This window comes from Gossypium arboreum, chromosome 11 (assembly GCF_025698485.1).
Source record: "Gossypium arboreum isolate Shixiya-1 chromosome 11, ASM2569848v2, whole genome shotgun sequence".
NCBI lineage: Eukaryota > Viridiplantae > Streptophyta > Magnoliopsida > Malvales > Malvaceae > Gossypium > Gossypium arboreum.
In genome coordinates, this window is record NC_069080.1 from 135,958,512 (window position 1) to 136,030,600 (window position 72,089).

General features: G+C 32.1%; 6 protein-coding genes, 1 non-coding gene and 1 pseudogene across 8 annotated transcripts; 1 reads left to right on the plus strand and 7 right to left on the minus strand.

Moving 5' to 3' along the window:
* Positions 1 to 3,028: 3,028 nt before the first annotated feature.
* Positions 3,029 to 4,626, minus strand: LOC108471910 (uncharacterized). Its single transcript, XM_017773455.2, has one exon. It carries the CDS (start codon positions 4,481 to 4,483, stop codon positions 3,131 to 3,133), a length of 1,353 nt encoding a protein of 450 aa, XP_017628944.1. The 5' UTR covers positions 4,484 to 4,626; the 3' UTR covers positions 3,029 to 3,130.
* A 1,347-nt stretch (positions 4,627 to 5,973) lies between these two features.
* TRNAE-UUC (transfer RNA glutamic acid (anticodon UUC)) lies at positions 5,974 to 6,045 on the minus strand. The gene has a single exon. It is a non-coding gene; the product is annotated as a tRNA-Glu (tRNA).
* A 1,804-nt stretch (positions 6,046 to 7,849) lies between these two features.
* On the plus strand, positions 7,850 to 17,952 carry LOC108474118 (uncharacterized). The gene is made up of 18 exons (XM_017776026.2): positions 7,850 to 8,454; positions 9,214 to 9,757; positions 10,648 to 10,881; positions 11,755 to 11,846; positions 12,548 to 12,758; positions 13,283 to 13,464; positions 13,608 to 13,835; positions 14,049 to 14,230; positions 14,758 to 14,851; positions 14,938 to 14,994; positions 15,093 to 15,227; positions 15,670 to 15,738; positions 15,841 to 15,954; positions 16,391 to 16,552; positions 16,654 to 16,782; positions 16,862 to 16,963; positions 17,261 to 17,340; positions 17,456 to 17,952. The coding sequence occupies exons 1-18, from the start codon at positions 7,909 to 7,911 to the stop codon at positions 17,832 to 17,834; spliced, it is 3,540 nt and encodes a 1,179-aa protein (XP_017631515.1). The 5' UTR covers positions 7,850 to 7,908; the 3' UTR covers positions 17,835 to 17,952.
* Positions 17,953 to 19,129: 1,177 nt separating this feature from the next.
* Positions 19,130 to 24,182, minus strand: LOC108471909 (agamous-like MADS-box protein AGL18). Of its 2 annotated transcripts, none has more exons than XM_017773454.2 (8): positions 23,727 to 24,182; positions 22,708 to 22,792; positions 22,501 to 22,565; positions 21,924 to 22,023; positions 21,177 to 21,218; positions 20,724 to 20,765; positions 20,111 to 20,268; positions 19,130 to 19,317 (listed from the first exon to the last, which is right to left on the minus strand). In XM_017773454.2, the coding sequence occupies exons 1-8, from the start codon at positions 23,906 to 23,908 to the stop codon at positions 19,230 to 19,232; spliced, it is 762 nt and encodes a 253-aa protein (XP_017628943.2). In that variant the 5' UTR covers positions 23,909 to 24,182; the 3' UTR covers positions 19,130 to 19,229. The 2 variants fall into 2 exon arrangements, with proteins under 2 accessions (XP_017628943.2, XP_052877594.1); XM_053021634.1 differs by having other exon boundaries at positions 22,501 to 22,568.
* Positions 24,183 to 33,620: 9,438 nt separating this feature from the next.
* On the minus strand, positions 33,621 to 36,674 carry LOC108471277 (uncharacterized; annotated as a pseudogene).
* A 117-nt stretch (positions 36,675 to 36,791) lies between these two features.
* LOC128279226 (putative disease resistance RPP13-like protein 1) lies at positions 36,792 to 38,893 on the minus strand. The gene has a single exon (XM_053021635.1). It carries the CDS (start codon positions 38,252 to 38,254, stop codon positions 36,926 to 36,928), a length of 1,329 nt encoding a protein of 442 aa, XP_052877595.1. The 5' UTR covers positions 38,255 to 38,893; the 3' UTR covers positions 36,792 to 36,925.
* A 7,534-nt stretch (positions 38,894 to 46,427) lies between these two features.
* LOC108471201 (putative disease resistance RPP13-like protein 1) lies at positions 46,428 to 52,318 on the minus strand. The gene is made up of 6 exons (XM_017772807.2): positions 47,736 to 52,318; positions 47,533 to 47,609; positions 47,282 to 47,342; positions 47,040 to 47,205; positions 46,777 to 46,904; positions 46,428 to 46,610 (listed from the first exon to the last, which is right to left on the minus strand). The coding sequence occupies exon 1, from the start codon at positions 52,033 to 52,035 to the stop codon at positions 47,794 to 47,796; it is 4,242 nt and encodes a 1,413-aa protein (XP_017628296.1). The 5' UTR covers positions 52,036 to 52,318; the 3' UTR covers positions 46,428 to 46,610; positions 46,777 to 46,904; positions 47,040 to 47,205; positions 47,282 to 47,342; positions 47,533 to 47,609; positions 47,736 to 47,793.
* A 14,721-nt stretch (positions 52,319 to 67,039) lies between these two features.
* On the minus strand, positions 67,040 to 71,775 carry LOC108471908 (agamous-like MADS-box protein AGL18). The gene is made up of 6 exons (XM_053021456.1): positions 71,713 to 71,775; positions 71,060 to 71,159; positions 70,349 to 70,390; positions 69,884 to 69,925; positions 69,291 to 69,452; positions 67,040 to 67,192 (listed from the first exon to the last, which is right to left on the minus strand). Exons 1-6 carry the CDS (start codon positions 71,748 to 71,750, stop codon positions 67,040 to 67,042), a joined length of 537 nt encoding a protein of 178 aa, XP_052877416.1. The 5' UTR covers positions 71,751 to 71,775.
* Positions 71,776 to 72,089: the final 314 nt, after the last annotated feature.

Here is a 72,089-nt window from a genome sequence, read left to right on the forward strand (position 1 = left end):
CACAAACAATTTGCAGGTTAAAATATTTGAGAGCTCCTTGGGTCGGATTAACTTTTTTTTATTATTAAATGCACTAATGTAGTTCATATACTATTAAAAAAATTAAATAAGTATAATTTATAATAAATTTAATATTTACTATATAAAAATTATCTTAAAATTTTTTTTTTCAATTGCAGTGAGGGGGCGGAGCCACTGGTAGGGGTCCCGGTCTCTCTTAAAATAGAAAATTACACTTTTAGACCTTTTATAATTTTAAAAAATTTAAATTAATATATGGTAAAATTACACTTTGGCCTCCCCAAGAATGAGAAAAAATTGATTTAATATTTTAAAAGTTATAAAGATATAAGTTATGAAAATTGTGAAATTTCACTTTAGCTATCATAAAAAAAGTACAACTTTATTTCAGCATCCCTCAAAAATTTTTTGACTCGCTCCCGATTACATTTCAATTTAAAAGAAACGATTTCATTTACAAAATCATAAAAATTTTAAAAATATTAACTCTATTCCAATATGATATTATTTGATTCTTGTTAACAGTATAAAATTAACTTTAATCCATTTAATAATAAAGAGACTAATTCAATTAAATCTTTATAATAGAAGGACCTCTTACAGAAATTTACCATAATTTGCATCATCTATTTTCATATATAAAATGAAAATATAATAATAATAATAAATTATTAAAGTCAAAGAAGTTTAGTTTAATTTAATTGATTCAAAGGAACAATAAAGGTATTACTTAGTGGGAATTCCAACATTAATTGCCACCGTTGCATTCACTACACGGTGTTATAATAAAGTCTATGTATTTATTTATTTATTTTACATATTTATTTAAAGAAAGGGCGCCTAAATTTTGCTTTTGGTATGCACTTACTTGCCTAATTGTGACCAAATTAAAAGCAGAAGAGGATTTTCCATTGAGATTTTTTTTAAATTTGTATATTAGTGATGTATTTGTACATTATGATTATATATTAATATATTAAATATTTATATTACATTTATATATATTTAACCCAAAATTTAGAAAAATCAAAATTTAATGATTGAATTACATTTTAAGTATCTGAAAATGCAATAGTTTCTTTTCTTTTTATTAAACTAAAGCAAAATAAGTAAAATGTGGGTCAGCATTTCAAGAAAATCTGTGCAGACTTAGTCCTTAAAATAGGGAAAAATAAAATTCCACCATATGATGGTGAAGGTGTTCATCGTGTTAAGTGTGGCTTGAGTTCAAGTTATACTAATTGTATTGATGTTAAGGTTTTACCCTTTTCTTGTAATTCTTCAAGATAAATTAGAGAAAAATATTAGCTAAAAACTTATTCATGCAAAAAAAAATATAGAACAATTTTGCTATTTTTTAAATAGAAGGGATAAAATGCAATCTAATTTCTAATATAGGTACATATATAGGGCCAAAACTTTTTTTTCAAGTGAAAAAATTTGTGTAAATTTCTAATTATAAACTATTTGTTAGTTGTTTTTTTTAGTAGTTTTCATGTCTGTTTTACGTAAGTGTCATGAGACTAGATTTTTTGTCTCGTGATCCGTGCAGCCTTAGGCGATCTGTTCGTCCAAACTCGCCTAAGTAAGTCTTTACTCAAGTGAGAATTCTTTAAGAAATCCTCCAAGGCACCAATTTATAGAGCGAAAACAATTTGTGCCAAAAGAAGCTTACAAAGAAGAACAAAAAGAGCGCACACAAGGTGTGTGCATTCTTTCTTTGGCTTTCTGTTGTTTATTTGTAACTTATTTTGGCATAATCACTTTTGCTATACAGATTGGTGGCTTAGAGAAATTTTAAATAAATCCTCACTTTTGGGAGTAAAAGTTGACTTAGGCAAATTTAGAATCAACAGATCGCGAGACAAAAGATCTAGTCCCGTGATATAAGGGTGAAGATAAAAGACTGAGTAGCCTTGCTTTCGAAAAAAGTGTAAATCATTCATTTAACCCGTTTAAATTTTATGAAATTTTATAAGTTAATTAGTGATAAAATTACGTTTTCTCCTGTCAAATTATGATTCATCTCTCATCCTCAAAAGGAATTTTTTATTTATAAATTAGAAAACCAATTATTCGATTTTTTTAAGAGTTAGTATGGAAAATAAATGTTACAAAAATATGAAATACATGTAAATGCCAAAATCCTAAATTTCTCCCACTCTTTGCTCTTTATTGTCTTGCACCAAGCAGACAATTTCTTCTTTAAAGGACAAAATAATCTTCCACGTATATTATTTCAGTATATATATATAGGCCTATATATATATTGTTTTTTGCTAAGAATTCTTATAAAATTCAGACTCTACTTCACATGAATTTATTTTTATGATCATGGAACAGTATCTTTTATAATCTAAAAATATTTCGTATATCATGTGAAAATATATATTAAAAAATTTAATAGGTTTACATTTGTTTTTTCTAAAAAATGGCTATATGTTTAGGGGTTGATTTTTTTTTAGATAAGTTTTGGAAGTATTGTTTATTGAGCAGATGATCGAACCCTCAATAATGGTTTATGTTTCTTTGAGTCGCGCTTAGGTTTCTGTTTTCTGACTTCGATGAGAATTCGAGATAGAGTTTATAGAGTAAGAATACTTCATCGGACTAAACTATTTACCAAGGGGACAAACGTATCGTGTGTCTGATGGGTTTCAAACCTTCGACTTATAGCATATAAGTCATTGTCGGGGAGAGGTATCTCACTTTATATAAGAACGATCTGATTTGATGAATTACTTTCACTCTGTAAACCTCATCTCAGACTTAACTCAATTTAGGAACAATATTAATCATTATTAGGGGTTCGTACCACCAAAAATGAAGACAAAGGGCCAAATGGTAGGTTTTTAATTTAATCCCTTAATTTTTTTATGAAGCTACATGATATAATGATAAAATTACATTTTAATCCCTTTAATAATTAGTTAGTTTTTTTTATGTTAATCAAATTTGATGATGAATGTGGAATATTAATAAACATTCTATACCCTTATATATTTAATTTTTAAATTTAATTGAATTTTTATGTCTTATGCCTATTTAAATATGTATGTGAACACCAATATTAAATATAAATTATAATTATTTTAAAAATAAAATGTACTTAACAATCCCTATAAACAGAAGAATCTGCTTCACATAAACATATTAGATTCATAATCATGGAACTAATATCACGATTACCATTACCACGTTGTATTATTGAATAACCTTCAACTGAGTCAGAACTCAACCCACTGAGTGAACCCGCTCCTTGAAATGACTCGGTCAATGTTGTCAACTCTACGTTCTTCATTATATAGCCATTGCCGACGAGTTGACTGAAAATTCCCGACTCAGATACCGAGTTCTTCTTCTTATGCTGTTGTATTGTAGCTCTAACAATCTGAGTCAACATTGCATTGGCTAATCTCCGAGTTCCCTTAACTCCACCCATCAAAATAGCCGAGTTAACCCGACAATGAGACTGAGTTTTCTCCAAGTTACTTTTACTGTTGTTGCTGCAGCTGCTAAATAAATAAACGGACTCGGAACTCCGACTCCTAACACGGCCGAGCGGATAACTGAGTAACAGTAAACTCTTAACATCTAATAACATTACATAATTGAAGTTTCGCCTCAATTTTCCTAATAACATTGGATAACAAGCCCATCTTCTTAAACTCAGTGGAATATAATCCAAAAACCCACCCAACGAGTTCTCAGGATCCAACTCATTCACATCAAACCCCACAACTGAGCCATAAATCATCCGAGTTGACTCACTTTCATCTTCATTTGAACTACTATAATTCCCTCTCCCCTTCTTTCCCCAAACCGGTTCTCCCATATCTTTCTTCCCAGATTTCCAAAACTGGGTCGAGTTGAAACGAAAGACTGAGTCACGGAAACTCGTAGTATTCAACTCGTTGTAATATCGAACGAGTTTCAAGAATGACTCGTTCTCTTCATGAATCAAAAAGCTGAATCTAGAAGATAATAAAGAGGACCCAAAAAGGAAAACTATGTCAGCCCTTGAAGTGATACCGGATCTATGTAAGACTCGTAAGAAAAGCTTGAGTTCATCTTCGGCTATATCTTCAACAACATGGCAAATGATAAGCTCGTCCATGGCGGTTGTTCCACGTCTATACAAAGTACCCATCCCTTGTAAAGCGAACGAAGAAGAAGACGAAACGACATTGGGTTTTTTCTTGAGTACATGCAGAGCTTTAAAATCCCACATTGAAGAAGAGGAAGGTTCGAGAGTTGAGAGAGTGAAGAAGAGAAGAGTGAGGGAAACTAAAAGAGCGCACATGGAAATGGTGAATCTAGCTTTGGTGAAAAGGAGATTGGGATTTGTTCTTTTAATGAATCTTGATGATGATGTTTTATTATTGGTGGTGGTGTTATTAATGGAGGTGCCGATGATTTTGTTGTGGATGGCTTCGGGGAAGAAGACGAGAAGAAAACCCATTGCCTTGTTTTCTTTGTTTCTGCCGTTGACGGTGCTTGTGTCGGCAGCTCCGGCGGAACACACGGCTGTTTCTTCCCCCCTTGACCCTTCCTTTTCTAAGCGTGTTTTTTTGGGTCTCTGCTCACAAAGGACGTTTCGTCACTTTTTGTGGAAGGGAAACGCTGTGCTTCTAATTTATTGTCTTACAAACTATTTAGGGTAAATTCCACTAATAGTCCCCAATACATTGTAAACAGTGAAATGTGACCTTTGAGTAAATAAGGCCGAGGCTGAGCAACGATTTGAAAAAATTATTGGAATTGTACTTCACTTCACCTGTCTACACCTCTAATAACAAGTCATATTTTCACTTAATTTAGTGGATAATTAAAGGATTAATATATCATTTGGTATTTGAACTTGTTTTTAATATTTAATTTGGTATCTAAATTTTCTTTTGTCTCAATTTAATATTTAAGTTTGGTTTCAATGTTCAATTTGATACTTAAATCAAATGGCATCATGTGGCCTAATGAATATTTAACACATATACTCTTATGATTTAAAATAACGTAGATAATTGGGATAAAAAACTTAAGTACCAAATTAAAAAGTGAAACCAAAATTAAGTGCTTAATTGGAAAAAAAAGTTTAAGTATCAATTTGAAAAACACATATACCAATTTGAATATTGAAGCCAAACTTAAGCATTAATTTTGGACAAAAAATAAATTACCAAACTAAACACTAAAGCCAAAATAACGTACCAAATAGTATATTAATCCATAATTAAATTTCTCATTGAATATAAAAGGTTAAATTCTACTATTAGTCACTCTACTTTATGGAAATTTTAGATTTAGTCTCTAATATTTAATTTGATTAAATTTAATCCATTTACTTTTCAAATTAGTGAGATTTCGTCCCTATACTTTTTCTAGTTTTAAAATTTTAGTCTTGAATCAAAAAGTAATAGTTAAATTTGGTTGGTTAAATTTAATTACTAGTTTTGTATTATGCATAGATTTGTATATTAGGTCCATATTTCCCAATTAGATCATTCTAAGTCCCCATACTTTTTAAATTTAAAATTTCGGTCTCGATGTAAATGACAGTTGTTAAATTTATTAACTAAATTTTAGTGAGTAATATGTGAAAATAATAAATTGACATGATATTACACATATAATAATATGTTTGGTGCAACTAATTTTAGAAATAACAAAACTTAATCAAATGAATTTAACAATTATTATTTTGCGATGATTGAATATTTAAAATTTGAAAAGCATAAGAACTAAAATTGACTAAGATAAAGTATAGTGATTAAATTCACAGCTTCCGCAAAGTAAATTAAAGTATATGGATTAAATTCGCAACTAAAATTTTGAAAAGTATAAGGGCTAAAAACTAACCAAATTAAATCATATGGATCAAATTCACAACTTTTGCAAAGTGCAAGGACTAACAATAAATTTTAACCAATTTAAAATGAAATAAACAAAATATAATTCCATTGCCGGGAATTGAACCCGGGTCTCCTGGGTGAAAGCCAGATATCCTAACCACTGGACGATAATGGATTTGTTGTTAGAGCGTATCAGTATACTAATATCACTAATTTCAGAAGAAAAGAAATCCAATTAATTGCAATAAACGTACAAATCGTAACCGCTTGTACGGAGTAGTGACTGAAAACGACATTGTCCTAAAAGTCTAAAACTGCAACGACAAACCTTACCATTGGATTCTAACACCATAAATCCATTATCTTACCTTACCCTAATAATCTCTGTGTCCCCACATAATCCCCTCTCATTAAACACACTATTTATATGGCCTTAGTACCTATGCCAAAACATAATTTTTCACTACAATATTTATTTATTTATTTATGTTTATAATTCGTGAGTAATCATAAATAGAGATCACAATAAAGTGAGGCGGGTAAATGTTGTTAAATTCACCATCACTCTATAGTTGGTATGCTCTATTTTACAGGCTATCTTGTTTTACTATGAATGTATAATCATGAAAATCACTATTATCCCTATGGACGTTGAATGCATCTATCCTCGTCTCATCCTATTTCACTTCAATTTAATTTACTACTCATATTTAATTTCTTAATTTTTTTAAATACAAGTAAATATTTAATCATATTTCTTAAAATAATATAAACTTTTTTTTTATAATACATTATTATATTTTTACTCTTTCAATAATTATATATACAAGGCTAAAATGGTAGTTTTATATGGTGCAGTGAGACGGGAGGAAGCAAGTGATTATCATAATCGCTCTATACCCTTTATTCAAAAAAAATTCCAACTCGCAATACCCCACATTAACTTTTTTTTTTTAAATCCACTCCATTCGAAGTAGATTGATTCTAGATTTAAGGGACGGTTCAAATTTTGCCATTCGTAATCATAATTATGCCTGATGATTATTTCATATTTATATTTTAAACATTGCAAAATAATCATGATTCATGCGACTCTTGCCTTTTTAATAAAAAATTAATCTTTTTGTATTAATAAAGTTTTTATTTAATCATTTTATCATTAATTATATGTTTAATTAATTATTTTCCAATTTAATTTAATTTTTGTTTTATTTAATTTTTCATATAATATTTTATTATCCAACTGGAGTTATAGACTATGATTTGAAAAAAAATCTATATGTTGAATTTTATTGACCGGTTTAACAATTCACTGTTGCTATTAACATCAAGATCATATTAAAATGGTGAATATATCTGAGAGGTCCTCATAGTATAAGGACTTGATTAAATTAGTCCCTTTATTATTAAGTAAATTAGTTTAGTCTCTATACTATTAAATAGAATAAAATAAGGTCAAATTGTAAAAGAGTTAACATTTACTATTTAGAAAATATCATTTACTATTTAACAAATTTAACAAATTAAATTTTTATGGTTTTGTAAATAAAATTTTTATTTGGAATTGAACTACAATTAAAAGAAAAATAATTTTTAATACATATTTTATTACCTTTGTTACACTTTGGACTTATTTAATTTTTAATAGTATAGAGATTAAATTGATCCATTTAATTATAAAGAGACTAATTTGATCTAGTCGCTATAATATAGGACCTCCCAAGTACTTTAACCATGATCAAACAAATTGATAGTTGAATTACCACATTGGATATTTTCAAAACACAGGTACCACATTAGAAATTTTATGAAAGTATAGGTACCAAATGTAACATTTTCACAATGTTAATATTTTAGAGATTGAATTAGAATATTTTAAAGTTCAGGGGAAAGTTAAAATATTAGATTATAGTCTGAGGACATCTATGTAATTAACTTATTTTTGGGAAAAACAAGAAAAACCCTGTTAAACCCTTCTTCACCATCACCCCCTGTTAAACCCTAAATCCGCCTCCAAAATCTGAACGAAATCGCCACCATGAAGAAAAAACAAATCCCAAATTCCCCGTTAGACGATAAAGAAACCCCGAAGGAAATCGACAACGAAAACGAAATCCCTTTGGAAGATGGGTCCGATATCTGTCAGCAACTCATGGATCGTTATTCAAAATCATCAGCCCCGCAGCATCGCCACCTAATGGCCACTGCTGCCGCCATGCGTTCCATCCTTTCATCTGAGTCGCTTCCTTTATCTCCGCCGGCTTACTTTGCTGCCTCCATTTCTGCCCTCGATGATGATTCAGCAGCCACCCTTGATTCGACGGCTATCGGTGCGCTTCTGACGTTCTTGTCGCTTGTGGTTCCGGCGGTGCCGAAAGGAGGGATTGCCAGTGGGAAGGCAAAGGAGGCGGTGGAAGTTGTGGTGAGAGTATTGGGGAAGGAGGGATTGGGAGTTGCGAGTTTGAGAAGTGGGGTGAAGTGTTTGGGGTTGTTGCTTGTCGGATTTTCTGATTTGCAGGATTGGCACTCGGTTCAGTTTGGTCTAGAGTCATTGCTTGGATTCGCCATTGATAAACGACCCAAGGTATCGAGGCACTGTTTACTTCCTCTTGTTGTTTTCTTAAGCTTAAGTGACCTTTTGGATATGATACTCAAGAATATAATAATGCATGGTTTTATTTTAATACCGGTCTGTTGTGTTTAAAATTCAATCTTTTACAACCATTGCATATTTATTTTATTGCTCCGTCTGTATATCTGATGAATGTTATGGTCTGTTTGCATGATGTCCTGTTATTGTCCTCAGCATCATTTTATTGTTTTCTGGTCTTCAATGAATAATCATGCTTTAGAAGGAAAGCTTCTAAAGTCACATATGGGATTTGACAAGAGGTTGTTCCTGTCAATTAATGCTATGAACCAAGGGTTCAAGCAACTAGCTTTTCCATTTGTGTTGGAGATTGTATGTTCTTGCATTAGTGCACTATGTTACTCGAGTGTCAGATATGCATGTGTCTGGCACTGGTATGGATAGATTTTTCTAAGTTTTTCCATGCATTTAGAGGATCCTTGGAGGTTATGTCCCCATGTCTAAATGTCAAGAGAAGTGAAGAGTCGAAGTTACATAAGTTGTGCATGGTGTAATTGTGTAAGGTGCATTCAGAGCTACACACATCTCCAATCCAGTGTACTTGAGACTGACCCTTAAATTAATACTGAAATTGAATAAACCCTTAAAAGAACTACTCTTTGTGGAATAAAGCTAGCAACTTGCTAGCCATAGTTATTCAATGGGGGAAAAAAGTAAAGTAATTTGATACGTTGATTTAATATTGTGTTGCAGGTTCGGAGATGTGCTCAAGAATATCTTGAGAAGTTTTTTAAGTCTTCACAGTCCTCAGATGTTATGAAGGAGGCAAGTAAATTGGTACTTTCCTTGCTAAAAAGCCATATGCCTGTTGCACTTACCTTAAACACCATAAAAAGTGCAGATGATTCTAAGGATGAAACATTATCGAATCCTGAACATTTGGAGGTCCTTCATATGTTAAATGTGCTGAAGCTTACTGTTCCATATCTCTCTGCCACAATCCGTTTGAAAATTTTATCAGAACTATGTAAACTTACTAGTTCTGAGTTCTCTATTCTTACACGGAACATTCATAAAACCATTGAAGTATTTTTTGGGAACTCAAATGCTGAAGCGATTATACCAGCGACGGAGAACATTATAGTTTCTCTTTCTTCTTATGTCTCTGGGGAGAAGAATCCTGTTGACACTCTCATATCTGCCGCAACTTTGTTAAAATGTGCTGTAGATAAACTTTATGCTGTAGACTCAAACTCCTGGACGAAGCACACTCCTTTTGTTTATGATTCATTAGCAGGTATGTTTTTTGATATGTTTATTTTGACATGTTTATTTATTTATTATTGTTATTATTTCTAATAAAAAGATGCGACAAGTGTATTTATTATTATTTTCGCTGATATGAAGATATTGGAGACTTATTATTGTTTTCACAATTAGTAATGGACTTTGGCATCAGTAAACTTTGTTTTGCTTGTCTGACAAGCAATTGTTAGGTGTAGTGGATTATCATTGCCTTCTGTTCCGTCTTTCCTGTAAACTGCACTAGAATATAGTTGATTGGAACTGCTTTTTTGAATGTAACAATTTCATTACTGCTTGTGATGAATCTGTGGAGATTTATGTATGGTGTTGTTGTTCGTAATATCAGCTCCTGAACTCATTAATGTAAATTGTTTTTTCTACCATGCACAATTGCTCACGGACTTCAAACTTTTTCTAGATATGGAAGTTCTTGGACTTAAGATCTTTAATTGTAACATTCCTAGAAAATCATCTTTGCCAATTTTCCTACATGTCATTGCTTTTCTGCTACATATCAAAACTCATCTTAAAATTTCCGGAATATTTTGATATGTTGTTCACTAGGTTGATGTTTTACAATTACTACTCTTATTCCGTGCCTAATGTAGCCAAGTTTCAATTAAAGCATTAATTCTTAGCAATTTACCATATTATAGCACATGCATTCTTAGTTGATTGATCTAGGTGCAATAAAGAAATAAATTTCTTTCTGTGGATGTTTAGCTTTGCTTCTCATGTGAGGTGTAGAGTTTATCTCTATCCTTTAATGCAGTGGAATACGCAATGTTACTGCTAATTTTAATGCTTTCTATGGATACTTTGATAGCAAACTTGAAATTTAAAAGTTCTTGTTCTTCTGATAATGTTGTAGTTTTGATGTAGCTCTTTTGTCTTCTGAGGCTAGCGTGGCATCACATGCATCAGATATTATGAAGGAGTTGATTACCGACCATATAGATCTGAAGTCTCTTTCATCTGATAACAATGGCCTTGGTAGTGAGGAAGCAGATGCATTAAAATCTATATGTTCAATCTTTGAGAATACCCTAAGTTCAAGTGATGGAATTCCAAACGAGCATGTTTTGGCTGTCTTGACTGTTTTGTTTCAGAAACTCGGTATGCTGGATTATTATTTTTTATTTGCTGCATATGAGTTACACAACTGTATTTTCATTGCTATGTCCTTGAAATACTATAAGGACGAGCTTGGCTGCATTGTTTCTTTACTACTATTGTTCACCTCATATATCTCCTGAGTTATTACTGCTAATCATATTAAACATGTGATTAGGAGGAATCTTCTCAAGATAAATGTGCTAAAGGCATAATTGTCTGGCTTGTTTTATGCGTCCTTATGTTTGTGGGACTGTTTTAGGTGAGTGTTTACATTAGCTATTACTTCAAATTCAGATGGCTCAGCACCCTTAACCTTTATCACCAAAATTAATGGGCACAAACGTGATTATTGGCTTGCAGTGAAAAAAAATGTTGCAGGCATGGTATATTAAATAATTAGAGATGATATGGTCAACTGCTTGAGCTGATTGAGTTAAAACCCCCTTAGGAGGAAGCATAGTTAAAAAGGCAAGGGAAACAAATCTGAGAATTATTTAATTCAAAATTGGTGGCCTTCGTTTTTAAGTTAGTATATAGCCTAATACAGGCATGCTTTGTGAACCCTAAAAGTAGAAACCCCTCAATAATAGTAAGAGCTTAAATTACATAAATTACCTTTTAGAAATAAGCCTAATTTATAAAAAAGATATTGTACTCAATGATAAAAAATAAAAACAAATGAGTAGCAATCTGACAAGTTTGATCTCTGGTGTACTACGGAGAAGCTTGTAGTTTCTTCAAGAACCTAGGACTTAAGAATCTGTGGAATTGTAGTTGATGTTTGTTAGGCTTGTATTCTTCATGCTCAGACAAAAATATGCATGTTTATTGTGCATCAACTTCTGCTTATTTTTGTGATTCAATTGATTGTAGGAGAATCCTCATATATATTTATGAAGGGCATTGTACATAAACTTGCTGACTTAATGACTCGCATTAGTGGGAACACATCTAACACAAACCATGTAAGTCTTCACTCAACCATTTTTGCTTGTTCCCTTATTGCTTGTTCCCTTATTGAGAAGTATTGTGGTTTTAAATTTATCAAAATCCTGTTTGTGTTATGATGTTTTACTGAATTTAAGTTATTGTTTCATCAAGTTCTTTGTTTCTCTACTAAAATTTACTCTTGCATGCTCTTGTTGATATATCTGCTTTGTACTTTTTGATACATTGTTCATCTGACATGTACTTGAATAAACTCGCAAAGAGTGGCTAAGTTTTAGTAAAATGAAGGGATTGCTAATTCAAAAATACAGATGATAAGTGTAAAAATGGAGTAATTGGTTTGGAACAATGAAGGCTTTGTTGTTTTTCTTGTCTTTTATTTATGTTCTGGCAAACTTGTTCTGTTTAGTTGGCATGATTGGCATAATAAGATGGTCAAGTAAGATGAAACCTGCATATTCCTTTCTTTCTGCACGATTAATTTTAATACCAATTTTTAATGCATTTAGTTTGAAAAGTATGCTATGTTTGCCACATTTTATATGTCCATGTTGCATCCAAATAATTTATCTGATTATGGTTTAACATCATGACAACAAAATGTCATATTTGTTTCACTAATCCTATGTTTAAGGTTCAATACTTCAGCTTGTGATTGCTGTATCTTCCATGGTGATCACTGGAAAACTATTGATATCCTTTTTCTGTTAATTTGCAGCTTCAGAATTGTGTAGGATCAGCAGTTACTGTTATCGGGCCAGAGAGGATTCTGACTCTTTTGCCTATAACCCTTTCTGTTGATAACTTCATGCATTCAAACATGTGGTTGGTATCCATATTGAAAGACTATGTCGTTGGAGCATCTCTTAGCTATTATATGGAGCATATAGTGCCACTTGCAAAATCCTTTCAGGAAGCAAGTTGTAAAGGTATTTTTCTTACTCTGAAATTTTCTTCAGATCATGATTATGACTAGATTTAACAATTGAAGGATAATGATGCACATAAAATTGCACCTTGAAAGGTTCTAGGTTAAATTGTTGTGAATCTATTGGATTATTATTCTTTCTGGGTATTTTGTAGGCCAAGGATTCAGTCAACATTATGATCCTGAGGTTAGAGAGCTTATTTAGGGATTAGGACCTGTCATTCTCATTATTTTAATGAATGCTGAAATTTTATATCTCGTTATCAATTCTAGTCAGTAGTTGCAAAACTGTTAGCTGTGCTAAGCGACTTAAATATTATTTCACTTTATTTGGCTTCTCTAAGTGGCTCCATTGTTTTTAATTTTGCATTATGGCTTATCATCCTCTTGGCTGATTTAAAATGTTGGAGCCATCTAGCTTAACATCTGGTGCTTTTACTCTGTGTGTTTAGTACTAAGAGTTTTTGCCATTTTCTAATATTTTTCTGTTTTGACTTTTGACTTTTCCTTTTCCACTTTATTCAGTAAAAAAGTCTGTAATTCGTCAAGATCTGCAGGCTCACAGTCATAGCCTCTGGGGATTACTACCTGCCTTTTGTCGTTATTCTATTGATACACACAAGAGGTTTAAAGCTTTGGCTGAACTTTTAATTGATATTCTTAAGGAGGACTCGCTTATGCATGAAAATATTGCTGTTGCCATACAGGTAACTATTGTTTTGTTTTCATTGTTGTTACCATTAGTTTTGTAAGTCCTAGAACCTTACGTTGATCCTCTTTCCAAATAACTTTTGTTTGTTGTTTTCTTTTCTCTTGTATAATATCTATAGTGGTGTTATTTTTTCTGTAGATTCTTGTCAACCAAAACAAAAATATACTTAGATCTGGAGAGGATGCTGATGAATCAAACAATACTGTAATGGGAGACTCTAAATTAGAGCTCAGAATTCCAGACACTTATTCAAAGAAAACTGCAACCAAAAATATCAAGGCATTATCATCATGTGCTCCGGAGATTCTTCAGGCTCTAACTGATGTATTTATTCATTCCATTCCAGCAAAGCGTTTATATCTTAAGGTTAACATTTTCATTCTTTCATCTTAATGTCTTATTTGAAATTTGATAGACTTATTCAAATTACTTTGATAAAATGAAAAGTTCTTTCCTGGCAGAACAAATTGTCCGATTTTGATATATAAAACACGCATATTCCCTTACTGGTAATATGAAACACCTATTGATGTCTTATTAATATAAAACACCAAATTTCTTCTGATCATGTGTTGTCAGGATGCCATTGGATGCTTGGCTTCAATAACAGACTCTTCTATTACCAAAAGGATTTTTGTGTTATTGGTTGAGAAGCTGCAGTCCATTGATGGTGAAGGTGAATTTGTAAAGCAAGCTGATAATGCAGATGAGGTGGTGGAAAAAGAAAAAAACACTAATACTATGGGTAAAGATGCAAGCAGGTATGTTCCAGACTTCACTTCTGGAATTTAAAAATCAGTTTATTGTTATTACTTATTTTATTATAAATTTTGATTTTGGTGGGCAAAACACCGCCCCACCCTGCTTTGTTGCCATCTCTAAGCAGCTGGCTATTTCAGTTGTCATTGTTAGCCATCTTTACTTTAATGTGAAGTTGTTGACATAAAATGTGCTCATTTACTTTGTTTTTTCTTTTAAAGTACTTGTTTGCTTTGTTACTTTGTTTATTTAATGGTCATGTATAGCACCTTGTAGGCAGATCAGCCTATATTGTAGCTGTTTGCCCTCCCCTGCTGGAGTTCTTTTTTATCTGCTCCATTTGCATCGAATGATATGCATATTTGCTATAAGCTAAGAGGAAATGTTTTGGCAGTGTTGAATGGGTGAATCTAGTTGACTTTTGTTGGCCTTGACAAAATAATGAGAGCTGAAAATCTCATTTTCTGTGGAGAGCAATAGAGATTGACCATGGTGCTAAGACTTTCCTTTTTTTTTTTTTTTAACACAGGTGTATCATAATGGAGCTGGCATCTTCTCTTATTTCAGGGGCAGAGGAGGACCTTATTGATTTTATCTATGTCTTAATAAAGCAAACTTTCCAGGTATATAATATTCCCATTTCTCTTATTGTGTTATTTTTTTTACATACTAATCTAGCCTTGAAATGCTCACTAACCTCCTTTTTTAGGAAACAAATGAGATCGGTCATCATGAAGCATATTATGCTTTAAGCAGAATTTTGGAGGTGTGGTTCCAATAGTATCTTTGGTTCATCATTTTTTTAATAATTTTCATCCTATGTTAGGAGATATAACTTTCCTGTTTTCTCATGTGATGATGTAGGAGCATGCTTGGTTTTGTTCTTCTAAATCGGAGGAGTTGATTGATCTATTACTTGGCCTAAAATCTCCAGCTGATACTCCATCTCTTAGAAACCGGCTTGATTGCTTCAACACACTAATGGTTCATACCTTGAAGGTTAACTCTCATCTAAGTTCATCCTGTTTAAGAATTGTAGATTCCTTTTCTATTGTGCTGTTTGATTGTACTGCATGCTTTTAGATTAAGGTGATAGTCTACATCACTAATGTGGTCAAACAGATTTTGGTATTATTGTGGATTTATCCCTCCGCAAATTTGTTTTAGACAAACCAGTTTCATCTTAGTTGCTGTTGCTGTAATGGAGAATCAAGCCTTTAGCGACGCATTGATGCCTAACACGATGGAAATAGCATCTGAACTTAATTTGTATTTTGTGAAGTTATGCAAATTTTATCTTTTCGTCTAGCTTGTTTAAAACATATATGCTGGCAGCAAGTTGCTGACTGACTTTTGTACATATGGGGGATGATACTGTGCCCTCTCTTAAGAATTAGATCATGATGCCAACTGAATTTTTAACTGTAAAAAATTCTTGCAGGTGAGCTCATTGGAGGAAAATACGAAGCCATTCCTTATTCTTAATGAGATTATAGTCACATTGAAGGATGTAAGAGCCCCGCCTAAGAAGTTCAATCATTTACTGTTTTTCTCCTTGTACTTCATGGGGTAATGCAGTTCATTGCGTTTTTAATCTGAACTTAATATGCAGGGAAAGGAAGAAACAAGGAAAACAACTTACGATATATTACTAAAGATGAGTTCTACCTTAAGAAAGTCGTCAGATCTCGAATCTGATCCACCCTATCACAAACTGATTAGCATGGTGAGGATTTTGTAATTATTTTTTTTAAATGTGTTAGACTTAATTACCCTGACATTAAGTGTTGTAAAGAATTATGTCATAAATCTATATAATGAATCATTTATGATTGTCTAGAAGTAGTAGTCTCGAAGCAGTAGCTTTTTCAGGCAATTGAGTTTTAGAGTGCTATGAGAATTCCAGGATAAAAGTAGGGAAGTTAGAAACTATCCCTGGAGGCCAAAATGTTGATGTCTAACCCAAGTTGGACATATATTTGTTGTTTTTTATGTTCATCATTTATGTTTAGGACATACATGACTGTCTAAATTTTATGCTGCTTTTAACTTGTCCCAATTTCCTTCGGATAGTTGCATTTGTAAACAATTACTGTCAACTTGTTGCCCCAACGGATGACTATCAGTGATGCTAATGACCAAATATGTTGCTTACTTTTCAGATAATGGGATATCTTTCTGGTTCATCACCTCACATTAAGAGTGGAGCAGTGGCTGCCCTGTCTGTTCTCGTGTATGATGATCCTGAGATATGTATCTCAGTGCCTGATCTTGTTTCTTCTATTTTATCCTTGTTGCAAACCAAAGCTGTGGAAGTTATAAAAGTGAGTTTCTGTTGTGCCAACTTATGATTTTGTCTTTCATTTTGTCTCACTGAAAAATATTTTGCTTCTCATTAACGAGGTTTTTTGTATGCCGTTGACAGGCTGTTTTGGGTTTTGTAAAAGTCTTGGTTTCCACCTTGCAAGCTAAAGACCTGCAGAATTTTCTTTCCGATATTATCAATGGAGTTCTACAGTGGTCATCTATCTCGAGAAATCATTTCAGATCAAAGGTAGATAGATATTCACTTTATATAAAAACTGACATATAGAGCTGCAGACTTTTCATCCTGTGCATTCATGTTTCGACAGGTCACTATAATACTGGAAATTTTGACAAGAAAGTGTGGTATTGCTGCTGTTCAATCTGTTGCTCCGGAAAAGCACAAGGGTTTTCTGAATACCGTTATAGAGGTATTCATTTCTTATTCTTAGTCACCCTAGTTTTATTTCGGTTTAAGAAAATTGAAATGTATTCATGTTGAGGAATATCTTGAACATTCCCCTAAGAATTTCGATAAAGAAGGTGCCGAATGCGGGTAAGTAGTAGGGGAAATTAGCTTCGTTTTTCATGGCAAGGCTTTGTATCCTTCTCCCTCTCATTTCCTTCCCTCGTTCATGCCAACATACTCGATATTGATTCCTGATTCGAATATGCTATCTAAAATCCATTTGCTCCTAAGAATAATTTGTAATGTTATATTATTGCAGAACCGACGTGGCAAAACGACTTCTGAAGAAACTGATGTCAATGATGCAGACAAAGTACCCGTGGGTTCATCAACCGAAGGGTCTGATCTCTTTCTGCTGCAGCTTTTATTATTATTATTATTATTATTATTATTATTTTATTGGTAGCTTGCATTTGAATGTTTTACCAATTAATTTCTAGTTGAATCTTACTAGGTCTCGAAAGAGGAGAGATAAGGGATTCGGTGCTTTTAAAAGTAAAAACGACATGATCGAACACCGAAAGAGAAAAAGGGACAAAAGGGATGGTGGCAGCAAGCACGCCAAATCAAGTGAACATGTTGGCCATGGTGGTGGAATGAAAATGGCTAAAAGAGCTAAGCACTTAGGAAATTCAATGAAGGATCATTCAGAAGGAAATGGTAAAAAGAAGAATTTCGACAAAGGGTCCAGCACCGGCAGAGGTCAGAAGAGAAAGATAAATCAGGCAACTACGAGCCAAAAGGGTGAGGCAGCTGGTGATAAACGACATTCTTTCAAGGTACAAACTCGACCCAAGAAATTTAGAGGGGTAAATAAGAAAGGTGACAAGTAAAAAAATATACACACCGGGTTGGTTCAGCAAAGCTGGACAAGATTTTGTTGTAGTTTCTTATTTATATGAAGGTTGAGTGATTCAGTAATCTATGGAATCTGCAAGTTTCGAATCCAAATCTTATCTCATTTTTTATTAATCGAGCTTTAACTCGAGTAAGCAACCATTTAGTATGCCAACGGTAAAATTCTCATTTTAGACCTTTCAGTTTTTGTGATATTACAATTTGGTATATGGTAAAAATGTATTTTGGCCACCCAAAAAAAATTATAATTTATTTCTAGACCTATAAAGGAAATTTCCAATTTTGCCTTTGGTTCTACCTTTAATGACATTATTAGTTGTACTTGTTGACATTACAGTGATGAGGTGGATTTTTCTATTGTTAAATTAATAATCAACTTACTTTTAAATTTAGTAGACTTTTTTAAAAAAATAAGAAATTTTACAATAGTAACTAATTTTATCGATTTGGAACTATCAATAATATTAAAAATAGAAAATTAAATTATGTCAAATGTAATTAAATTTTAAATCTCAGGAGGATAGAGGACTAAATCATAAATATACATGCCTGGTTTCCATTCCGAGCATGCATGTACTAGATTTGTATTATTTATTGTTCATTAATTTTCAATGTAAATGAATTTTCTTCAAAATTCAAATGTTCAAGAGAAAGATATATTTTCGTATAAACTAATTAATTGAAGGAGTTGGTTAATAATTTTCTTTTAAAAATTTCACTAATTATCAATTCTAGTAAAATTTTCATCTTGCTTTTAAAAAAATGGTTTACAACAATATTATATAAATGGTTAAAATGTATTTCAATTTCTATACATTTAAAATTCATTTTTTAATTTTTAGGAATTTAAATTTTATTTTTAATTTTAAAATACAAGTTTAATTGTTAATGCGGTCAAATTCATATTTATTACTTTATTTTTAATTATATTAAAAATATCATACTAGCACATGAATTTAATGGTGTTGTTTAATTTAGAATTTTAAATTCAAAATATAAAAAAATTAAATTCTTAGAAGTAACAAAATTAAATTCAAATGTAAGAGTTTAAGGACTATAATTGAAATATTTGCACATAATGTTTATTTATTAATATATCATTTAGTTATTTTTCTTTCATAAAAAAATTTAATTATATTTTTCGCACTACTCTTATTTTATTTCATGGCACTGTATTATTTGCATGTAAAATAACCAAATGGATGGATTAATCTAGGTCGATTTTAACAACCGAGGTGAAAATTTGAGAATCTTAGATGTGCGAAATCAGAGCATTGATATGTAATTTAATTGCCTAAAAAGAAAACCGAGGGATATTTTGATTTTTGCAAAACAGCTGAAATTTACCAAAATAAATTAACAAATAAAAATCACTCTGAAGCCACTTGGCTTCCTGAATCATTGGTCGTGGGTTCAATCTCCGTCGCTTTTCTTTTACGTCCGACTTTTGACGTTAACCTGACAAATTAACAATTCATAATAGTAAGTCTTTTAACTTAAACTCGGGTAAATATTTGAAACAGATATGTAAAATAGTTTATAAATTTTTTTATGTATTTGAAAGATCATATCTTTTATACTCGTTAAGGTGAAACTAAGAGACATGATTTAAATAGTTCACTCGCACTCACTTTTAAAGGTGGATTCTTGAGGTTTTAGCTAATGTTAAAAAAGGCTTGAGTTCAATTTAACAACTAGGACTCGAAGCTTGACTCAAGTTAGATTGAGTTTCAGTTTTAATGTAGAGCTCGATTTTGATATAAAAATTTACTTAAGTTCGTTATATCAAATTTGTTTACCAAATAAAATGAAAAAAAAAGTCGAATTCTATTATTAATTCTTACACTATGTATAAGTTGTAGATTTAGTTTGTGTATTTTTATTTGATTACTTTTAGTCACTGTATTTTTCAAAATTTAAAATTTTAATCATGATCAAATGACAACTATTAAATTTATTAAGTTAAATTATGCTATTTTAAAAATATGATATAAAAATATATTATCATAATAGCATATTATTTTCACATAATACTCATAAAAAGTAACATTATTTTAATTAATGATTTTAACTGCAATCATTTGAGTCAAGATTGAAATATCAAATTCAAAAAGCATAAGACTAAAAACGATCAAATTGACGACCAAATTAGAGTACATGAATTAAACCCAGAATTTAATGCATAATACAAGGACTAATAGTGAAATTTGACCAAAAGAAAACATGAAATGAAACATGCATACGTACATACCCTAAGTGCAAGGAAGTGTCTGAGAGATGGTTGTCATCATCTGATGCACTATTATTATAGTCAGCCTTTGAATTATTTGGTGAATGATCAAGTCTTCTTTCCAGCAATGGATTCAATTCTAGTATTTTTGAGCTCCTTTTTTGTCTCAATTCCTCAACCTTAAAACCACATTCAATAAAAACTTCAAAATCTTAATATTATATATAAGCTAAACTACATGGCTAATCACCCAATTATTGGTAAATTTCTTTTTTATTGCTTAATTATAAAAAAAAGTTACAAAATTATCGTGATTTTGTCTCTATTGTCATCCGTTGTTAAATGACTAACAAGAAGACTACATGGCAGATTTTAAAATTGGCATAATAGTAACTTTAACCCTCAATATTTATACCTTGTGTCAATTTAGTCTTGATGCTAAAAAAAATTAATTCTCAGCATTTACACATATGTTTACCCTTGTTATATATAAGTTGTCATGTTAGTGAATTAATAGTTGGTGAAAAAAAAAAAAAGAATAATTAAGTTACTAGCAATATGTTTACCCTTATATGTATGTAAATGCATATGTCTATATGTATGTAGCAGTTGATTATACGTATGATCTACGTACCTGTTTGCGTAGATCTTCATTCTCCATTGTAGTCTTTTGTTCCTGAAAATATACAAATATTAAACCAGAAATCATTAGTATTAAATGTTAATTACAATCATTTGATTGCTAAACATATATGATTCCTTTATAAGAATACTCTTTCAAAAGTAAATATTTATACTATGAAATTTTGTTTTTAAGTCTTAGGTTTTAGAAAATCATATCTCCGTACTTATATTCAGATATATATAGTGGGTAAATTAAGCATTGGATTGACAAATAATGACCTTTTATGTCAAATATCCGAATCTAGACTTGAATTAAGAATAAGTGTTGAATATAGATATATGTTAATATAGATGTAATGAATTTTTAAAATCGAGAAAATAAATATTCAAATTTGTGTTAAACACGTGTATCAAATATAATTACTTTTAAAAAATTGGATTAATGTAGGAATATAAAATGTACCTGTAATCGAGATCTTTTAAGCTGCTCCATTAGAATTTGTTCCTACAATAATAAAATTTCAGTTTCAAGGTCTCACAATTAGGCTCCTATGAAATTATTTTAAATTTGTGTTTGTAGGAGAGTTACTAAATATACTAAAATTATGTTTGTTTGGAGTTAATATTGATTAAAATTAGAGATAAATTATGGATGGAAATATTAGTTTATTTCAAATGATGAAGCAGAACGACTTTAACAATGTTGCGGGATTGGATCGGTGCATCCGAGGATGATACTTCGAAGATATCCCTCGGAAGAATTGATAGCTCAAGTGATACCCTATACCCCAACAATTGACCTATATTCAATAGGTTAAGAGTTCGAATTTCACCAAGGGCAAGACGCTCAAATCGCCTATTGGTGGGTTATTGTATATCCACGTACGGTCAAGGCGTCCCCGTTCTTGAATTGTACACAACTCTCCGCAAAGTGGGAGACAACCCTCTCCCAAGGGCCAATACCTTCCATTGTTGAGAGACCGAATCAATATCATCAAAAATGATTTTTCAAAAACTTCTATTGAAAAAGCCATTCCCCTTCAACAAATAAATTGGTCTACACAACCCTATTCCGTCTTTTAAAATTATACATGCTAGATATATATATTAAAATGATATATATATATATATATATAAAAATAATCTATACATAAATATGAGAAGATTATATGTATATAAATATAATTTATAGTAATATTAATATCAGTACCTTTTGCTGCTTAACTGATGCGATCCCTTCGTTTAATTGATTCTCCAGCTGTTTTAATTCTTTGAAACTCAAATCATCTAGTTCTTTGCCATTAAGCCTCCTGCAAATCACACCTCAAAATTTACCTAATCAAATACTCATTTATTTATTTATTTTATGCCTTTTTCAAACTACGTGGCTCCGATTCTTTTTTATTTACTTTTTATTTTTTACGTATTAACACCTATCAATCGTATTTTATACATATTCAAATACATGTATGAAGATGTAATTTCACATTTTATTCACTATTCAGGTTCAAATCCAAATAACATAGGCTCGAAGATTCATTTCTAACTCATTAGTTATTATTTGTAATTTCTTTCATTTTCCTTACTAATTTTTTTACTGTGAACACTTAATTGAAATGACAAAGTTAAGGTTTTGAAGATATGGGTATCCTACCTTTTAAATAAAAACCCTTTTTTAAAATTATTTTTCAATTAAATTAATTTTTAGTTAAATTCGTGACTTCAACTCAGTTAGATAATTATATATAGTATAATATTAACAAACAATAGAATTGAAATTGGCATACATGTATGCTGTGTGTAGCCTTAAATACTCCTCTTTCATGGTGTTTACCTCAATTCCTTGCAACTTCTGCTTTTTTAACCAAAAAAAAAAAAATACACACAATATTAGAAATCTAATTATTATTATTGATCGAGTTTTAACTCAATTGTCATCGATATTATTATCTAGGCAAAGAGGACATCATATATATTTATATATATATATATACCTCAGCTTCTTGCTTATCAGAAGGGTGTTCTTGAGAATGATCTTCTTCCATTCCTTTGTTGTATCTTGAAAGAGTGTGTTCCATACTATATTCATAAAATGTCATATTGAAAAAATAACAATAAATTAAAAATAAAATTCTAACTCATTATTAGGGTTTAGTTTTTATTTATTTATGGACTTGAGCCGATCAAATCTATGACAAGTTATTCTTAGCTTATCATAACTATTTATGTATCATTTTGTTTTAATATGAGTATGTGTTGTTGTGTTTTAATATATAGTTTTGTATTTTACATTTTTAAAATATTATATATATATATATATAATATACTTGCAAATATTTCTTAATTATAATATGTAAATATAAATTTTAAAATTATTAATTAAGTTCAATAATTTAATGAATATTTACATATTATTTTTAAAAGCAATTATATAAAAAGTAGTTAAGAAAAAAGGAAATATTAAAAATTCCCTTATAGGAATCAATACTCAACAATTCAAAGCATCTATTAATTGAAATGAATCAAAAGTCAATGAAATTTTAATTGAAGTGAAACTTAAATTATTTTATTCTAGTTCAATATCGAGACGATTTGTAACGATTAATACAACCAATATCGAAACTACTGACTACCATGCTACAAAGTGAAAAAAAATAATTGAAATCAATCAAATTACAATTTTCATGCTTAAAAAATTAAAATTAAAAAAAAACAGCTCTAAATGGTAATCATCCAAAAACAAATATATATAAGTTTTATCGATAGTTATAAATCAGTACACACTTATATAAGCCGATATTAACTTAAACAAATCAAATTGCATTAAATTTTTAATTGAAACGAAACTTAAGCTACTTTATACTAATTCAAATTATTAAGAAAATAAAAATAATGGAAATCAATCAAATTATAGGTCAACTTACTTTCATGCTTACAAAAAAAAATGCTAAAATTAAAAAAAAACGACTTCGATTATTATATATATATAAAAGTATTATAGAATATTATATACCTGGTGCTGGACCATTGATAGACCTTGCCGGTGCTTGAAAAAATAATAACCCCAACCTCTGCATCACATAAAATGGACAATTCTTTAGCTTTCTTCAACAACCCATTTCGCCTCTTTGAAAACGTTACTTGCCTGCTATTCAAATTTTCTATCTTTTTTATTTCAATTTTCCCTCTACCCATCTGAAAATTTTCTTCTTTCCTTTACTTTTTCCCGGAAAATTTTTAAAAGAAAAGATAAACCCCAGATTTCTTTTTCCTTAAATTTTGAAAAAAAACCAAAGGTTTTTATAACAACAAACAGATCAAAGAAAATAAGGCAAAAAATTTAGGGGATTGTAAAAAGATTCTTTTTTTAAGAGAAAAGAAAATAAGTAAGTGATGTTTATATATAACAAATGTTTTCTTGAATGGAAATGGAAAATGAAATGGAAAAAGAAAATATGTGACCAAAATTAGGGTGAAATCTTGAAAGGTGACAGATTAGATACTATATCTACCAATTATCCAACTATGGAAACTCTATTTATTATAGGTTTTGTTTTGTTTTGTTTTTTTTTTTTCTATTTTTCTTAATTTCTCTACTTTTTTACTCTGCTGTTTTTGGCATTTCAACTCAAAATGGATTTTATTTTTGCTTTGGGTTTCTTTTTTTTTTAAATATAAAAAGTGGTTTTTTTTGGTGATAATAATAAAAACAAACTAATTACAAAATATTACTCTAGAAAGAAAAAACATTCTTATTTTTGTCCAAATGCAATAACGTGTGTGCCATTGGATGAGGAGTATCGAACACTTGCAAATTATCAGTTTTGGACAAGGCTTGTTTAGCTATAAAATCTGCAACTTGATGTGTTTTAACAATTTGCAAATTACATAACTCACATAGCTTACATAAATATATATCATATCATAACTTACATAACTTATATAAATATATATCATATTATAACTTACATAACTTACATAATACATAAATATATATCATATCATAAATGTCATAACTTACATAACTTACGTAATTTACATAATTTACATAACTTACATAATTTTCATAACTTACATTATTTACATAACTGACATAAATAAATATCATATTGTCAACTTTAGACTTCAAGAACAATGAAATGGATAAGAGTTGGATGAATTTGTTAAGGGTAAGCAACGACTACCAAAATGGAGTACAAACTTTTCTAAATTTTGCATTTCAAAATGCAAGTCAAGAGAATCTGATTCTTTACCCGTGTAAGAAGTGTGGCAACATCAATTGGGATTTTCGTGATGTTGTCTACGAACATCTAATTGTTGATGGCTTTATTCGGGGGTATAAAAAATGGATTTTCCATGGAGAGTGTACATATAGTAGAACCTCTTCAATGATTAATCCGACTTATCCTCATAGTTCTTGCCATCAGTCTATTAGAGAAGATGACATGGAAGGTATGTTGCGGGATGCATTTAATATGCATAGTCATGGTTTGCAATCGTTTCCACCTAACTTTAGTACATCCGATGATTGTAATATTAGTGGAAATGCTTTTACCGAAACGGGAAGAAGTGTACTTAATGAAGAGCCAAATAGATAAGCGGGGAAGTTCTACAAGTTACTTAATGAAATAAATGAAGAACTTTACGAGGGATCAAAATATTCAAAAATGTCCTTCTGCATTCGTCTATTTCACTTAAAATGTTTGGGAGGGTGGACAGGAAACTCTTTTACAATGCTGTTAGAGTTTTTGAGAGAGATGTTTCCGTTTGCAAAAATCCTTCATTCATGCAAAGATATGAAGAAACTGATAAAAGATTTAGGCCTTGGGTACGACAAAATTCATAGTTGGCCAAATGACTGCATGTTGTATTGGGGTGATAGGAAAAACCAATAGTCTTGTCATGTTTGCGGTAAATCTCGTTGGATGAATATGAATACAAAATATGTGAATGAGGATGAAGGTGAGGCACAGTCAAGAAAGAAGCCAGTAAAGATTTTGCGATATTTTCCACTAATACCAAGGCTTCAATGGCTTTTCATGTCATCAAAGACAGCCGAGTCTATGAGGTGGCATCATGATCAACGAACCGATGATGCATTATTAAGGCATCCAGTGGATTCTTTAGCTAGGAAATCATTTAACAATAAATTTCCAAGCTTTGCAACTGATCCTCGGAATGTAAGGCTTGGGCCAGCATCGGATGGATTTAATCTTTATAAAATTATGAGTACTTTGTACAGCACGTGGCCTGTAGTGCTTGTTCCTTACAATTTGCCTCCGTGGATTTGCATGAAGCAATATTCTTTTATGTTATCTATGATTATCCCTGGAGAAAAAAAGGTCCCAGAAATGATATTGACATTTATATGTAGCCACTTATTGAAGAGTTGAAATAGTTATGGGCGGGTGTTGAAACATATGATGTCTTGAGAAATGAGAACTTTTATTACGTGCAGCTTTGTTGTGGACTATTAATGATTTCCCGGCTTATGCCAATTTATCTGGTTGGAGTACCAAAATACGTTATGCTTGTCCTTGTTGTGCGGTGCAAACATGTTCGAAGTGGTTATATAATGGGAAGAAGCTTTCTTAATATGGGGCATTGTCGGTGGTTAGATGGAAATCATAGATTTAGATTTCAGAGGACTCTATTTGACGGTACTGAAGAGTTCAGAGAAGCTCCTGAGCAGACCATTGGATCTAAAATCTTGTTCATGTTGAAAGATATCAATTTCAGTTATAGGAAGATGAATCAACCACCCAACACACAAACAAAGAAAAGATTGATGGATGAATCTGATGATGAATCTGATAAAGAGGATGATCCTAATGAGGCGGACTTGTGGAAAAAAAGAAGTATTTTTTTGAGTTGCCTTATTGAGAGCATCACATTTTACGAAACAATCTTGATGTCATGCATATTGAGAAAAATGTTTGCGAGAACATCATTGGGACAATTTTTGAATGTCGATAGAAAATCGAAAGACAATATTTAGAGTCGACTTGATTTAGTTGACATGGGAATTTAGCAAAATCTTTATCCCCAAGTACTTCCGAATGGGAAATATCAGTTGCTACCTTCTATTTTTACAATGTCGAAGAAAGAGAAAGAAGTGTTCTGCATGGTGTTGAATGATTTAAAGGTCCTAGATGTGTATGCATCTAATATATCTCGATGTGTGAGTCTTAAAGATCGAAGACTATATTCCTTAAAATCACATGATTATCACATCTTGATGCAAGATTTACTGCCAGTTGCTTTACGGTGTTGTATGTCAAAAAAGGTGACGTCTTGTATAATTGAATTATCCAATATAATGAAAGCTATTTATGGCAAAGTTTTGAATGTTGAAGAACTTGAGAAAGTACAAGATTGAGCCACTTTGACTTTCTGCAATTTGGAGAAGATCTTTCCACCTTCCTTCTTCACTATTATGGTGCACTTGCTAATCCATCTTCCTTATGAAGCAATACTTGGTGGACCGGTTTTCTATCGATGGATGTATCCAATAGAAAGGTGCTAATTTATTTGTAAAGTATTCATTCATTCACCACTATACCTTTAGTTACAACTTTTGATAATGTTATATATCGTGTTTAGGTTCCTATGCAAATTGAAGTCTTATTGTCGTAATAAGCGTTATCCAGAACGATCAATTGCTAAAAGTTACTTGGCAGAGGAGTATATGACTTTCTGTTCTAGATATTTAGAAGATGTTAAAACAAGACTAGAGAAACCAAGTAGAAATGCTGGGCTCACTGATCATAACTTGGTCGAAACTTATTTATTTCAAAGTTATGGAGAACCAATCGGTAAAGTTGAAATTACAGAATTAGATGATAGATCTTGGGTACAAGCACATCGATATGTTCTTTTTCATCATGATTCAATTGAACCATTATGCAAGTAAGTTCTAGAATTTGATAAATATTCATCTTTTTAATTTGTTTATCTTCTAACCAATTAAACCTCTTTTTAACATAGTGAGTACAAACAAATCTTGAGATCTTGTTCACGCTCCCGAAGATTACAACATTCAGGGATTAATAAGTTATTCACAGAATCTTTTCATGTATGGTTAAGCCAAACAGTATGCAATTGAAGCTTTCATTGACAAATAATAATGTTTTCTCATAACATTTATAATTACTCAATTTACTTTCGATTCAATAGGTTTGGAGTGGGAAGGACGTCAATGACGAAGTTAAATGGCTTTCCCAAGGTCTGAATAGAGTAGTAAAAAGATATAATGCCTTCCTCATCAATGGATTCAGATTTCATACAAAATATCGCGAGAGATTGAGGAGAACTCAAAATTGGGGAATAGTTGTTAATTCTTCAATTACAAGTTATGCCAGTGCTAGAGACAGTAATCTTGTTGAGGGAAATGCGGAGTATTACGGACCTCTTACTGACATTATTGAGTTGGATTACTATGGAAAATGGAAAGTTGTCTTATTTCGATGTGATTGAGCTGATGTTAATACTGCTCGCGGAATTAAAAAAGATCAATTTGGTTTTACAATGGTGAACTTCTCTCGATTGATTCACACTGGACAACAATTGATAGATGAGTCGTATGTATTTTCTTCTCAAGTGAAACAAGTTTTTTACTCGAAAGATCCAATTAATGAGGGTTGGTACGTTGTACTCCGTAACACCCCTAGAGACTTGTTTGACATGGGCAATGGAAGTAGAGATGACATCGACGAAATATCAGAAACTTTGCCTTTTCCAGAACAAAACTTAAATGAAAATATCCTTAGTACTAGTACACAATTTCAATGGGTCTCCAGGATGTTAATGAAGATATTTACGAATTATAATGTAGTAAGATTTTACGATTTTTTAATTGTATGTAATATCATAATTTAAATCTTGGTCTTGTTAAATATTTGAACTATTTTATATGTACTATTATTGTTGTAATTAGTTACTAAAATTTCAACTATTTTATGTGTACTGCAGATAAAATGCCTAGAAGACGATTGCGAGATCTAAGTATTGTTCAAAATACTCCAAATTCGGAAGAAACAAATAGTGAACAACAGACTGCTATTGGATCTTCGAATGTTTCGAATACACCTGACGAACCTGCAGTAATTCAAAGTAATGTTAAATTTAATTTATATGTGTGTTGACTTTTATTATTGATTTCTTTTTCAAATTCTTATATTATAATATACCATTTTTCAGCTGAAAGTGGTAGGACGACATTGATAACCGGATTATTACTGAAGTTTTGGGTCCTGAAAGGTATGGTCGGGTTCGATTTCAAAGATCTTTTGTTAACCCAACCCAATATTTTGGATCCAGCTCGCAGCAATACATGTTTTCAGTGAGTCAGGCTCAAGCTGAAGTTCAGAGGTTAAGAGACCAGATGGCTAATGTGACAACCCGAATTAGGGCCTAATCGGAATAGTGGTTTCGTGACCACAAATCTGAGATAGAAATAATTGTTTTATACTTATTTTGGGGTTTATGATATGATTTCATGATTTTGTGAAAATTTCATGATGAAATTCTATGCATTGAGCGCTTAAGTTGAGATTAGGGACTAAACCGAATAAATTGTAAAACTCGTGTTTTAGAAGTTTTTAGTATGAAATTGCTTTGGGATATTAACTAGGAGGTCTTAAATAGAAATTTGACCCATTCCTAAGTTATGGACAAAAGTTGGACATGGAGGGAATTTTTGGAAAGTTTAGTAGTAAGGGCATTTTGGTCATTTGCATATTAAATGAAATAAAATGGGAAAAATAACACAAAATTGGTCATCATCTTCACTAGTTGCTGCTGAAATTTTATCTCCTCCATAGCTAGGGTTTTTTCAACTTTCAAGCTTCATAGTAAGTGATTTCAAGCCCCGTTTTTAATGTTCTTCACATTTTTGAAATCATCGTAGCTCGGTTTATCTATTTCTACCATTATTTCGAGTTAGGGTTTATGTTTAAAAATTTATCCATGAATGATAGGCATGTATTTTGTTGTTTGATGGTAGAATATGATGTTTGAAGTTAAGAGAACGATCTTTTCTAAGTGATTTTTAACGAAAACGAGCAAAACGACATAATCGATAAAAATACCTATTGTTCATAACTGTGTGTTAGAGTGAGAATTTGATGTTGCCATAGAAGAGAAAAATGATCAGTAGGTCATTAAACATAAGAATAAGGGCTGAAATTAAATTTCCGAGCCTTGGGGCAAAATCATAATTTTGTAAAAGTTAGGGGTAAAAATGTAATTTTTGTATAATGTGATTTTTGGATTAAAATAAATAGTTCGAGTGTTAAATAAGCTAAATATGTTGTTATAGATCAAGAAAGGCGTGGAATCAACCTCGAACAGGGGAAGGAGAAAGTTTTGGACTAAATTGCAAAATTCTCATATTTTGCACCGAGGTAAGTTTGTATGTAAAAAATACATTAATTTCATTTACATTATTATATTTCAGCCTATTATATATATATACTAGCTGATGTTGAAGTATAAATCGACTATTGGAAGAATGGAAATAAGTAATAGAGAGAGATCCCGGTTGAACATTCGGAAAGATCGAATAAAATAGAGGGAGCGTAGCTAGGTCACATGTATGGTGCTGAGTGCACATCATGTATACAAGAAAGCTACGAGATACTATGCAGTAGCTAGGTCACATGTGTGATACGGGATGTATCCCATGTAGACAAGAGAGCTACGTAAGAGAAAAATGTAGCTAGGTCGCATGCGTGATTCCAAGTGAAGGACACCATGTAGATAAGAGAGCTACGAGACAAATCGGCTAGGTCGCATGAGTGGTACTAGGTGTTCACCATGTGTACAAGAGAGCCGAATTAAATGAAATATGATGGTGGGGCTGTGTGCTGAAACCATCAAGTATCGAGGATTAATCCGAATTGATCAACGGGATGGCTTTGTGGTGACATTGTAGTCATGGGCCTATACTTGTGATGTATGAAATGTGGTGAAAATGATTTGTGATATATATATATATATATATATATATATATAAGTTAAAATGAGGTTAGTACAAAGAATGTGTGAAAGAGTGAAATTAGCATTAAAACTATTTTGGACAGTAGCAGTGATGTGATTTTGAAAAATCACCAAAAATATAAGGAATTTAATTAGAGGTTGAATGAGATGTGAAATTAAAGCTTAATGAGTCTATTTTTATATAAAAGAAACAGAGCAAGCAAAGGAATTCTATATTTTGAGATATTTACAATTGTCTGTGACTTGCTCAGGATGACTATGTGATCCCCTGTTCCAACTTTGAAAAATCATTAAAAATTGTACAAAACAAATTAAGAAATATAGTTTATATGCCTAAATTCCTTATTGATTCTAGTTTTAAATGAAATAGGTTTCATGGTTATTTAAATTGTTTACTGAGAGAAATTCAATTCGTAGTGAACAGAGGTCAGATCAGTTGAGCTGTGTAACAGGGGAAATTTTAACTAATAAATTGTACTAATTGGCTGAACCAAAAATTCTAGGAAAAAATTAGTAAGAATTTTTATGAGTCTAGATTCATGGAAATTTTATGGATTTGAATTTCGAGTTTCGTAACTCAAGTTATGATTTATTTAGTGATCATGATGCAGAAGGGACAGCTTGATCAAATCGGAGTAAATAGTAAAATTAAAAATATGATATAATTGAGTTATGTTGTAAACATATTAGATTCCTTATTTGTTATTTATATACTTACTTACTAAGCTATAAGCTTACTTTCTTTTCTCTCCTTTGTCTTATAGTGTCATCAAGCTAGCACAGGAGTTAGAGATCGTTGAAGATCCGCCCGCACTATCAATACTTTTGGTATTTGAACTCAACATTTTGAAATATGGCATGTATAGCAGACTTAGTTATTTTGTTACGTGTCATAATTATCTAGGTTTAAAATACTAATTATAGTATCAAAACTAATCATTTTGTACGAAGCCTTTGAAAATTGGTTTGTATTGTTAATGGCATATGTTATAATGATTCATGATCAAATTGCACGCCATATTTTTGTTGGGTTTTATTTAATAGTATATACTATAATTTGTTAATATCTCGTACCCTGTTTTGGCGACGAATACGGGTAAGGGGTGTTACAGCTGAGATGCAAGCGAGCACAGATGAGAGAAGCTAAGGTTCAAAGAAAATATGAAGAACTCCAGCTCCAACTTAAAGTGGAAGCAGCAGCGAGGGAAGCAGAGCAGAGCAGAAAGTACGACGCACTCCAGCTACAGCTTCAGAATATGATGAAGATGTTTCAGCAGTCGCAAAATCCGCCATCTTAGACATTTTCTTGTTGTAAGAATATTTTTAACATTGTAACTTTTCATATTATTGTAAGAATATTTTGAATTATACTTCAGTTATCAATTTATATCACATATATTTCGTTGAATTTGAAGTATCATTTAGATTTGCTGTTTTTGGTTGGATTTCATGCTATAGGAAGGGTTGTATAGGGATGAAAATTTAATGTTAGAAATCTGTAAAAGTTAGCAGCGTTTGTGGTAAAAGCGCAGCTAAAGGTCATGTTATTTAGTGGCGTTTGCGACAAAAGCGCCGCTAAAGATCATGTTCTTTAGTGACGTTTGCGATAAAAGTGCCGCTAAAAGTTATGTTCTTTAGCGGCGTTTTTGATAAAAGCGCTGCTAAAGGTCATGTTCTATAGAGGCTTTTTTCATATAAACCCCTCAAAATTTAGCGGCATTGTCTATAGCGGCGTTTTTTGCAGCGCTTGTGAAAGCCCCACAAATAGTTTTAGCGGTGCTTCTATAGACCAAAAAAAAGGTCGCTAAAAGTCTGTTTTGCTGCAGTGACAATAGGAGGGCAAAGCCTTAACAACAACACGATTAGAGCGATTTGAATTTAGGCCACACCTGAAACATTGAACACAAGTATTTCACGAGGACATATAACATGTTTTTTAAATTCATGGATAAAATAATAAAAGAAAAACCTCTTTATTTTATTGTATTCAAATAATAAAAAAAATCATGGTTTTAGTCGTTCCGGCTAGTGCCACTATTCTAGTGTTATAGTGCAACAAGCAACACCCTTTTCGATACTAATGAAAATTTTGGTTTGTACCGTTCGCATTAGCTGGAACAAGCTACACCCACTATTGCATGAACAATGTTAAAAAATCTAAAACTTTTAAGTATTTTCTATTAGACTAAATATTTAATTGAAATGTATTGACCAATAAAAAATATTACAATAGAAAGTAAAGTTTAACATTTAAAATTTTTTAGAGCATACTTTTTCATTTAAAATATAAAATTAAAATATAATAAAAATCCACTCACCTCGGTATCATAGAAAAATCTTCACTCACCCTTCAGCTTTTTTTATTGAAAACCCCCCATCCTTAGATTTCTTTTTTCTTCTTAATTTTGAATTTATTGAATGATGAGTTTTACTTGTGGAGTTTATTAATCAATATTTTATATAATTGATGAATAGTTTTATATTAAAAATTTATTTATAATCATTTATTTGATATTTTATATTTATTTATATAAATATATTAAATATTTTAAAATATCGATAAATTCGAAATGATACATAAAGTAGACTAGTACCAATACATATCAGTTCTCATAGAACAGTGGTGCGTCCACCAATATGGTAATGGCTATATTGAAAGCAACTATGTGGCATAGTTATTTGCGAAAAAAAATGGGTTAAAGCATGTTGAATTAGTATTGTGGGTGGCTATAATGTTTGATGCTTTGTTTTCTTTGAATATTTTGCTTTGATGCTTTGATGCTGATCTTTGAGTATAACCATTGGGATGTATATGATTATCTGAATTTTTATGATTTGCTATGCAGTGATTGTGGTTGTTTTATTAATAAATTTATGTTTTGGATTGAGAAAAAAAATAAGATATTCGAAACACAAAAAATAAAGTAGATAAAGTGAACACAATGATGTACGTGGTTCGGGAATATTCCCTACATCCACGGGCAGAACTAAAAATGAAATTTGCTATTAAAAATTAGAAATTACAAAAGAATTACATCATAAAATAAAATACCTCGCAAATAACTATCCACAAACTTTGAATGGATTCATGGTCTGATAAATTCGGAAAATTAAGATGGACATCTTTGAGATTGGACAGAACAATATTTTGGGAACTCTGATGTCTTACATTTGTTAAATTGAGCTCTTTAATGCCATGTTGTAACGTGTACTGTATCCCTCCATTAATCCTGGAAGGATCAAACTATCACGTAAAAGACTTGTTCTTCTGAAAAACCATTGGTTAATAGTACTACGAAATGTCAAATATTTTTAACTAAAATCCCATTCTCATATACCAAAATAGCTTAGAAATTAGAAAGTGCAAATGAAAACAGAACTTTCAATTTGCTGAATAAATGTTGCAGAGAATTGACTAACCGCTTTACTAAATCAAATCAGCTGAAGCAGATGAGTTGAAGTTCTCCACTATTTTTTGCCAATTTAGCCTTCAATGCCTGCAAAAATTGAATACAAAATATATAAGACTCATTTCTGTTATCATTTTGTTCATGAGGACAATTAGATATATAAAAAAAAGCTATGAAATTTATAAATGTTTAAAATGCTTTTCACACCTCTGGTTTGAGTGTGGAGAAATCGATGCCAAATTTTGCTGCTTAAATTTCAATTTAATTCCCTTGGGATGACTGTTTTCATACCAATTTGAACATAAGGTATGTGGGAAATCTTGGACCACTCTCGTCCTCTACCCCTACTGCACCCTACTTCTAGCAACGGGCAATCGGAAATAGATAGCTGCTCAAGCGAGAGAAGCATATCTTTTTCTGGAAGAGAGGCGAGCTTAGGACAGTTATAGATGCTCAATTGTTGAAGAGAGGTGAGGTGTTGTAAGCCCTTGGAGCACAGGAATTCCAAATTCTTAAATCTACTGATGCTGATATCGGTGAGAGAAGGAGGCAGCATCATTCCTATCGCTTCTTCTGGAAATGACACCACACGTGAGCATCCTTCACCGCTGATGATGAGTTGTTGAAGAGAGGTGAATCTGTTAAACCCCCATTGAACAAGTGATGTATAAATTTTGGGTGCGTTTGAGATTGCAAGTGATGTGAGGTTGGTAGGGAAACCCTCTTCTGGAAAGGATATGTCAGCCGAACACTTCCGCACATTTAATTTTCGAAGGGAGGTGAAGTTGTTGATGCACTTGAGAAGGGCTCCAAAATTTTCACTAATTTCAATCATGAGTTTTCTGAGATTTGTGGTGGGCAACCCACTTTCTTCCAATGAAACCAGATTTGGAAACCTAGATAATCGAATCTCCTGAAGATGGCTGAGCTTGTCTAATCCCCGCGGTAATGTTTTAATTTTTTCAGCACGCCAAATAAAAATGCTTTCGAGGTCAGTGGTTTCAAGAAAGTCTTGGGCTATGCATTCCAACACTGGACAATTCCTAATTTGGAGATGTTTAAGCATTACGGGTAACTTGGCATTTAAAAATAAGCTACTTAGCTCTGGACAATCTTGAATCTCGAGATGTTGAAGCCGATTGCATATGTCGCCCCTCGATGATAACCATATTAGAGATGGACAGTAGCTTATTTATAAGTGCTGAAGAAGACAAGTGTTGCTTCTCATACTCTTATTATTATTTTCTTTTTCATCAACCAAATATTGCAAATTCTCGCAATTCACAATCACCAGCTCTTTTAAAGCAGGGGGAAAGTTTCTCTCTGCAAAACAAACCAAGCCTGGACACCTGTCAAGTATTATTATTGTAATGAATGGGAAAGCATGTAATACTTTTGGGAGTCTATTGAGCCTTTCACAATCCCTTATTTCCAGAGATTCAACACCTGGAATCTTGTCAAGTTGCAATATCTCCTCCTCTGTTTCCAAAGAGATCAATTGCGGACAATTCCTAATCCTGATGAAACGATGCCCAACTATGCTTAACCCATTTTGCGATAAAGATCCCAACTCCTTCCAACCAGAGATGTTGAATGTTTTAGAGTTTGCAAATCTCAACATTATCCTCTCTGCTGAAATATTAAACTTTGAAATATTTGAAAGAGACATATTTCAAATACGTAACCTTCTGTACAGACAAAGAACCTTCATCCACCAATTCTTCACACCCTGCAACCCTTAAATCACACAGCAAGGGAAAACTTGAAATTGAAACTACCAGTCTCTTACACTCATAGATTTCAAGTTTCTGCAAGGATTGAATTATGGTTGGCAACCTTCCCAACAATAGAGGACATTCTCTGATTGAAAGAAAACGAAGGCTGGGGAATTTCGATACTTGCTCATCATCTTCATATAGGTCCCACTCCTCCCAATTCAGCATATTGCCAAAACGCAGAGACTCTAATGATGCAAAAGCATTTGATTGATTTTCTCCAAACAACTCAGCACCAATCTTGTGTACTTGATCCAAACCACTAATTGAAAGATCTTTTAACAACAACAACCTTCCAATCGATGGTAGAGATTTGCAATTTTTACAGTTGTGAAAATCCAATGACAACATACTCTTGAAGGAAGAATCTGCAATCCAAGTAGAGAATTTTGTACCACCATAATTCCGAATGACGAGTTGCTCAAGCTTTTTCGAAGGATGAAGAGAGTCTAACACCCATTCTTCAACTTCTTTTTTCCTTGTATCTTTCTTAAAGTCCCAACTCCATTCCAATACCAATCGATCAATCCCCTGCTTCTCATTTAACTTGGCTTCCCCTGCATCTTCACCATTAACATTCTCCAACCCAGAAAGACGGAACTCACCTTTGAGGTTTGACAAATATTTCAAATCTCTAATATGACAACCTTCACCTTCCCCTAAAACAAAATCAGTTAACCTTTGAAGATTCGTTAGCTTATCAATTCTAAAAGGAATCCTTTCTAGTAACTCCGCACCTCTGATATCGAGATAATGCAAGTTGACAAGATTTTCCATCTTTGAAGGTAACCTTTGAAGCTTGGAACACCTATATAATAATAAAGTTTCCAAATGGTAAAGAGTGCACAAAGAATCAGGTAAGCATTTGACATGGGTGTTAGAAAAATTTAAGTAGCGAAGATGTTTTAAATTTTCAAAAACATCAGGCAATTCAGTGATTTTATACCCACTCAAAGAAAGCACCCTTAAGTAGCCAAGTCTAGGGAACAAATCAACCAAAACAACATTAGTTAAAAAAGGCCCACAATTTAAAAAGACGCCCGATTTAGAAAAAAATCACCAGAAAACAAGGGTAAAAACGTACGTAATGATTTCGCTTGAGTAAATGCTTCAAACTTCTTCACTGTGTCATATCTACTGACTACATAAGAAGAATGTCGAGTGCGATTTGAGAACTTCTGTTGCCTATCACCCTCTAATTTTGAGCAAATTTCTTTTGCAACTACTTGAGCTAAATCATTGATAAGGTCATGCATTACGAATTTAGACTCATCTTTACTGGATATCTGAAAAAATGACCTGGACACTAGATCTTGAAAATATTGATTTCCGAGATCTTTAATTTGAGGCATAGCTTTTTGTTGCAAGAGACCTTCTGCCCTCCATAACAAGATAATTTCTTCTTCTTCAAATTCATAATCTTTAGGAAGTATGGAGCAATATGCAAAACATCGTTTCAAGTATGACGGAAGATGATGGTAGCTTAATCGCAAAGCTGGAATTATGCCACATTGCTCTTCTGGTAAGTCCCATATCTCACTCTCGTATATTCTTTCCCATTCTCGATGATGATTAACTGTGCGTAGCAAGCTTCCAATAGCTTTTGCAGCCAAAGGCAAGCCATTGCACTTTCTAATAATTTTCTTTCCAATTTCTTTGAAGTGGGGATGTCCATCAAAATTTCTTGCATTTAATGCATGCTGTGTAAATATGGATAAACAATCATCATTTGATAGCTTATCCAAATGAAAAGCTTTGAGCGGATCCACAATCGATGAAACAATTTGATGACGAGTGGTTACAATGATAGTGGTCCCTTCTCCAAACGGAGACCGTAAGATGGTCCAATCATTATAATTCTCGTTCCAAATGTCATCTAAAACAAGCAAGAATCTTTTCCCAGATAACTTCTCCTTCAACTTAACTTGAAGTAAATCCAAGTTACTGTAATCACATGACTCAGAAGTGATGGACTGTAAAATTGCCTTTGTTATAGCAATTGCATCAAAGTTATCAGAAACACATACCCAAGCCTTGAGATCAAAAGATTTGTTGATGGTGGCATCATTGTAAACAAGCTGAGCAAGAGTTGTTTTACCCATCCCTCCCATGCCGACGATGGAAAGGACTGAAACTCCATTGGAGTTATCACCTTTGAGCAACTCAATCATTTCTGTCTTTTCCTTGTGTCTTCCAACGTACTCCACAACTCCATCCAGAACGGAAGTGGGTTGCAGCCTGGGTTGCTTTCCCTTGGAGGTTGGAGCTTGAGACAAGATGTCACTCAACCCCAAACTACTTCTTCGAGTAGTCAAACTATTCAGTCTAGCAGTGATCTCTTTCACCTTTGGAATCATGGAATTCTTAAACAGGAAAGAAGTGGGAGTGAAATTACTAGTGGTACAGCAGGTAGGAATGAGTTTCCGTACCTTGCTAGTGCTGGCTTGAGCTTGAGACGTAACTCTTCATAAGCGAACTCATCCAAGATGTCATCCACATCGTAAGCCAAGTCCTGGAGATCCTCCAACCATTTCTTCACGCCATCGTTCTTGATCTGCTTCTCCTCTGCATCGTCCAACACTGCTTGGATATCGGGCAATATGGACTGCCACTGCTTGAGCTGTGGGTGGAGTTGCTTATGATCAGCAACAAAGTTGAGCGCAGAGTCGAGCAACTTGCCCCCCAACATCTCCAGAAACACAGACAGAGCAGCCTCTCCAATGACAGACATGGTGAAATTATGAGAAGGAGGCAGAAGAGAGAAATGAAGAACCCAAATGGAAATTATGGAACGGAATGGAGATTGTGTATAATCAGTGAAAGTTGAAAAAATCAGAGGAGGAGGCAGTGAGCTGATAGTCTGATAAATAAAATGAGCCCAAGTGGTTTTTGGGCAGTGAAACTAATAAAGAAGGCGGAAAAAGACATTGGCTGAGCCACCCACCCACGTTGTTTATGAATTTTGATGCTTTTCTCTTGCTTTTCTCCATTATCCCAATTTCCAAGTAAATGAACGTTGAGTTCCATGGCAATGGTATCCAATGCCCATATTTGTACTTCAATTAACAGGCAATATAGCAAGCCCATGTCAGTCTTTGTTTTTGGGAATGAAAAAAAAATTCATCCCATTTTTTAAAAATTTCCAAAATTTCATCCCATTTTAATTCTTTTTAAAATTTATATTATTTTTAATTTAATATTTTCTTTTATTTTGTTGGTGAATTTTTTTATTAAAAATTTAAATATATTTTTAATGTTTACATTATAATATTATATATTTAATTTAATTTTATATAAATTACATTTTATACATATATGATAAACTAGAAAATGGGTTGGGCTTAGGCATTTTAATTTTGATTTTTTGTCTAAACTTATTTTCAAGCCTCATTCTTTTTATCTAAACCTTTTATATTTTGAGCGTTTTTAGAACAAATCATCTATCTGCAAAAAAAGAAAACTCGTAAAAAGCACATAATTAGTAATTAGAAATTGTCACACATGTAAAAGTAAAATATATTATATATAAATTTAAATTTTAAAATAATATTTCATATATAAATTTTATATTTTGAGAAATAATAATATTTTAAAAAGATGGATAGGTTTTTTTCTAATAATTAGAAGTTTGAGTAGTTTATTTTGTGAAAAAACAAAGAAATGGTTTTAATTGAGAAAATGATTTTTAAGAAATTAGTTTAAGAATAGTGAAATAATTTATTTTATTTTATAAAATGTTGAAATGATTTAATCATTTCTATATTTAACAAAATAATAATATTAGATATTTCATGTTTTTACCAATTGATGGTATCAAATTTAACCAGACATTTTATCATAGTATAAATAATTATCCTGTAATTATATGTATTCAAGCTAACTTAATTTTTAAATCCGTAACCAATATTTATATTTTTCTCTCTTATAATTATATTTTTACATAATGTTTTTATAATATATGATATGATCATAAATTAAACCCTTAATTATAGTTATTAAGCTTCCATTTTTCCACAAAAGTCAATAAATTAATTTTTATTGGGAAACATTTTTATGTGAAAGTGTGTTTAACTAATCATATTATAGAAAAGTATATTTGATAATAGGCTCAATTTACATGTTTATTGTGCTTAAATTTGATAACTTCTTTAATGAGATATCATTAATTTTAAGTTTATTATTTGATTTTTGATTAGGTACAAAAGCAAACTTAGAAAGTAAAAAAGAGTCGGAAATGCAAGTTGTTATAAAATTTTTGGGCCATGATCTATTTTTTTTGGGTACAAAAACAGGACAAAACTCGAACAACAAATATGACTAATGTAACTCAAACTCAAACTCAATTTATATGTTTATTGTGCTTAAATTAGATAAATTCTTTAATGAGATGTCATTAGTTTTGGGTTTATTATTTGATTTTTGATTAGGTGCAAAAGCAAACTTAAAAAGAGTTGGAAATGTAGGCTGTCGTAAAAAAATTGGGCCATGACTATCTTTAAAAACTTTATTTTGGGATTTATTTGTAAGGAAAATGGGTATTTTTTTTAGTGAATTACAATAACAGGGCAAAGCGCGAACAACAAGCACGATTAGCACGATTAGCACGATTTAAACCCAAGCCACACTTGGGACAGTGAATACCTTTGAACAGTTAATACCCTTGAACACCAGGCCATCATATAAGGTTCGAAAAGGAAACAGAGTAATTTTAATTTTTTATTAGAATAATATTTTAATTTTCTAATATTTTATCTTTTGATATATATTTAGATAACAATTTAATAATGAATTAGATTAAAGAATTGAAGTAGGATTAGGCATTTTTAGTTTTATATATATTCTACAAGGGACAGCAATTCAACTGCTTTCTTTTTCCTCTTTGTTTCTAATTCTGTTCTTTCTTTCTCTTGCACAATATTGTGCCGCCACGCCACCCTCCCCTTTTTTTTTCCTTTCTTTTATTTGTTTATTTCTTTTATTTAATTTTTTTTCAACCCTTTATAAGAGTATGCTTAATTTCATGAGTAATTAGACTTCCCATCTAGCTTTAAGTCTAGAGTCAATTTGGGAGAGAATCGTAAGATTTGAAATCGTACTTTAAAACCTTCATTCTAGTATTTGTTATTTTTCTATTTTAGGATATAGATACTATCGTCTTATAAAGTTGTTTTGGCACAAAGTCAAAATAAGTTTATTGATTTGGTATTGATAAGCTTATAGTTGAAAGAATCAATACTATCTATTGTCGTATTCAAATTACTGAAAAGCCCATTGGCTTAAATATTGCTTAAACAAATAACTGCATGGATGCTAAGGATGAGTAAAAACCTTTAGTAAGTAAAAACTTTTAATAAAATCCATATCCTTTATAAATGGTGCATTGCTTTATAGAATACACTTGATGGGTTGACCCATATGAGTGTAAAGTAGGGTCGCTTTTATAAGATCTTTAACAATTTGTAGAGCACATTTGAAAACTAGGTGCATGCATGGCCTATTAGCACACAATCGTGTTCAAGAATGAATCATATAATGTGGTAAGTGAGAAAGTTAGTTACAAATTAAATAATTGGTTCATAGAAACATATTTCACCAATTATTTAAACAAATTATATCTCATTTGTTAAAAATTCTAGTTCATAGTCCAAATGACAATATGATTATTGCATATATTGAAATACTCAACTAAAATTGTAACTTAACTTTTTGAAATATGTGAGGGATTATTGAAAGTTTTCATGTATTTCAAGGAACTACAGAAATCTCACATTGTTAAAGAAAGACATTGAGTCCTTATTTATAAGTCATTATATTTCATTGGACTTAGTAAGAATCAATGTAGACTCGTGCACATTTGAGCCTTTTTTGTTTTTGGACTTATTTTTTACTAAATTTTTTAGAGTCAATGAAAAGTGAACTTGTAACACCTATATTTCGCTTGGCTAAATATAACCTAATCGATTGAAGTTATTTTTAGTTAAGTCCAGATTCATTAAGCCATCTTCAAACTATTTTTAACTAATTCAATCAACTTACCTTTGCTATATTTAGCCAATGAAATCCCTATAAATACCATGTATGACAACTTACAAAGTTACTAATTAGCTTTCATATTCTCTTCTAAGTTTCCTCTGTATTTTTTTTAGAAAATCCTTCCTCCTACAATCTCAATTGGGTGTTTATTTGGTTGGCTCTTTAGAAAGTCTTCAAGGATAGTGATATGTTATATTGTATATTGTATCTTAATTATATTAGTAAATTTACAGATTGTTTGATTGATCGAAGCATTGATTAATTAAGAAATTCAAAACAAGGAAAGAAAATAGAAAAAGAGAACAAAATGATTTACGTGGTTCAAGAATATTCCCTACCTTCGCAGGCAAAACAAAAAAATGAAATTCACTATAAATGAATGGAGATCACAATGGAATTACATCATAAAATAAAATACCTCACCAAAAATTATCCATGAACTTTGAGCAAACTTCTAAATGATCGTCGATTGTACAATTTCCGTGTTTTGAGAAATACCTGACAACAATAAATAACAAGTGACCAACAATTTTTTTTCAATCTCAAAATGTCTAAATCAATAATTTATTTAAAACATCCTAGCATCTTATCAATCATCAATGGAGACCTAAGATATGTATTTCCCTCCATTCCTTTTGTCAAGATTCGTCGACCAACGACGTTGTGCTGTTGTTGTGCTCATAAGCTGGTATTGCCCTATTTGGATGCCCACCATTCAAGGCTTTATCATCCCGAGGTATGTACACCTCCCCGGTTGTACCATTTGGCCTTTTATCTGCCACCAATTTCCTACTCTGCTTTATAAATTGCTTGTCATTTAGAGGGTGCTATACCATTTTATGAGAAACTGAAGCCTTGTACTTCTATATTGTCAACGCTAAAAGTGGACATAATTAAAAAGCAAGACTTGTTCACTATTGTGCCTGTCTATAGAATATATTGTCCAAGAAGAAAATTCTCCATATATATTAATGATGTGAGACTCAAGGTATAATTTCAGACCCATGAATGTGATGGGTTCACACTATTTCAAAGCCTAACAATAATTTTAAAGGTTAAGCAAATCAAATCAGGATTCAATCAAAGACAAAATTCAAGGGCGAATCTTTTTGAGGAAAGAGAGAATGATACATGCATGGATGGGTGAAATTTATTAAATTCCAATCCCCAAAATTATCAATTTTTAAGTTTGGAAAATTAACAGACTTGTGACAACTTTTTGGATGTAATTTCTATATTATAATATAAATAATTATCTTGTAATTATATACATACAAACTAACTTAATATTAAATCCGGTATCAATCCTCATATTTTTTTCGCTCTTATAATCATCTTTTATATAATATTTTCATGTTTTAGCCTATGATCAAAAACTATATTTATTTATAAAATGCAGGGAGCAAGAATTTCAGTAGTGTTGTTCAATAAAACAATAACAAAGTTTCAAAAATCCTAGATGAACGACAAGTCATACATCATATCTATTACTTTGGTGAAATCTGATAATGTTAACCAAAAGATTGAGCTAACAATAACATCTTATACTGATGTAAAGAAGCAGAAACCTCCATCAGTTTGGAAAAGACATTTCTTCATATCGTTGGGAATTCCGAAGGAACAAAACATTGGTATGTTTGATTTTATATTATATGAATATTGTTATTTAATTACTAAATTTCAATTTGTTATATTTAGATACAGTGGGTTTTTTTATTTAATTACTGACACTATTGATTAACGGTGAGTAAAATTTGATTCGACTTAAAAAATAAAAAAAATTAAATTTCGAATTAATCGAATCGAGCAAATTGGTCTCTCTCTCAATAAAAATTATAAAATAATTTTTATAATTCTAAATAGTTATAAAAAAAATTCAAAATTTATATTTTAAAAAAATTCAAAATATATATTTAAAAAAAATACAAAATATATTTATAATTCAAACTTGCTATGGCCCATTCCAAATTCGATATGTGTTTAAGAGGTCTAAAATATTTTGTTGATGGCTGAAGATGTAAAGTTTCTCTTTTTTGTTGCCTTTGAGGGAAAACGACTATTTCATGCCCATTCTTCTATCAATATTTGAGTTGCCCTTTACAGGTTTTTGCCTTGACTTTTTTTTTTTTAAAGTAAAATATTTCATACCATTGTTGTGCTCATATGTTAGTATTGCCCTCTTTGGATGTCCACTATTCAAGGCTTCATCACCCCAAGGTATGTACACCTCCCAGTGGTACCATTTCCCTTTTCTCTGCCACCAATTTCATGGTTTCCGAAGTTGAATTAAATTAGAAAGCCAAATAAATAACATATTTGGCTCCTTCACTTCAAGGTTCTCACCAATTATTTCTCCATGATTTCCAAATGCCTACTGTAAAAGAAAATCAATGACAAAAACTAAAAGTGCAACTACAACTATGTTCCAAATACCAAAATATGGTCCAACACAGGAAAGGAATGGTAGAAGAACAAATTCTCCATTTACTCTATCATAAACATTGATAACATCACTGTTGAAGCCTTCCAAAGCAGGGGAAGTTCATACAAAGATTGATAGAAAACTCACTGTGACACATTTAGCTTTGAAGCTTCATAAAAAAGATTAGTCTTTACCGACCCATTCAAGCAGTTTTACAAAATTACTAGTTGTTAAACTATTTCAGTTTGGTCTGACATAAGAGATAAGCAACGTATGCAGAAAAGAAGCTTACAAATTATAAGATGCAGATGAAAATAGAGCATTCAATTTGCTGAATAAATGTTGCAGAGAATTAAGTAACCGCTTTATTAAATCAAATAAGCTATAGAAAATCAGTTGAATATAGCTTTCAGTGCCTGCAAAATTGAATACAAAATATATACGACTGATTGCTATTATCATCTTGTTCCTGAGGACAGTCAGATACCTGGGACTAAAACAGCTAAATGATTGCCCAATGTTTAAAACAGTTTCAGACCTGTGATACAACATAAGGTATGTGGGAAATCTTGGACCACTTTCGTCCTTTACCCCTAAAAGTGGACATAATTTAAAAGAACTTGTCTCTGATAGAAAATGAGGGGCTTTAATTAAATTACAACCAACCAGGATGAACTCTGCTTCTGGATTGAAATATTTGAATTGTGTTGGGTTTTTGAATAATTTATCTGGAGAAAGTATGAAGCTGAGTGTAAAACTTGAGCAACAGCGTAATAAATCCGGATAAAGAATGACAAAAGCTTGTAATTCAAGTCTGGAGGTTTTTTGAGCAAACAAACAGAATTTGGCTTGAACTAGGAAATCAAAAATTGAGAGAGTATTTTTCTTGAATGATTTCTATTGAAATTCATTAATAAAAAAGATGGCATAATGCCAATACATATACCAGTCATAAGCTGGTAAACTTTAACATATTTATTATTTTTAGATTTTATTGTAACTTGCACCGCTTGCACATTGCAACTTGCAAATCACAACTTGCACAATTAGATAAGCTGATCTATCAATCTTATCAGCATCAAATGCATTAAATACATTACCTAATTGGTTCTAATTAAACTAAGTTACAAAAAAATTACTTAAAGTAACAAAATGAAACCGAAATTGAATAGTAGCATCAACTTCAGTAGCTACATGTACTTCATCTGGAAATACTACAGCAGCTTGATCTTCATACTTCATCCACATAACTTGGACTGCATGGACTGCCCCTTGGCTGTTCATATGCTGTATGCATGTCAACTTCAACAAATTGGTAATCAGTGACTCATTCATTATGAACTAACTATTTTGTCACCTTATATTTTTCCTATAATTTCAGGCTTAATCCTGTAGATTTATACATTCAGTCCACTGCAATATGAACCCATGAAAACCACACTAAATGAAACTGACTGTTTAAGGATCCCATTCATATGATGCAGCATTGCAATGGGTAATTAAACCTCCACATCCTTCGGCTTCTTTTTTTCTTCTTAATTTTGAATTTACTGAATGATGAGTTTTTATTTGTGGAGTTTATTAATCAATATTTTATATAATTGATGAATAGTTTTATATTTAAATTTATTTAGAATTATTTATTTAATATTTGTATATTTATTTATATAAATATATTAAATATTTAAAAAAATATTGATAAACTTAAAATGGTACATGAAATAGACTAGTACCAATTCGTACCAATTCTCATAGAAAAGTGGTGTGTCCACCAATGTGGTAATGTGGCATACTTGTTTGCAAAGAAATGAACTAAAACATGTTGAGTTAGTACTGTGGGTGGCTTATAACGTTTGATGCTTTGTTTTCTTTGAATATTTTGCTTTGATGCTTTTGATTTGTGCTGTTCCTTGAGTGTGAAACCATTGGGATATATATGGTTATCTGAATTTTTTTGATTTACTATGAATTGACTGTGGTTGTTTTATTAATAAATTTATATTTTGGATTGAAAAAAAAAAACATAAGAAATTCGAAACATAAAAAAGAAAGTAGAGAAAGTGAACACAATGATATATGTGGTTCGGGAATATTCCCTACATCCACGGGCGGAACCAAAAATGAAATTCACTATTAAAAAATGGAGATTACAATAGAATTATATCATAAAAAAAATACCTTGCCAATAACTATCCACAAACTTGGAGCAAATTTCTAAATTAACATCAGCTACACGCTTTCCGCGTATTGAGAAATACCTGGCAATAATAAATAACAAGTGACCAACAATCTCAAAATGTCAAAAACAATATTTTATTTAGAACATCCTAGCCTCTTATCAATCATCAATGGAGACCTAAGGCAGATTCATGATTTGAGTAGATAGAAATAGATGATACTAAAAGCATTAGAAACCAAACTTACCACGTTGTGCGGTTGTTGTGCCCATAAGCTGGTATTACCTTCTTTGGATGCCCACCATTCAAGTACGTACACCTCCCCAGTGGTACCATTTGGCCTTTTATCTGCCGCCAATTTCATGGTTCTCAAAGCTGAATGAAAGTACAAGGCTAAATAAATAACATATTTGGCTCCTCAACTATAACTATATATCAAGCACCAAAATATGCTCCAACACCGGAAAGGAATGTCAGAAGAACAATTTTCTCCATATAACTTATACTTACCCTATCATAAACATTGATAACATCACAGTTGAAGCCTTTCAAAGCAGGGGAAATTCATAAAAGATTGGTAGAAAACAGTAAGTTTGATTATGTCGCTCAATCCTCATGATCAAAGAAGCAATTCCTCATCAAGTGAAGTGATGCAGCCTTTGAATGGATTCATGGTCTGAGAAATTCGGAAAACTAAGATGGACATCTTTGAGATTGGACAGAACAATATTTTGGGAACTCTGTTGTCTTACATGTGTTAAATTGAGCTCTCTAATGCCATGTTGTAACGTGTCCTGTATCCCTCCATTTATCCTAGAAGGATCAAACTATCACGTAAAAGACTTGTTCTTCTGAAAAACCATTGGTTAGTAGTACTACGAAATGTCAAATATTTTTAACTAAAATCCCATTCTTATATACCAAAATAGCTTAGAAATTAGAAGATGCAAATGAAAACAGAACATTCAATTTGCTGAATAAATGTTGCAGAGAATTGACTAACCGCTTTACTAAATCAAATAAGCTGAAGCAGATGAGTTGAAGTTCTCCACTATTTTTCGCCAATATAGCCTTCAATGCCTGCAAAAATTGAATACAAAATATGTAAGACTGATTTCTTTTATCATGTTGTTCATGACGACAATCAGATATAAAAAAAAAAAAAAAAGCTATGAAATTTATAAATGTTTAACATGCGTTTCACACCTGTGGTTTGCGTTTCACACCTGTGGAGAAATCAATACCAGATTTTGCTGCTTAAATTTCAATCTAATTCCCTCGGGATGACTGTTTCATGATTAATTTTCACTAAAGGTATGTGGGAAATCTTGGACCACTCTCGTCCTCTACCCCTACTGCACCCTTCTTTTAGCGACCGGCAATAGGAAATATCTAGCTTCTCAAGTGAGAGAAGCATATCTTTTTCTGGAAGAGAGGCGAGCTTAGGACAATTACAGATGGTCAGTTGTTGAAGAGAGGTGAGGTGTTGTAAGCCCTTGGAGCACATGAATTCCAAATTCCCAAAATTATATATTACGACTTCGGTGAGAGAAGGAGGCAGCATCATTCCTATCGCTTCTTCTGGAAATGACACCACATGTGAGCTTCCTTCACCGGTGATGGTGAGTTGTTGAAGAGAGGTGAGTCTGTTAAATCCCCATTCAACAAGTGATGTATAAATTTTGGGTGCGTTTGAGATTGCAAGTGATGTGAGGTTGGTAGGGAAACCCTCTTCTGGAAAGGATATGTCAGCCGAACACTTCAACACCGATAATTCTCGAAGGGAGGTGAAGTTGTTGATGCACTTGGGAAGGGCTCCAAAATTTTCACAATTGGAAATCTTGAGTACTCTGAGATTTGTGGTGGGCAACCCACTTTCTTCAAATGAAACCAGATTTGGACACCAACATAATTGAATCTCCTGAAGATGGCTGAGCTTGTCTAATCCCCGCGGTAATGATTTAATTTTTTCAGCACCCCTAATTAGAATGCTTTCGAGATCAGGGGTTTCAAGGAAGTCTTGGGCTATGCATTCCAACACTGAACAATCCCAAATAACTAGCTTTTTAAGCATTACGGGTAACTTGGCGTTTAAAAATAAGCTACTTAGCTTTGAACAACAGCTAATTTTGAGATGTTGAAGCCGATTGCATATATCGCCCCTTGATGATAACCATATTAGACATTGACAGCGGATTATTTCTAAGCGCTCAAGAAGACAAGTGTTGCTACTCATACTCTTATTATTATTTTCTTGCTTATCAACCAAATATTGCAAATTCACGCAATTCACAATCCTCAGCTGTTTTAAAGCAGGAGGAAAGTTACTCTCTGCAAAACAAACGAAGCCTGGACAGTCTTCAAGTACCATTCTTGTAATGAATGGGAAAGCATATAAGACTTCTGGTAGTCTATTGAGCCTTTCACAATTATCTATTTCCAGATATTCAACACCTGGAATCTTGTCAAGTTGCAATCTCTCCTCCTCTGTTTCCAAAGAGACCAACTGGGGACAATTCTTAATCTCAATGAATCGATGCCCGACTATGCTTAACCCATTTTGCGACAAAGATCCCAACTCCTTCCAACCAGAGGTCCTGAATGTTTCAGAGTTTGCAAATCTCAACATTATCCTCTCTGCTGAAATATTAAACTTTGAAATATTTGAAAGAGACACATATTTCAAACAGGTAACCTTCTGTACAGACAAAGAATCTTCATCCACCAATTCTTCACACCCTTCAACCCTTAATTCACACAGCAAGGTAAAACTTGAAATTGAAACTACCAGTCTCTTACACTCATAGATTTCAAGTTTCTGCAAGGATTGAAGGATGGTTGGCAACCTTCCCAGCAATAGAGGACATCTACTGATTGAAAGAAAACGAAGGCTGGGGAATTTCGATACTTGCTCATCATCTTTACATAGGTCCCACTCCTCCCAATTCAGCATATTGCCAAAACGCAGAGACTCTAATGATGCAAAAGCATTTGATTGATTTTCTCCAAACAACTCAGCACCAATCTTGTGTACTTGATCCAAACCACTAATTAAAAGATCTTTTAACAACAACAACCTTCCAATCGATGGTAGAGATTTGCAATTTTTACAGTCGTGAAGCTCCAATGACAACATATTCTTGAAGGAAGAATCTGCAATCCAAGTAGAGAATTTCGCACCACCATAATTCTGAATAACGAGTAGCTCAAGCTTTTTCGAAGGCTGAAGAGAGTCTAACACCCATTCTTCAACTTCTTTTTTCCTTGTATCTTTCTTAAAGTCCCGACTCCATTCCAATAGCAATCGATCAATCCCCTGCTTCTCATTTAACCTGGCTTCGCCTGCATCTTCAGCATTAACATTCTCCAACCCAGAAAGACAAAAATCACCTTTGAGGTTTGACAAATATTTCAATTCTCTGATACTATGTCCATCACCTTCCGCTATTATAAAATCAGATAACCTTTGAAGATTCGTTAACTTATCAAATCTAAAAGGAATCCTTTCTATTGAGTTCGCACCTCTAATATCAAGATAATACAAGTTGACAAGATTTCCCATCTTTGAAGGTAGCCTTTGAAGCCTATCACAATTTTTTAATAATAATATTTCCAAGTGGTAGAGAGTGCACAAAGAATCAGGTAGGCATTTGATTTGGGTGTGAGAAAAATTCAAGTAGCGAAGATGTTTTAATTTTTCAAAAACATCAGGCAACTCAGTGATACAATACCCATTCAAAGAAAGCACCCTTAAGTAGCCAAGTTTTGGCAACAAATCAACCAAAACAACATTAGTTAAATAAAGCCTCCCATAACCTGACAACTGGAAAGGTAGAAAAGTACGTAATGATTTCACTTGATCCAATGCTTCGAACTTCTTCACTGTGTCATATTCTCCAGCATCATAAGAAGAATGTCGAGTGCGATTTGAGAACTGTTGTTGCATATCACCCTCCAGTTTGGAGCATATGTCTCCTGCAACTACTTGAGCTAAATCATTGATAAGGTCATGCATTACAAATCGAGACTCATTTTTACTGGATATCTGAAAAAATGACCTTGACACTAGATCTTGAAAATATTGATTTCCAATATCTTTAACTTGAGGCATAGCTTTTTGTTGCAAGAGACCTTCTGCTCTCCATAACAAGATAATTTCTTCTTCTTCAAATTCACAATCTTTAGGAAATATGGAGCAATATGCAAAACATCGTTTCAAGTATGACGGAAGATGATGGTAGCTTAATCGCAAAGCTGGAATTATGCCACACTGCTCTTCTGGTAAGTTCCATATCTCACTCTCATATATTCTTTCCCATTCTCGATGATATTTAACTGTGCGTAGCAAGCTTCCAATAGCTTTTGCAGCCAAAGGCAAGCCATTGCACCTTCTAATAATTTTCTCTCCAATTTCTTTGAACTGGGGATGTCCATCGAAATTTCTTGCTTTTAATGCATGTTGTGTAAATATGGATAAACAATCATCATCTGATAGCTTATCCAAATGAAAAGCTTTGAGTGGATCCACAACAGATGAAACAATTTGAAGACGAGTGGTTACAATGATAGTGGTCCCTGCTCCAAACGGAGACCGTAAGATGGTCCAATCATTATAATTCTCGTTCCAAATGTCATCTAAAACAAGCAAGAATCTTTTCCCCGATAATTTCTCCTTCAACTTAACTTGAAGTAAATCCAAGTTACTGTAATCACATGACTCAGAAGTGATGGACTGTAAAATTGCCTTTGTTATAGCAATTGCATCAAAATTATCAGAAACACATACCCAGGCCTTGAGATCAAAAGACTCGTTGATGGTGGCGTCATTGTAAACAAGCTGAGCAAGAGTTGTTTTACCCATCCCTCCCATACCCACGATGGAAAGGACTGAAACTCCATTGGAGTTATTACCTTTGAGCAACTCAATCATTTCTGTCTTCTCCTTCTGTCTACCAACATACTCCACAACTCCATCCAGTACGGAAGTTGGTTGCAGCCTGGGTTGCTTTCCCTTGGAGGTTGGAGCTTGAGACAAGATGTCACTCAACCCCAAACTACTTCTTCGAGTAGTCAAACTATTCAGTCTATCAGTGATCTCTTTCACCTTCGGAATCATGGAATTCTTAAACAGGAAAGAAGTGGGAGTGAAATTACTACTGGTACAGCAGGTAGGAATGAGTTTCCATACCTTGCTAGTGCTGGCTTGAGCTTGCGATTTGTTGAGCTTGAGACGTAACTCTTCATAAGCGAACTCATCCAAGATGTCATCCACATCGTAAGCCAAGTCCTGGAGATCCTCCAACCATTTCTTCACGCCCTCGTTCTTGATCTGCTTCTCCTCTGCATCGTCCAACACTGCTTGGATATCGGGCAATATGGACAGCCACTGCTTGAGCTGCGGGTGGAGTTGCTCATGATCGGTAACAAAGTTGAGCGCAGAGTCGAGCAACCTTCCCCCCAACAGCTCCAGAAACACAGACAGAGCAGCCTCTCCAATTGCAGACATGGTGAAATTATGAGAAGGAAGCAGAAGGGAGAAATGAAGAAGCCAAATGGAAATTCAGGAACGGAATGGAGATTGTGTATAATCAGTGAAAGTTGAAAAAATCAGAGTAGGAGGCAGTGAGCTGATAGTCTGATAAATAAAATAGCGCCCAAGTGGTTTTTTGGGCAGTGAAACGAATAAAGAAGGCGGAAAAAGACAATGGCTGAGTCGCCCACCCACCCACATTGTTTATGAATTTTGATGCTTTTCTCCATTATCCCAATTTCCAAGTAAATGAACGTTGAGTGCCATGGCAATGGCATCTAATGCCCATATTTGTACTTTAATTAACAGGCAATATAGCAAGCACATATCAGTCTTTGTTTTTGGGAATGAAAAAAAAATTCACATGTAAAAGTATAATATATTATATATAAATTTAAATTTTAAAATAATATTTCATATAAATTTTATACTTTTGAGAAATAATAATATTTGAAGGAAGATGGATAGATTTTTTTCCTAATAATTAGAAGTTAGTGAATAATAATGAGTAGTTAAGTTTTTGAGAAAAATCAAAGAAATAGTTTTAATTGAGAAAATGATTTTTAAGAGGTTAGTTTAAGAGTAGTGAAATAATTTAATTTATTTTATAAAATGCTGAAATGATATAATCATCTCTATATTTAACAAAATAATAACATTAAATTTTTCATGCTTTTATCAATTGAGTTTGTATCACTCGATTTGAGATACCAAACAGACATTTTATCATAATATAAATAATTATCTTATAATTATATGTATACAAACTAACTTAATTTTTAAATCCGCACCAATCTTTATATTTTTCTCTCTTATAATTATCTTTTTACATAATGTTTTTATAATATATGATATGATCATAAATTAAACCCTTAATTATAGTAATTAAGCTTCCATTTTTTCACTAAAGTCAATAAATTAATTTTTATTGGGAAATATTTTTATATTAGTTAATTATGAGAAAATATTTTTATGTGAAAGTGTGTTTAACTAATTATATTATAGAAAAGTATATTTGATAATAGCTCTGTCGTAATCATTTTTTTGAAAAACGGGAATCGACTTAGATTTTGAAAATGAAAACGAATAGAGGAGTCGCCACCAATCCTTTTTGATGAGGTGTGATCGGGTCACCTTAAATCAATCATTTTAATAAAAGTTAAGATTTACTAAAACGATAATTTTTGGTCTACGAAAATCAGAAAATGAGTTCGGGAGTCGGTTACGCACGAGGAAGGATTAGCACCCTCGTAACGCCCAAAAATTGGTACCTAGTTGATTAATTAGTGCCTTAGTGTCGAAAATTAAAAAAACTTGAAAGACTTTAAAATACGATCCTTCTTTTTGTAAAAAACATTCGAAAGTTAAAGACATTCTCGTCTCGAAGCAACAAAATGTCATATCTAGTGAGTTAGGACACAATATCTCGAACTTTCGAGAATGAGCTTTCCTTTTACTTAAAAATCCGTGTATTTTAGCTACTTTTCAAAAGGATATTCGGTTAGTTAGAGTGAACGAGGAAAATCGAAACCCAGTAAGTTAGGGCACGTTTCCTCGAATTTCCAAACACCGAATATTGCCTTTACTTGCGAAAAATCTTATCTCGAGGTAACAAAATGTCATACCCGATAAGTTAGGGCACAACACCTCGTATTTCCGAGAATAAACATTTTTTTAACTCGTATTGCGATTTTTAAAAGAATATTCCGTTATTTAGATTAAATGAGAAAAATCGAAACCCAGTAAGTTAGGGCACGATTTTCTCGAAATTCCAAATACGGAGTATCGCTTTTTATGATAAAGTTATTTTCTTAGGGACTAGGTTAATACAACATAAGTTTGTAATAAAGAAAGCATGAATACAAATCTCGAGCGTAACAGAATGAATATAAACGCAAACGTGAATGATACCGATGAAAGCAAAATAAAATAAACGGATAAGTTAAAAGAAGAGAGAAATGGTAAATAAGCTAATAGTATTGGAAAAATTAAAAAAGGTAATAAATATAAAAATAAAAATAAAAATAAAGAATACTAGTTGTAAATAAATATTACATAAAATTTTTAAAAGATTGATAGTAATAGTAATGATAATAATATACATAATAAATATTTTAAAGTGCGAACGATATATAAAACGATAAAATATATATATATATATATATATATAGAGAGAGAGAGAGAGATAAAGAATATATAATTTGAGTGAGGAATAGAAATAATTTAGTGTATTTAAAGAGTAATAGGCAAAAATATAATAGTAATATAATAGTAATAATAACAATGATAATAATGATAATAAAAGTTGGTAATAATAATATGTTAAATAAAAGATGTGATAGTGGCAATAATTAAAGAGTGTTGATAATAATAAAATAAGATGGTAATAATAATGATAATAATAATAATAACAATAAAAATAACAATGCTAATATATTAAGTTACAATAGTAAAATAAAAATAATGATAATGATGATATAATAGATAACAATAGTAAAATAATAAGTAACAATAATAAAGTATAAATAATAATAGTGATGAGGGTAATAACAAGTAACAATAATAATACAGTAACAATGGTAGTAACAATATATTGGTAATGCATAATAGAGGAGTAAAAAATATAGTAGTAATAATAGTAATGGTAATAGCATAATAGTATTAGAAATATACAACATATAGTATTAGAAGTAAGTACATAATATATACATGTTAGAAATAATCATAATATTAAAACAACTATTAATAATACTACATAAATATACACATAATATATATGCATGTATTAAAATAATAATAATGTTAAAAAATAATTATTAATAATGTTACATAAATAGATATATAGTAATAGTATATACATATAAAATGTACATTAATATTAACAATAATAGTAATAATAGTAATACTAATAATAATAAAATACAAAAACAAATATGATATAATAATATTAAATATAAAGTAGTAAATAATAATAGCGGATAAAAAAATATATATATATACATGATTTTAGAAGAACATCAAAAGATTATTAAATAAAATATAATAATTAATAATCGATTAAAAGAATAACGATATGTTAAAGATAATAATAAAAGGAAAGTAATAATAATAATATGATTGATACTAAAAGAAAATATATAGGATAGAAAATAATAATAAATATGATAATAATAGATAATAGCAAAAATATAATATTACAAACAATATTTAAAAATAAAAATGGCAAAAAGGACGAAATCGGAATCAAAACAGAGTTCTTGGGGTGCAATTAGAAATAAAAATGGGAAACAGGGCCTTATTGCAATGCGTGAAAATAGAGGAGGACCAAAATGGAATTTTTCCCTTCCCTTCAAAACGCAGCACCTGGTACGGGACTAAAACGAAATCCGCGACAACTTCACAGGGCAAATTTTAAAATAAAAAAAACTTGATTGCAAAAGCTTGAAAAAGGGGAAGGACCGCACGCGTAAATTCCCCCTTTTCCAAAAACACGCGGATCCTGAGTCGGGTCGGGTCGGACGGATCAGGTATGATCAAAACGACGTCGTTTTGGCATTGGGGCTTAAGTCCAAAACGACGTTGTTTTGGATGCTATATAAATAGCCCAAATTTCCCCAAAAACTTCATTTTCCTTAGATTTCAAAAAAAAAAAAAAAACTTAAAAGCTCTCTGCCCTCTCTCCTGTGATTTTCGACGGAGAGCAAAGCCACCGTCGATCACTTTATCTGCATTTACCACTATGCATGGTGGCTGGAAAAGGTATTTTTTTTTAAAATTTTATCTAAGTGTATATATTGTTTCTTAATAGAATAGAGATTAATATGCACAAATAATCTAAAAAATAAAGAAAAAAACAATAAAAAAATAAATCCACCTTTGATTCGACTTTGGTGTTCTTGCCTCGATTTTGAATTAATATTTGAAGGTATTTGATGTTATTCTCCCTTTTTTGTATTTTAAAAGAAAAAAAAGAAGCCTCTTTTGATGATATCTTTCTTTTGTATTTCCAAAACAAAGAAAAAAAAATCTCCCATTTACATGGTAAATTCGGCATTTATAGCCATTTGTACATGTCATAGCTTTTTTCTTTTTTACTCTTCTCTGCCTTGTCACTATTCAATCACTGTTTTGTATTGTTTTGCTTTTGCTTGCCATTGTTTCTTTGCTATTTTGGTCTTATTTTGCAGGGATGGCAGAGAGTGGTTGAAGGCAGAAGGTATGGGGCGATGGGACTTAGCTAGGGTTTTTTTTTTCTTTTTTCTGATTTTTTAATGTATTGGGCTAGGGTTTGGGTTTTGGGTCTAATTGGGTTTTGGGGTTATTTGGGTAGGTAGTTTTTTGGTTTAAGTTAGGCGAAAATTGGGCCTCAACAGCTGCCCCTCTTTGCTCGTTGTCTTGTAACGAGATAGAGCAAAGACTTTCGAAAGACCAATTTTGCCCGGTCTCGAGTCTTCACTTCTTTGGCGCTCTTCTTGTAGCTTCGTTCTAGTCCACTGCGTCTTGTTGCTTCGATCCTCTTCACTGTAACTTCAGGGAGATAGGGCTAGTGATTTCAATCTGCTCCACTTCAACTTCAGAGAGATAAGGTTTGTTTTGATCTGCTCTATTGCAACTTTAGGGATATAAGACTTGCTATCTTCAGTCTGCTCCACTGCAACTTCAGGGAGACAAGACTATTGACTTCAATCTACTCCCCTGAAACTTCAAGGAGATCTGCTGTGGCTTCTAACCGCTCCAATGCCATTTTAGGGAGAAGAAAATTGTAATTTTCAGCCTGTTACCCTACTGCTTAAGGGGTTAAGGCTTATCGTATCTGATCTACTCCACTATTGCTTAGGGAGGTAAGATTTGTAATTCAGCCTGTTACCTTACTGTTTAGGGGTTTAATATCTGTAAATTTTAGCTTGTTACCCTACTGCTTAGGGGTTTAAGGCCTATCACTTTTGATCTGTTTCCCTACCGCTTAGGGGTTTAAAGCCCTTCGTCTTCGATTTGTTTCCCTACTGTTTAGGGGGTTAAGATCTGTAAATTCAGCCTGTTACCCTACTGCTTAGGGGTTTAAGGCCCATCACCTTCAATCTGTTTCCCTACTGCTTAGGGGGTTAAGATTTGTAAATTCAGCTCGTTACCCTACTGCTTAGGGGTTTAAGGCCCTTCACCTTCGATCTGTTTCCCTACTACTTAGGGTGATGAGATCCGTAAATTCATCCTGTTACCCTACTGCTTAGGGGTTTAAGGCCCTTCACCTTCGATCTGTTTCCCTACTGCTTAGGGTGATGAGATCTGTAAATTCATCCTGTTACCCTACTGCTTAGGGGTTTAATGCTTGTGAATTCACTGATTCTAGCGACATGACTTGTAGAATCGGTTCCATGTATCTATGCTTATGTCAAATGATTAGGATGCTATGATCGAAATGAATCAAATGCTCCTAACTAGATGTGTTATGAGGGTGTAAAATAATTAGGATGTTATGATCGAAATGAATCAAATGCTCCTAATTAGATGTGCTATGAATGATATATGAATGTACGAATGAAATGATCCTTTTTAAAAGGCTTAAGGTATCATTGCTCGTTGTTTATCAAGACATTATCACTGACATATTATGCTGCAATCTTATTCGGCTGGTATTCTTGACAGAAAAGTCAAAGAAACAATCACATTTTGCTCAGCAAGCTTGCCCCGCTGTAATTTCAGAGTTTCTTCCACTGTACCTTCTAGGATATAAAGTTTGTACTTCCCGCTGCATTTTAGGGGAATAATCATTTGATTTTTTCTATCCATCCTGCTGCCACTCAGAGGTATAGAATTTGCATCATCTTCAATCAATTTGATCTGTTACACCATTCCTTAGGTGTAATGAATAAATGCATATGCTTGATATCTGTATGAATACAGAATACCATTTTCCTTTTCTCGAGAAAATCCCATTGCTTGTTCTTTGTCAGGATTATAACACCAATGTAATTTTTCTGCTCAACCAATATCTTTGATAGAAAACCCAATGAGATAATTTCAATTTAGGCTCAAATATTTCCAACCCTTAGGCTTCGTGAGTTCTGAATAATGGTCCTGTTTCAGGCTCCTGTACTATTTAGAAGCTCCCAAAGTAATATGCAGAACTTCTTTTGTGAAAGTATTATTGGTCCATTAATTGTTATTTCAATGCAAAATGCTTAAAAAATATCAAAACGATGGACAAGAAGGAAATTGATTGAGAGCATAGCTCGAAATGAATAAATTAATCAAAGATTGCAAATGTAATAAGAAGGAAATTAACTCAAAATGAATAAGTTAATCAAAGATAGAAATGCAATAAGAAGAAAATTTATTTGGACATATCTTGAAAAGAATCAAAGATAACAAATTCAAAATAGGCAAAATGGAAGCTAGATGCCCCAGATATCTCAGCTTAAGCCTCTCTGTACCAACTTATTGAGGATCTTTTTGAGCTCAATATGTGTTTAGGGGATCCGGAGTACTTTGTCGATGCCCTAAGACGTAGCATACTTCTTCATTGTTAATTCAGGCATAGCAAGACTAATGTATGCCCCACTTTGATCCAAATTTGAGCTGCCCCTTTCGGGTTTTCAACTCAAATCCCCTTTGGTCTCAAGGCGCCTTTTACGGGTTTTCACTATGGCCTCTCCTTTTTTTTTAAAAAAAAAACACCATTTGTGGGTTTTCACCTTGGCCTCTTTCCTTTTAGGTAGAATATTCCTTGATTGGATTTGTATTCACTGGATTGGGCAAATCTTTGCCATCAACGCTCCTCCAGAATGGGCCTCTTTTTTACTACATAAAGTCCTTCCCAGTTTGGCATCCATTTTTCTCTGAAGTCCTTTTGTATATAAATGGTCTTCTTTAATATCAAGTACCCCTAGTGAAATTCTTTAGGATGAACCTCTTCATCGTAAACTCGCATCGTTCATTGGACCATGACTGATGGTTTTCAACCTCTTTTCTTGAAATTCAACTGATCATATCGGGATTGGATCCATTTTGCCTTATCCAATCTTCAACTCTGTCAGAGACAAGGAATCTCTTCTTCAAAAACCATTTTTATCCCATAGACTAATGAAATATGCTGCCCCGGCGAAGGTTTTGGCCAACATTCGATGAGGATAGAGGGTAAATGATGACTTCTTATGCCAATCTTTACAAGTCTTGGTCATCTTCCCCATTATTCCTTTTTTTGAATTTGATGACCGTGGACTTAGAAATATTGGCCATATGAACTGACTTTCACCCTTTTCACGAAGTAATCGACGACCCCAAAGATGAATCAGTATCGGTTAGAAGCTTTTGACAAGATTAACCCTATAATATCCATGCCCTACATATAGAAAATCTTGTGAAGAAATGGATGAGGCACATAAGTCCTGTCTTCCTCAATCTGGCATTTATGGCATAATTGATACAATTCCTTTCTACGGTGGGCCAGCAGAACTCGAATCTCATGAATAGCCTAGCCATCATAAAACCATTAGCATATACTGTTCAAACACCTTGCAGCATCCTTACGTCTTAATAGCCCAAGCATATCTTGATGCGATCATGCGTAAACATCTTTGAATTGGGAATAACTCAATGATGTCTCTCTTTGTTTTTGTGGTGAGCTAGACTTTGATCTTCACCTTTTTCTTCTCTTAGGTTTGCGATGTTCATTGCCCCTTTGTAAGGTAAGATCTATTTCTCATCTTGTCCTACCATCATTGACAAATCAAGAGATAGGCTACAATCTCTATCATCTTCAATGTCCTGAGATCTCTCTGGACACATATCTTGCTCAAAAAGAGACTCGGAGTCAGTGACAGCGTCGCTTCCGTCATTAATATCTGGAGACCTGTTGTAGGTACGAAGGCAGGTTCTAAAGGATAAATGATTCTAAGGATGATTATTTTGTATGGTATGATCATGAATGAAGAATAAATGAATATTTGAAAGAAAGTCCAAAGAACAAAAAGAATCTATGAACAATTATTTGTATAGTATGAAATAAAAGAATATTTACTCAAAAAAAAGATGCATTTTATTGAAATAAAGACTTAGGACACAAGCCTATTTTACAAAAGGATTTTTATTGCTTCTAAGCTTAAAGCAACAAGCGTGTTTTGAATATTACTTTAGATTAGCTCTAAAAATAAAGGGATCTCTTCCACAGTCTCATTGTTTAAAACACTCCCAAGTATGTAAAAGTTTGGAGACTTTTATTCCTCAGTTCCCTCTTCGGATATATCATTCAGATTCCCCGATATTCCTTTCAGGCTTTTGACTTGTTCAAGGCATTGCAACTCTTTTGCCCCCACTTTCAAATTGCATTTGCTGCATTGTCAGAGCGATTTGGTTCTGAGGAATCGTTAAACTTTACAACTCCCATTTCAATGAACCTTTCGACCAACTTTTTAAATGTAGTGCAGTTTTCAATTAAGTGTCCCATTATTCTCGCGTGGTACTCGCATTGAGCAATCTCATTATACCATTTTGGAAACGGAGGTTGCACGGGTTCCGAGTAGAACGGAGACACCACATGTGCATCAAAGAGATTCTGATACAACTCCTTATATGGCATTGGGATGGGTGTAAATCAGAGCCTTTTTGTATACGGCCTCAAGTTAGATTCCTGCCTTGAACAGCCTTGATAGCTAGTGGTTACAATCCTCGGCTGGCCTACGTTGACCGATTTGGAATACCCTTTGCTCATATTATTCACTTCATTTTCATTTCTCTTTGGGGTTGACCTCTTCGCGCTTTCTCCTACATCTATCTTCCCGCTCCTGATTACATTTTCAATCATCTCGCCGGACATTACTATGTCTGAGAAGTTCAGGGTAGCGCTTCCCAACATATGAGTAATGAACGGGGCTTTCAGAGTGTTAATAAAAAGTATCGTAGTTTTTTTCTCTAGAAGAAGTGGCTGGACTTGTGTCGCTACCTCTCTCCATCTTTGGGCATATTGCCTAAGGCTCTCACTTTGCTTCTTTTCCATATTTGGTAGTGTAATTCTGTCGGGCGCCATGTCAGTCACGTGGCCATACTGCTTCATGAAAGCCCGTGCTAAGTCTTTCTATGAATTGATTTTAGCACGACTTAATTTATTATACCATTTAGCTACTGACCCAATCAGGCTGTCTTAGAAGCAATGAATTAATAATTGGTCATTATTAGCATATCCCGTCATCCTTCGACAGAATATTGTAATGTGAGCTTCAGGACAACTAGTCCCATTATACTTTTCAAACTCTGGAGTCTTAAATTTTGGCGGGAGTACTAGATCAGGGACCAAACTCAGATCCTTGGCATCGACCCCGCGATGGTAATCAGCATCCTCTATCACTCTAAGTTTTTCTTCCAACCACTTGTATCAATCTTCGAGTTGTCTTGCCAGTTCAACCTTTGCTTTTTTTATTCCTTCCATTTTGTCTAGATCAGGAACTTCATGATTGGTTGGATTGTTCCTTGGATTGGAACCTGAGCCCGTCGGGTAGTTTATGGGTGCCGAGGTACCGATCTGCTGTTGTTGTGATCTGATAGCAATAGGTACATCTTGCAGACATGTCTGATCGTTTATCGGGGTGAAACTCGGAGGGTATAAAGGCTCCTCATTGTCCTCTCCAGCATTGATCATGGAGTTTTTTCCTTTTCCTAGCCCTTTAGTCAGCAATTGGGACAACTGATTCATCGTATTCCTTTGGGACTCTAGCATTTGGTCCCTTATATCTTGCTGGATCTTCGCCAGTTGCTCTTGCATTTGCATTTGTAGTAGGTCTTGGGTCTCGCTTTGAAGTTGTTAAAGTCTTTCCAATCTTTGATCCATATCTTTTATCCTTTTCCGTGTACCGTAAAGATGCCTAGTCGTTTGACCTTTGTCGGTTCCCAGGTTAACTGAAATAATTTTACCTAATTAGGGTTCTTTTAGGGAAAATCTAATGTAAATAATGCAATGTAATGCAAATGCATGAAATGAATCCAAAAGAAAGGAAGGCATTGATTCTGAATTCAATTTCATTAGAACAACTTTTATAGAAAACAAATTCGTTTACATAAAACGGATTACATATGCGGCCTCGTCCTCGTATTCCAAGCGAAGACACCAATCTTTTTCATATCCCGATGTTATGGTTGAATCTTACAAATTTTCCAAAAAATGTCTCTATTATCTCCTTTCTGCTCGATCTGGACTGCGGCACATTCCTCATTTATCCCTGTGACGCTCGTTAGCTTCTTTAAGACATGACAGCTCTCGAACAATCTTTGTTGGCTTGAATCCTCAGGCGATGGAGCAAAGTCGTGTATTCCTTCAGGAACTATCAGCCTTCTCTTATTGTTTTCTCGGGCCATATTCGGACGGCCGTATTATATTCCACTTTATCGAGAAATTTGTTTTCTTATGAAAAACTGTTCTATTTAGCAATCGAATATGAATCAACACCTCCTTTCTATGATGATGCAATGCAATGTAGTTATGAACAAAACAAAAACAAAACACGTTAGTACAGGATAAATAAATAACAAATAAAGCAATTTGGGTGACCACTAGGGGTTCGGAGTGGCTCTACCTAGGGTGGGCTCCTAGGTCTCTCTATATGTGGTTTGGTTGGGTACCTGAACTAGCAGATTCCTCGATCTTCACCTATTATAGGCTCGTACAAATCGAGTTTAGTTTAGGAGAATACATTTCCCTATGGCTGCACGGAGATGAAAATCTCACGAAGACATAGGTACGGATGTATCCCGAAAGCGATCCGCTATCCTACACGGAGGTGAAAACCTCACGAAGGAATAGTTTCTCACTCCCACTTAAAGGGTGTGACCACAATGGTTATGCAATGCAATGTGCGAGGATATATGCATAAAAACTTGAAGCGATTAAGGAAAATAGGAATAAAATGATGAAAACCGTACGAAAAACGGGTGAAATGCAATGAAGGGATCGTATATCAAAACCAAATTTTCAATTTTCTACAAAAAGACAAAAGTTAATCAACTTGTGGCTTGACTCTCTTATTTGGTGTCCCCAGTGGAGTCGCCAAGCTGTCGTAACCATTTTTTTGAAAAACGGGAATCTACTTAGATTCTGAAAATGAAAACGAATAGAGGAGTCGCCACCAATCCTTTTTGATAAGGTGTGATCGGTCACCTTAAATTAATCATTTTAATAAAAGTTAAGATTTACTAAAGCGATAATTTTGGTCTACAAAATCGAAAATGAGTTCGAGAAGTCGATTCACATACGAGGAAGGATTAGCACCCTCGTAACACCCAAAAATTGGTACCTAGTTGATTAATTAGTGCCTTAGTGTCGAAAATTAAAAAAACTTCAAAGACTTTAAAATACGATCCTTCTTTTTGTAAAAAACATTCGAAAGTTAAAGACCTTCTCGTCTCGAAGCAACAAAATGTCATATCTAGTGAGTTAGGACACAACATCTCGAACTTTCGAGAATGAGCTTGCCTTTTACTTAAAAATCTGTGTATTTTAACTACTTTTCAAAAGGATATTCTTTTAGTTAGGGTGAACGAGGAAAATTGAAACCCAGTAAGTTAGGGCACGTTTCCTCGAATTTACAAACACCGAATATTGCCTTTACTTGCAAAAAATCTTATTTCGAGGTAATAAAATGTCATTCCCTGTAAGTTAGGGCACAACACCTCGTATTTCTGAGAATAAGCATTTTTTTAACTCGTATTGCGATTTTTAAAAGGATACTCCGTATTTGGAATTTCGAGAAAATCGTGCCCTAACTTACTGGGTTTCGATTTTTCTCATTTAATCTAAATAACGAAATATTATTTTAAAAATCGCAATACGAGTTAAAAAAATGCTTATTCTCGAAAATACAAGGTGTTGTGCCCTAACTTACCAGGTGTGACATTTTGTTACCTCGAAATAAGATTTTTCGCAAGTAAAGGCAATATTTGGTTTTTGGAAATTCGAGGAAACTTGCCCTAACTTACTAGGTTTTGATTTTCCTCGTTCACCCTAACTAGCCGAAGATCCTTTTGAAAAGTAGTTAAAATACACGGATTTTTAAGTAAAAGGCAAGCTCATTCTCGAAAGTTCGAGATGTTGTGTCCTAACTCACTGGATATGACATTTTGTTGCTTCGAGATGAGAAAGTCTTTAACATTCGAATGTTTTTTACAAAAAGAAGGATCGTATTTTAAAGTCTTTCAAGTTTTTTTAATTTTCGACACTAAGGCACTAATTAATCAACTAGGTACCAATTTTTGGGCGTTATGAGGGTGCTAATCCTTCCTCGTATGTGAATCAACTCTAACTCATTTTCGATTTTCAGAGACCAAAATTATCGTTTTAGTAAATCTTAACTTTTATTAAAATGATTAATTTAAGGTGACCTGATCACACCTCATCAAAAAGGATTGGTGGCGACTCCTCTATTCGTTTTCATTTTCAGAATCTAAGTCGATTCCCATTTTTCAAAAAAATGGTTACGACAGGCTCAATTTACATGTTCATTGTGCTTAAATTTGATAAATTCTTTAATGAAATATCATTAATTTTGGGTTTATTATTTGATTTTTTATTAGGTGCAAAAGCAAACTTAGAAAGTAAAAAAGAGTTGAAAATGCAAGTTGTCGTAACAGTTTTGGGTCATGATCTCTCTTTTTTTTTGGGGGGTATAATAACATGGTAAAACCTGAACAACAAACACAACTAACGTGACTTAAACCCAAACCATACCTGGGATAGTGAACACCCTTAATCATTAGGCCATCATATAGAGTTCGGAAAAGAAAGAGAGTGCATTTAGTTTTTGATTAGGATAATTTTTTAATTTTCTAGTATTTTATGTTTTGATATATATTTAGATAACACTTTAATATTGGATTAGATTAAAGAAATTAAGTAGGATTAGGCATTTTGAGTTTTATATATATTCTAAAAGGGACAGCAATTCAATTGCTTTCTTTTCTTCTCTTTTTCTAATTCTGTTCTCTCTTTGCCTTGCACAATATTGTGCCGCCACGCAACCCTCCCCCTTGTTTTTCCCTTTCTTTTATTTGTTTATTTCTTTTATTTAATTTTTGTTGAACCCTTTATAAGAGTATGCTTAATTTCATGAGTAATTAAACTTCCCATCTAGCTTTAAGTCGAGAGTCAATTTGGGTGAGAATCGTAAGATTTGAAATTGTACTTTAAAACTTTCATTCCGGTATTTGTTATTTCTCTATTTTAGGAGATAGATACTATCGTCTTATAAAGTTGTTTTGCAACCAAGTCAAAATAAGTTTGTTGATTCGGTTTTGATAAGTTTATAGTTGAAAGAATTAATACTATCTATTGTTGTATTCAATTTACTGAAAAGCACATTGGCGTAAATATTGCTTAAACAAATAACTACATGGTTGCTAAGGATGAGTAAAAACTTTTAATAAGTATAAACTTTTAATAAAATCCATATCCTTTATAGATGGTGGATTGCTTTATAGAATACACTTAACGGGTTGACCTATATGAGTGTAAAGTAGGGTCACTTTTATGAGATCTTTGACAAGTTTTAGAGCACATTTGAAAACTAGGTGCATGCATGGCCTATTAGCACACAACCATGTTCAAGAATGAATCATATAATGTGGTAAGTGAGAAAGTTAGTTACAAATTAAATAATTGGTTCATAGAAACTTATTTCACCAATTATTTAAATAAATTATATCTCATTTGTTAAAATTCTAGTTCATAGTCCAAATGACAATATGATTATTGCATATATTGAAATACTCAACTAAAATTGTAACTTAACTTTTTGAAATATGTGAGAGATTATTGAAAGTTTTCATGTATTTCAAGGAACTACAGAAATCTCACATTGTTAAAGAAAGACATTGAGTCCTTATTTATAAGTCATTATATTTCATTGGACTTAGTAAGAATCAATGTAGACTCGTGCACATTTGAGCCTTTTTGTTTTTGGACTTATTTTTTACTAAATTTTTTAGAGTCAAAGAAAAGTGAACTTGTAACACCTATATTTTGCTTGGCTAAATATAACCTAATCGATTGAAGTTATTTTTAGTAAAGTCTAGATTCATTAAACCATCTTTAAATTGTTTTTAACTAATTCAATCAACTTACATTTGCTATATTTAGCCAATGAAATCCCTATAAATACCATGTATGACAACTTACAAAGTTACTAATTAGCTTTCACGTTCTCTTCTAAATTTCCTCTGTATTCTCTTTAGAAAAGCCTTCCTCCCACAATCTCAATTAGGTGTTTATTTGGTTGGCTCTTTAGAAAGCCTTCAAGGATAGTGATATATTATATTGTATATTGTATCTTATCTTATCAGGGGCGAAGCTAGAATAATTTTTAGGGTGGCCGAATGAAATTTTAATTTTTTATAGTCTATATATTTATAATATTTAAGAGGTTAAATCGAATTTTTATGATTTTAGGGGGGCCAAAAGGCAATTTTACTTTTATTAATTTAAAATTTTTTAAAAATTTAGAGAGCCTAAATAGCAATTTTTTATTTTAGGGGGGGCCGAGGCCCATGCCAGCCCCCCTCTAGATCTGCCTCTATATCTTATACTAGTAAATTTACAGATTGTTTGATTGATCGAAGCATTGATTAATTAAGAAATTCAAAACAAGAAAAGAAAATAGAAAAAGAGAACAAAATGATTTACGTGGTTCAGGAATATTCCTTACCTTCATAGGCAAAATCAAAAATGAAATTCACTATTAATGAATGGAGATCACAATAGAATTACATCATAAAATAAAATACCTCATCAAAAATTATCCACGAACTTTGAACAAACTTCTAAATGATCATTGATTGTACACTTTCCACATTTTTAGAAATACCTAGCAACAATAAATAACAAGTGACCAACAACTTTTTTTCAATCTCAAAATGTCATAATCAATAATTTATTTAAAATATCCTAGCATTTTACCAATCATCAATGGAGACCTAAGACAGGTATTTCCCTCCATTCCTTTTGTCAAGATTCGTCGACCAACGACGTTGTGCTGTTGTGCTCATAAGCTGGTATTGCCCTCTTTGGATACCCACCGTTCAAGGCTTTATCGCCCCAAGGTATGTACACCTCCCCGAATGTACCATTTGGCCTTTTATTTGCCACCAATTTCCTACTCTGCTTTATAAATTGCTTGTCATTTAGAGGTTGCTATACCACTTTCTGAGAAACTGAAGCCTTGTACTTCTTTATTGTCAACGCTAAAAGTGGACATAATTAAAAAGGAAAACTTGTTTACTATTGTGTCTGTCTATAGAATATATTGTCCAATAAGGAAATTCTCCATATATATTAATGATGTGAGACTCAAGGCACAATTTTAGACCCATAAATATGATGAGTTCATACTACCTCAAGGCTCAACAACAATATCAAAGGTTAAGCAAATCAAATCAGGATTCGATCAAAAACAAGATTCGAGGATGAATCTTTTTTAGGAAAGAGCGAATGATACATGCATGGATGGAGTGAAATTTATTAAATTCCAATCACCAAAACTGTCAATTTTTAAGTTTAGAAAATCAACAGACTTGCGATGACTTATTGGATGTAATCTCTATATTTAACAAAATAACAACTTTATTCTAATATAAATAATTATCTTGTAATTATATACATACAAACTAACTTAATATTAAATCCGGTATCAATCCTCATATATTTTTGGCTCTTATAATTATCTTTTATATAAATTTTCATGCTTTAGCATATGATAAAAAACTATATTTATTTATAAAGTGCAGGGAGCAAGAATTTCAGCAGTGTTGTTCAATAAAACAATAACAAAGTTTCAAAAATCCTTGATGAAAGAAAAGTCATACATCATATCTAATACTTCGGTGAAATCTGTTAATGTTTACCAAAAGATTGAGCTAACATTAACATCTTATACTGATGTAAAGAAGCAGAAACCTCCATCAGTGTGGAAAAGACATTACTTCATATCGTTGGAAATTCCGAAAGAACAAAACATTGGTATTTTTGATTTTATATTATATGAATTTTTTTATTTAATTACTAAATTTCAATTTGTTACATATAGATACAGTGGGTTTTGTTATTTAATTACTGACACAATCGGTTAGCAGTGAGCAAAATTTGATTCGATTTGAAAAAATAAAAAATTTAAATTTTGAGTTAATTGAATCGAGCAAATTGGTCTCTCCTCAAAAAAATTACAAAATAATTTTTATAATTCAAAATAGTTATAAAATTCAAAATTTATATTTCTAAAAATATAAAAATATTAAAATATATAAAAAATTAAAATATTAAAATTTTTCTAAAATAATAATTTTGGGATCTAATTAATGATTCAAATTTATCATACTCAAGTATCTTATTTTTATTATTAATTTGCTTTGAAATTTTTCCAAGTATATATGGTTTCAGATTTATGTGCTTTAACATGGAATTAGTTATCCTGTAACAATATTTTTATTTGACATGTTTAAATTTTTTTAATTTAACTCGAACAATTTCACTTGAGTCGATTCGATTCGACTCGATTTGAAAAAAATTCAAATTGAGTTAAGATGATAAAATAGGACTTGTGAATTCGATTAACTCAAATTCTTTTCACTCGATTCGATCGAATGCTCTGTTATATGTGCTTGAGAAGAAAATGAAAGAATTGGAAGTTGCTTTCACTTTGAAACAAATCATCAATCCATCATTTACAACTACAAAGGTAATATTCAAATATTTTAAATCATAATTTCAGAAATAAAATTAAAATATTTATAACATTACATTTGTAGAAAAGAAACCTCCTAAAATAAAACAAAAGAAAAATACAATTTCATATTTGATTGTGATTGAAGATGTTTATCTGGAGTCAAAAATAAGAAGACATATCTAAAAGAGCAATATGAAATGATTAATATGATATAAAAATATATTATCATAATATGATATTAAATTTATTAAATTAAATTATGCTATTTTAAAAATATGATATAAAAATATATTATCATAATAGCATATTATTTTCACATAATACTCATAAAAGTCACATTATTTTAATTAATGATTTAAACTGCAATCATTTGAGTCAAGATTCAAATATCAAATTCAAAAAGCATAAAGACTAAAAACGATCAAATTGATGACCAAATTAGAGTACATGAATTAAACCTACAATTTAATGCATAATACAAGGACCAATAGTAAAATTTGACCAAAAGAAAACATGAAATGAAACATGCATACATACATACCCTAAGTGCAAGGAAGTGTCCGAGTGATGGTTGTCATCATCTGATGCACTATTATTATAGTCAGCCTTTGAATTATTTGGTGAATGATCAAGTCTTCTTTCCAGCAATGGATTCAATTCTAGTATTTTTGAGCTCCTTTTTTGTCTCAATTCCTCAACCTTAAAACCACATTCAATAAAAACTTCAAAACCTTAGTATTATATATAAACTAAATTACATTGTTAATCACCCAATTATTGATAAATTTATTTTTTATTACTCAATTATAAAAAAAAGTTACAAAATTATCATGATTTTGTTTTTATTTTCATCCATTGTTAAATGGCTAACTGGAAGACTACGTGGCAGATTTTAAAATTTGCATAATAGCAACTTTAGCCCTCAATATTTATATTTTGTGTCAATTTAGTCTTGATTCTAAAAAAATTAATTCTCAACATTTACACATATGTTTACCCGTATTATATATAAGCTGTCATGTTAGTGAATAATTGAATAATTGGGTGACCAACAATATGTTTACCCTTATATGTATGTAAATGCATATGTGTATGTATGTAGCAGTTGATTATACGTATGATCTACGTACCTGTTTGCGTATATCTTCATTCTCCATTATAGTCTTTTGTTCCTGAAAATATACAAATATTAAACCAGAAATCATTAGTATTAAATGTTAATTACAATCATTTGATTGCTAAACATATATGATTCCTTTATAAGAATACTCTTTCAAAAGTAAATATTTATAATATGATGTGTATATGTAATTTTGTTTTTTAAGTCGAGGTTTTAGAAGATTATATCTCCGGACTTATATTCAGATATATATAATGGATAAATTAAGCATTGGATTGACATACAATGACCTTTTATGTCAAATGTCCGAATCTAGACTTGAATTAAGAATAAGTATTGAATATCGATATATGTTAATATAGATGTGATGAACTTTTTAAAATCGAAAAATAAATATTCAAATTTGTGTCAAACACGTCTATCAAATATAATTACTTTAGAAAAAATTGGATTAGTATAGGGATATATAATGTACCTGTAATCGAGATCTTTTAAGCTGCTCCATTAGAATTTTCTCCTACAACAATAAAACTTCAGTTTCAAGGTCTCACAATTAGGCTCCTATGAAATTATTTTAAATTTGTGTTTGTAGGAGAGTTACTAAATATACTAAAATTATGTTTGTTTGGAGTTAATATTGATTAAAATTAGAGATAAATTATGGATGGAAATATTAATTTATTTCAAATGATGAAGCAGAGCAATTTTAGTAATGTTTGAGGTATTGGATCGGCATATCCGAGGATGATACTTCGAAGATTTCTCTTGGAGAAACTAATCTGTAGCTCAAGTGATACTATATAACCCAATAATTGACCTATATTCAATAGGTTAAGGGTTTGAATCTCACCAAGGGCAAGACGCTCAAGTCGCCTATTGCGGGGTGGTTGTATGTCCAAGGAACAATACCTTCCATTGTTGAGAGATCAGATCGATATCCCCAAAGATGATTTTTCGAAGACTTCTCTTGGAGAAGCCGATCCCCTTCAACAAATAAATTGCTCTACATAACCGTATTCCGTCTTTTAAAATGATTATTTTGTCCCTTGGGATATTCATTAATCTTTTCTGTATTTCTAATATACATGCTATATATATATATTAAAATGATATATATATAATCTACACATAAATATGAGAAGATTAAATATATAAATATAAATTGTAGTAATATTAATGTCAGTACCTTTTGTTGCTTAACTGATGCTATCCCTTCGTTTAATTGATTTTCCAGCTGTTTTAATTCTTTGAAACTCAAATCATCTAGTTCTTTTCCATTAAGCCTCCTGCAAATCACACCTCAAATTTTACCTTATCAATTACTCGTTTATTTATTTATTTTATGCCTTTTTCAAACTACGTGGCTCCGATTCTTTTTTTTATTTTTTACGTGTTAACACTTATTACTCGTATTTTATACATATTCAGATATATGTATAAAGATGTAATTTCACATTTTATTCACCATTTACGTTCAAATCCAAATAACTTAGGCTCAAGATTCATTTCTAACTCATTAGTTATTAATTGTAATTTCTTTCATTTTCCTTACCATTTTTATTGTGAACGATTAATTGAAATGACAAAGATAAAGTTTTGAAGATACGGATATCCTAATGATTTATTTTGAATTTAAACTATTTTCTATAGATTTTATATAAATACATAAATGAAAAGACAAAAACCAAACTAATAATATTATTTGTTACCTTTAAAATAGAAACCCTTTTTAAAGTTACTTTTCAACTAAATTGATCTTTAGTTAAACTCGTGACTTCAACTTAGTTAGATAATTATATATAGTATAATTAACAAACTATAGGATTGAAATTGGCATACATGTATGCTGTGTGTAGCCTTAAATACTCCTCTTTCATGGTGTTCACCTCAATTCCTTGCAACTTCTACTTTTTTAATAAAAAAAATATACACATAATATTAGAAATGTAATTATTATTGTTAATCGAGTCTTAACTCAATTGATATTAATATTATTATATATACAAAGATGACATCATCATATATATATATATATATATATATATATATATATATATATATATCAGCTTGTTGCTCATCGGAAGGGTGTTCTTGAGAATGATCTTCTTCCATCCCTTTGTTATATCTTGAAAGAGTGTGTTCCATGCTACATTCATTAAATGTCATGTTTAAAAAAACAATAAATTAAAAGTAAAATTCTAATTCATTATTAAGGT

Excerpts from the sequence above, each read along its gene's own strand:
- LOC108471910 (XM_017773455.2), bottom strand. The coding sequence starts at position 4,483 with ATGGGTTTTCTTCTCGTCTTCTTCCCCGAAGCCATCCACAACAAAATC.
- LOC108474118 (XM_017776026.2), top strand. The coding sequence starts at position 7,909 with ATGAAGAAAAAACAAATCCCAAATTCCCCGTTAGACGATAAAGAAACC. Across the intron at positions 11,847-12,547 it reads ACACATCTAACACAAACCAT|CTTCAGAATTGTGTAGGATC; the intron begins GTAAGTCTTCAC and ends GTTAATTTGCAG. Across the intron at positions 14,995-15,092 it reads CTTTAAGCAGAATTTTGGAG|GAGCATGCTTGGTTTTGTTC; the intron begins GTGTGGTTCCAA and ends GTGATGATGTAG.
- LOC108471909 (XM_053021634.1), bottom strand. The coding sequence starts at position 23,908 with ATGGGTAGAGGGAAAATTGAAATAAAAAAGATAGAAAATTTGAATAGC. Across the intron at positions 22,793-23,726 it reads TATCAATGGTCCAGCACCAG|TATGGAACACACTCTTTCAA; the intron begins GTATATAATATT and ends TTATGAATATAG. Across the intron at positions 22,569-22,707 it reads CTGATAAGCAAGAAGCTGAG|CAGAAGTTGCAAGGAATTGA; the intron begins GTATATATATAT and ends TGGTTAAAAAAG.
- LOC128279226 (XM_053021635.1), bottom strand. The coding sequence starts at position 38,254 with ATGATTCCAAAGGTGAAAGAGATCACTGCTAGACTGAATAGTTTGACT.
- LOC108471201 (XM_017772807.2), bottom strand. The coding sequence starts at position 52,035 with ATGTCTGCAATTGGAGAGGCTGCTCTGTCTGTGTTTCTGGAGCTGTTG.
- LOC108471908 (XM_053021456.1), bottom strand. The coding sequence starts at position 71,750 with ATGAAAGAGGAGTATTTAAGGCTACACACAGCATACAT. Across the intron at positions 69,453-69,883 it reads ATGAAGATATACGCAAACAG|GTTGAGGAATTGAGACAAAA; the intron begins GTACGTAGATCA and ends TGTGGTTTTAAG. Across the intron at positions 67,193-69,290 it reads CTTCCTTGCACTTAGGGTAT|AGTAGGAAATTGGTGGCAAA; the intron begins GTATGTATGCAT and ends TTTATAAAGCAG.